Below are 72089 nucleotides of genomic sequence, written 5' to 3' on the forward strand. Positions count from 1 at the left end.
AAATAATAATAAAAAATTGAAAAAATCAAAAAATTCTTAAAAAATTGCAAAATAACCCTTTTTCGGGTTAAAATTGAAAAAAGATGTTACATAAAAATAGTTTGTAAGATTTTCTAACAGCATATATGCAAAGTATTTTGATTTATTTGAAAATAATTGAAAATAGATTTTTCAAGGACGGTGTCGAGGTCACGGGGTCGGTGTCGTTTTTCGAAATTTGTTAACTTAATATAATAGAAGATGTTTCGTTTTAAATTAAGAAATGTTAAAATTATTAAGTTAAAAACATTTGATTTTAATGACACTTAAAATTAGACACAATATTATAGGTTACTAACTAAAAATTGAAAAAACAACAATAAATAATAAAAAATAATAATAAAAAATTGAAAAAATCAAAAAATTCTTAAAAAATTGCAAAATAACCCTTTTTCGGGTTAAAATTGAAAAAAGATGTTACATAAAAATAGTTTGTAAGATTTTCTAACAGCATATATGCAAAGTATTTTGATTTATTTGAAAATAATTGAGAATAGATTTTTCAAGGACGGTGTCGAGGTCACGGGGTCGGTGTCGTTTTTCGAAATTTGTTAACTTAATATAATAGAAGATGTTTCGTTTTAAATTAAGAAATGTTAAAATTATTAAGCTAAAAACATTTGATTTTAATGACACTTAAAATTAGACACAATATTATAGGTTACTAACTAAAAATTGAAAAAACAACAATAAATAATAAAAAATAATAATAAAAAATTGAAAAAATCAAAAAATTCTTAAAAAATTGCAAAATAACCCTTTTTCGGGTTAAAATTGAAAAAAGATGTTACATAAAAATAGTTTGTAAGATTTTCTAACAGCATATATGCAAAGTATTTTGATTTATTTGAAAATAATTGAGAATAGATTTTTCAAGGACGGTGTCGAGGTCACGGGGTCGGTGTCGTTTTTCGAAATTTGTTAACTTAATATAATAGAAGATGTTTCGTTTTAAATTAAGAAATGTTAAAATTATTAAGCTAAAAACATTTGATTTTAATGACACTTAAAATTAGACACAATATTAAAGGTTACTAACTAAAAATTAAAAAAACAACAATAAATAATAAAAAATAATAATAAAAAATTGAAAAAATCAAAAAATTCTTAAAAAATTGCAAAATAACCCTTTTTCGGGTTAAAATTGAAAAAAGATGTTACATAAAAATAGTTTGTAAGATTTTCTAACAGCATATATGCAAAGTATTTTGATTTATTTGAAAATAATTGAGAATAGATTTTTCAAGGACGGTGTCGAGGTCACGGGGTCGGTGTCGTTTTTCGAAATTTGTTAACTTAATATAATAGAAGATGTTTCGTTTTAAATTAAGAAATGTTAAAATTATTAAGCTAAAAACATTTGATTTTAATGACACTTAAAATTAGACACAATATTAAAGGTTACTAACTAAAAATTAAAAAAACAACAATAAATAATAAAAAATAATAATAAAAAATTGAAAAAATCAAAAAATTCTTAAAAAATTGCAAAATAACCCTTTTTCGGGTTAAAATTGAAAAATAACCCTTTTTCGGGTTAAAATTAAAAAAAGATGTTACATAAAAATAGTTTGTAAGATTTTCTAACAGCATATATGCAAAGTATTTTGATTTATTTGAAAATAATTGAAAATAGATTTTTCAAGTACGGTGTCGGGGTCACGGGGTCGGTGTCGTTTTTCGAAATTTGTTAACTTAATATAATAGAAGATGTTTCGTTTTAAATTAAGAAATGTTAAAATTATTAAGTTAAAAACATTTGATTATAATGACACTTAAAATTAGACACAATATTATAGGTTACTAACTAAAAATTGAAAAAACAACAATAAATAATAAAAAATAATAATAAAAAATTGAAAAAATCAAAAAATTCTTAAAAAATTGCAAAATAACCCTTTTTCGGGTTAAAATTGAAAAAAGATGTTACATAAAAATAGTTTGTAAGATTTTCTAACAGCATATATGCAAAGTATTTTGATTTATTTGAAAATAATTGAAAATAGATTTTTCAAGGACGGTGTCGAGGTCACGGGGTCGGTGTCGTTTTTCGAAATTTGTTAACTTAATATAATAGAAGATGTTTCGTTTTAAATTAAGAAATGTTAAAATTATTAAGTTAAAAACATTTGATTTTAATGACACTTAAAATTAGACACAATATTATAGGTTACTAACTAAAAATTGAAAAAACAACAATAAATAATAAAAAATAATAATAAAAAATTGAAAAAATCAAAAAATTCTTAAAAAATTGCAAAATAACCCTTTTTCGGGTTAAAATTGAAAAAAGATGTTACATAAAAATAGTTTGTAAGATTTTCTAACAGCATATATGCAAAGTATTTTGATTTATTTGAAAATAATTGAGAATAGATTTTTCAAGGACGGTGTCGAGGTCACGGGGTCGGTGTCGTTTTTCGAAATTTGTTAACTTAATATAATAGAAGATGTTTCGTTTTAAATTAAGAAATGTTAAAATTATTAAGCTAAAAACATTTGATTTTAATGACACTTAAAATTAGACACAATATTATAGGTTACTAACTAAAAATTGAAAAAACAACAATAAATAATAAAAAATAATAATAAAAAATTGAAAAAATCAAAAAATTCTAAAAAAATTGCAAAATAACCCTTTTTCGGGTTAAAATTGAAAAAAGATGTTACATAAAAATAGTTTGTAAGATTTTCTAACAGCATATATGCAAAGTATTTTGATTTATTTGAAAATAATTGAAAATAGATTTTTCAAGTACGGTGTCGAGGTCACGGGGTCGGTGTAGTTTTTCGAAATTTGTTAACTTAATATAATAGAAGATGTTTCGTTTTAAATTAAGAAATGTTAAAATTATTAAGTTAAAAACATTTGATTATAATGACACTTAAAATTAGACACAATATTATAGGTTACTAACTAAAAATTGAAAAAACAACAATAAATAATAAAAAATTGAAAAAATCAAAAAATTCTTAAAAAATTGCAAAATAACCCTTTTTCGGGTTAAAATTGAAAAAAGATGTTACATAAAAATAGTTTGTAAGATTTTCTAACAGCATATATGCAAAGTATTTTGATTTATTTGAAAATAATTGAGAATAGATTTTTCAAGGACGGTGTCGAGGTCACGGGGTCGGTGTCGTTTTTCGAAATTTGTTAACTTAATATAATAGAAGATGTTTCGTTTTAAATTAAGAAATGTTAAAATTATTAAGCTAAAAACATTTGATTTTAATGACACTTAAAATTAGACACAATATTAAAGGTTACTAACTAAAAATTAAAAAAACAACAATAAATAATAAAAAATAATAATAAAAAATTGAAAAAATCAAAAAATTCTTAAAAAATTGCAAAATAACCCTTTTTCGGGTTAAAATTGAAAAATAACCCTTTTTCGGGTTAAAATTAAAAAAAGATGTTACATAAAAAAAGTTTGTAAGATTTTCTAACAGCATATATGCAAAGTATTTTGATTTATTTGAAAATTATTGAAAATAGATTTTTCAAGGACGGTGTCGAGGTCACGGGGTCGGTGTCGTTTTTCGAAATTTGTTAACTTAATATAATAGAAGATGTTTTGTTTTAAATTAAGAAATTTTAAAATTATTAAGTTTAAAACATTTGATTATAATGACACTTAAAATTAGACACAATATTATAGGTTACTAACTAAAAATTGAAAAAACAACAATAAATAATAAAAAATAATAATAAAAAATTGAAAAAATCAAAAAATTCTTAAAAAATTGCAAAATAACCCTTTTTCGGGTTAAAATTGAAAAAAGATGTTACATAAAAATAGTTTGTAAGATTTTCTAACAGCATATTTGCAAAGTATTTTGATTTATTTGAAAATAATTGAAAATAGATTTTTCAAGGACGGTGTCGAGGTCACGGGGTCGGTGTCGTTTTTCGAAATTTGTTAACTTAATATAATAGAAGATTATATTATATATTAAACAAATAATACTGTTTCTACTATATTAACAATGAAAAATTAAAAAAGTTTTTAAAATTAACCCTTTTGTTGTAATGCTGTAGACTGCTTCTCGAACTCTTCCAATTCCCTTTCGATATCCGATTCAACAGTCTGATTCTTACTTCTATTTTCAGGTATTGCAGTTATAGCTTCTTGGCTAATCGAGGCTATAAAGAAAATAGTAATTGTATTATGACATTTCCGCGTGGAAGGATTTGTGTAAAATATCTGAAAGTTTTTTTGAGAAAAAACCGGAAATTTTTACAAAATATTCCGTGAAAATTTTGGAATTCTCTTCTGGATTTTTCCCGTAATTTCTTAATTATAGATTTTTATTATACCTTTTTATAATGAAAAAATGTTATTTTATTATTTGTAGAGAAAATTGCTTTTTAACAATTTTAAAATCAATAAAATTAAAAAAAAGAAAATAAAGAAAACAAAGAAAAAATTAAAGCATTACTTTTTTTAAAGAAAGAGCTATTTTCCGTTACTTAAATAATAATGTTATTTTACTTCTGATAAAAATTTTTCAATTTTACTATTCGAATATAACTACACGGACAGAATGAAAAGTGAAAAGAGTTTCAAAAGTTAACCTGTTTGTTGTAATTGTGAAGGTTGCTTCTTAATCTCATCTATTTCCGTTTCACTATCCATTGAATCGGTTTCAATAACCTGGACCTTACTTTCATTTCCAGGTACTAAAGCGGTTATTTTGTTGCTAGTTGAGGCTGCAAAGAGAATGGTTATTTTATTGTAACATTCCTATATGGAATAAATTTGCGAATTTTTTCCGGGAATACACTGAAAAACTTTTCCAGATTTCTGGAAAATTTATACAAGAGATTTCAAATTTTTCCAAAAATTTTCAGAAAGTATTCCAAGTAAAAACTGAAAATCTCTTCTAGAATTTTGCCGGAAATAATTTCATATTTATTTTTTATATCTATTTAAAGAAAAATAGATTTTTTAAGACGTTTAAATTAACGAAATTAAAAAAAAATTAAATGAGACGAAGGAAAAGAAGATTTATTGTTTTTTTCAGAAGAAAAGCTACTTTTTATTTTTTTAAGTTATCTTATTTTCTGTTTAAATAGATGAAAATATTATATTATATTATATTAAATTCATCTTGTTCCTCACCTCCAGTCGATTGCACGTTTATCGTAGCTTTGGAATTGCATAGAGTAAACAAAATTTTCCGCACAGATTTCGATTGTTCAATACTTTTCTTCTCCTGTTTCCTGCTCGCTTTTTTTTCCAAGTTGCGAGCGTGTCTAGTTTTTTTCAATCGCTCCATGTTGACATTGTCATCAGTGTCTAATTCAGACAATTCGAATAATAGTGATATTTCTTTTTTTGCTTTGTCGTAGGTGTCTGAAATGTGGAACTCTTTATCAATCTAAAAACTTAAATTATTGAAATTTTCCGAAAAAGTAACAGTAAACTTACTTGATTGTTGTAAAACTTTTACAACTTCCCACGGTTCGCCATTTTTATCTGCCCACTCACTGGTCGGTCTTTCATTATTCTTAATAATTTTTAAAAATTCATTTTCGAAGCGGAATGGAGGAAAATAAGCAGCAATCATTTTATTTTTCTGGTTGGAAATTCCCCAATTCGTTTTAATTACTTTTATTCCTTCACAAAACTCAACAACTAAAAAAACCGGTAAATGATCATCGCTGCAAACAACATTAAGTTATAGTGTTTTAAATTTGTTACTTTTTTATTAACTTAGTATTAATTGTTTTGATTAAACACATATTATTTATTACTTTTAATAGAATTTTTTATCCTACAACTTCTATTTTTTAATTTAGAAATATATTTACATACATTTCTGAATAAATAAAAGTACTTAAATTTGTATCATGGTTGCAAATTATAAGTTTGTAACAAAAATTTGATTTTGGTGGTTTAAAATAGAGCCTTTTAAATAAAACTATTATAAAAAAAATTTAATTTTAATATTTTTTAATTACAATAAATTATTAATGTTTAAATTTTATTATCTTACTTCTCCATAATGCTGAAATTGTTTGAATTCCGATATTCTCAGCAAAGGGATAAGAAAAAAGTCGACATTAATTTATCTCGTTGACAGAAATAAAATGACTTTTCTTCCAGCTTTCATTTGTTTAATAAAGCAACCCATGGTTATGTTTTATTCAAATATTTAAATTTTTTTATTGTCAAGAAGAAACGTCAAAATAAACTTTTTTTTCATGTTATAAAATACTACTTTTGTTAAAAAAAATAGTCAATAAATAAGGAAACAGAAGTTTATTGATTTTTATTAAAATAGATTATTTTACTTAGAGAGACAAAAAATCATTTTCAAGTTTATCGTGTGAAAATCTTGGAAGTTAGAAAAATTTTGCATTATGTAAAGGTATAATATATTTCAAAATTGATTAATTAAAAATTTGTAGCAAATAAAAATTTTAAAAATTAAATATTTTTATTATAGAAAAGTAATATGTTTAAAGGTTATATTTGGAAGTGAAATAGGGAATTTAATGTTTATGATCATAATTTTAATATATTTAATTAATGTAATCAACAAAAAAATTAACACCAATCTTCTGATGATACTATGGAATATGACATTAGCGAAAATTATCGTGAAATTTATCCAGACGACCATGGAATAGGTTTTACAACTGAAAGTTGTAAAAAAAACATTAAAAAGTGCATTACAGTTTTGGGCAATTAAATTTCGAATAAACTTGGTTGCGCTGACAGCGTTACTCTTAATTCTAAACGGTTTCACGAATGCAGAGTTACCACTGGATGCCAGAACTTTGATGGGTACACCAAGAAACACTCCTATCACTGAAATGGAAGGCGGTCAGTACTATCATTTTGGACTGAAAAGGGCAGTTAAAGGCATTCTAAGGGAATTAAAACGTAGATCTGAAAAAATAGACCACATAAAATTACTTGTGAATATTGACGGACTACCAATATTCAAATCGACAAGCAAAGGATTTTGGCTCATATTATGTTCCGACATAAATGGAAAAAAAGTCTATCCTATTGGTGCTTTTTATGGTCCTAGCAAACCTGCAAACGCAAATGAATTTCTGAAATTTTTCGTGGAAGAAGCAATGGAACTCAGCAAAAATGGTTTACCGGAAAGCAATGTTAAATTTAGTTTCGAAGGATTAATTTGTGATGCTCCCGCGAAATCTTTTGTAATATTTTTGAAAGGTCACACTGGATATTATAGCTGCCCTAAATGTGAAATTAAAGGAGAGTATGTTCTAAATAAAAATAAACGAAAAAACGAGAAACGATCCGGAAGAGTGTGTTTTCCGGGTATAGGGCCATTTTTTTTGAAAACTGACGAAAAATTCGCTCGCAACGTTTACAATGATTTTGATGAAAAATCTATTTTAAATAAAATTCCTAAATTCGGTGGTATATCATATGTACCTTTGGACTATATGCACCTTCTTCTATTAAGAGTTGTTAAGAAGCTTATTAGTCTGTGGTTGAAAGGTCCTTCAAAAGGTCGATTACGTGCATTTCGAATGATTAGAATTAGTAAAAGACTGCTGGCTCTTCGTAAAAGTTTGCCCAAAGAATTTACTAGGAAACCGAGAACATTGTTAGAGTACAAATACTGGAAAGCAACGGAATTTCGAACTTTCTTGCTGTATACCGGACCTGTAGTCCTGAAAAACGTATTGAGGAAAGACATGTATGATAATTTTAAATTATTACATTCAGCAGCAACTATTTTAAGAAGTGACACTCATCTTAAGGTAAAGCGTAATATTGACTCTGCCCATGAAATGCTTCAGCTTTTTGTCCAAGGTTTCGCAAAAATATATGGAAAGCAACACATATCCCATATAATGTTCACAATTTGCTTCATGTGGCTCCAGACGTAAAAAAATATGGAAGTTTCGACAGATATAGTGCATTTCGATTCGAGAATTATATGATGTCTATAAAAAATATGATAAGAAAAGGAGATAAGCCATTAGAGCAAATAGCTAGAAGATATGCTGAAAAGGAAACGGCTGAAATAAACGCTAATTCACCAAATCTTCCAAAAAGAATCGTCAAGATGTCACATAATCGTGGGCCATTATCAAACGACTGTACAATTGTAAAGCATCAATACAAGATAATAAAAACGGACTCTTTCGTTATTGACTGCAATTACAGCAAAGATTCATACGTATTATTGAAAGATAATATTACATATTATATTACCGGCTTTTTTTAAAAACAGAACCTTACATGTATGTAGTTTTGCTCTACTAACTCAAAAAAATAAAGCCAGCATTGATCCATCACCCTCTGAATTTTTTTAAATCGAAAAAACTACCCCTAATCTGAAGAATCAAATTCAGGAGATAAAACAACAAAATAACTGATTGACAAATTTTATAACCAGATATTTTTACTCCAGTAATGCAGAAACGAAGCCAGAAATATTCCCTCACACTCTAAATTTTTTTTAAATCGAAAAAACAACCCTTAAATAGAAAAATTCAAATTTAATAAGTAAAAAATATTAAATTACCGGTTTCTTTAAAATCAGAACCTTACATGTATGTAGTTTTACTCTACTAACTCAAAAAAAAGCCAGCATTGATCCATCACACTCTGAATTTTTTTAATAAAAAAAACTACCCTTAATCTGAAGAATCAAACTTAGGAGGTAAAACAATAAAATAACTGATTAAAAAAGTTTATAACCAGGTATTTTTACTCCAGCAATGCGGAAACAAAGCCAGAAATGCTCCCTTCCCCTCTAAAATTTTTTTAAATCGAAAAAACCACCAAAGAATCAAACTTAGGAGGTAATACAATATAATTATATTGTATTACCTCCTAAGTTTGATTCTTCAGATTAAGGGTAGTTTTTTCTATTTAAAAAAATTCAGAGGTTGATGGATCAATGCTGGCTTTGTTTTTTAGTGGAGCGGAAATACATAGATGTAGTAAGGTTCTATTTTAAAAAAGTCAGTTATTTAATTTTTAATCTCCTAAATTTGAATTTGTCCGATTAAGGGTGGTTTTTTCGATTAACAAAATTTTAGAGGGTGAGGGAGCATTTCTGGCTTTGTTTCCGCATTGCTGGAGTAAAAATACCTGGTTATAAACTTTTTTAATCAGTTACTTTATTGTTTTATCTCCTAAGTTTGATTCTTCAGATTAAGGGTAGTTTTTTTATTAAAAAAATTCTGAGTGTGATGGATCAATGCTGGCTTTATTTTTTTGAGTTAGAAGAGCAAAACTACATACATGTAAAGTTCTGTTTTTAAAATAACCGGTAATTTAATATTTTTTACTTATTAAATTTGAATTTTTCTATTTAAGGGTGGTTTTTTCGATTTAAAAAAAATTTAGAGTGTGAGGGAGCATTTCTGTCTTCGTTTCTGCATTACTGGAGTAAAAATATCTGGCTATAAAATTTGTCAATCAGTTATTTTGTTGTTTTATCTCCTAAATTTGATTCTTCAGATTAGGGGTAGTTTTTTCGATTTAAAAAAATTCAGAGGGTGATGGATCAATGCTGGCCTTTTTTTTTGAGTTAGTTGAGCAAAACTACATACATGTAAGGTTCTGTTTTTAAAAAAAGCCGGTAATATAATATGTTTTTACTTATTAAATTTGAATTTTTCTATTTAAGGGTGGTTTTTTCGATTTAAAAAAAATTTAGAGTGTGAGGGAGCATTTCTGGCTTCGTTTCTGCATTACTGGAGTAAAAATATCTGGCTATAAAATTTGTCAATCAGTTATTTTGTTGTTTTATCTCCTAAATTTGATTCTTCAGATTAGGGGTAGTTTTTTCGATTTAAAAAAATTCAGAGGGTGCTGGATCAATGCTGGCCTTTTTTTTTGAGTTAGTTGAGCAAAACTACATACATGTAAGGTTCTGTTTTTAAAAAAAGCCGGTAATATAATATGTTTTTACTTATTAAATTTGAATTTTTCTATTTAAGGGTGGTTTTTCGATTTAAAAAAAATTTAGAGGGTGAGGGAGCATTTCTGGCTTTGGTTCTGCATTGCTGGAGTAAAAATATCTGGTTATAAAATTTGTCAATCAGTTATTTTATTGTTTTATCTCCTTAATTTGGTTCTTCAGATTAGGGGTAGTTTTTTCGATTAAAAAAATTCAGGGGGTGCTGGATCAATGCTGGCTTTGTTTTTGAGTTAGTGGAGCAAAGTTTCGTAGATGTAAAATTAGGTTTTTTTAAAAAAATAAGTTGATTTATTTTTTATCTCCGAAGTGTGAATTTGTCCGTTTAAGGGTGGTTTTGGTCGATTTAAAAAAAACTGAGGGTGATGGAGCAATTCTGAGCTCAGATTCGGTTTCAGCGGCCCAAAATACTACAGGAAATATATGTCTAGTTCAAGAAACAGACAACTTTTTTTTTTGTGTGCCTGTGCTATGGATATCAAACTTTTCGGTCATCCCTGGGACTTCCGTAGGAAATCTTAAATATGCAAATACTGTTCGGGACCTAATTCCATTAAAGATGAATAATTATTATTAATAAATATATTAATAAAACTTCACATAATTCTTATTCAGAATAATCTTGATCCGATTTCATTTTTATATGACTTATTAATTTCATTCATAGATTTATTTAAAATTGGCATAATGTTTATTTGTATTAATTAATTTTTATTATTATTATTATTATTATTATTATTTTTAAAATATCATACGTATTCTAAAGCTAAATCTATCACAGATTACAAAAAAGCGGCATCTTTAGTCAACAAATTAAAACTTTTTTTAAGTATAAATATATTTTTCTAAACATAAAAAGTTAACAAATAAAGTCTTAGAAACAGAATTTTGTTTACTTTATTCCTGTGATTTTAAAAAAATTCATGTAAAACAGGTTCAAAAGAGACCTCAAAAGATGTCACTCCCCCTTAACGGTTAATATTACTAGTTGAGGACATTTTAATATTACAGTAATAATACTGTAATATTACGTGCTACTTTGGTACGGGAAAATCGGACGTGAACAAAATAATGATTGTGACGTTAAGAGTTAATAAAAAAATAATTCGTTTAAACAAATTGAAAAAAAAAATTTTTAAAAATAGATGGCTTTGTTCGATTCTAAAGAAAAAAATGTCTTTATCAATATTTATTATATTTCAAATTTTTTAGTTTTATTGGTATAAAAAATTTGATTGTTTATAATTTTTTTAAAACTAAATTGGGTAATAAATATAATGTTGAAAAAAATTTATCATTAAAAATGTATAAAAAATACTTCTATTTTTCTTAACTTTTACGTGCCTGAGTTTATTTTTTGACTTGCGTGCCTGAGCTGGGTCCAAGGGACCCAGCTGCTTAAATTCCTTAAAAACAAGATTTAATAGCAGGATATATTTTAATTCTAAATTATAATTGTAATATTTATCAATTATAATTGCAAAAAATATTTAATCTTTTGACACTCTAGAATACATACATAGCTAACAAAAAGTCGTGTCGTGACTTCTTTTTCGACAGGGCCAATTTGAGGTTACAGTACAAAAAAAGTAATTAATTTAATTTAATTATTATTTGGTATTTTTAGATTTTTGGGTCGCTGATTACAAATCCAACGTCAGATTTGGAAAATTCAAAATGGCGGAGCCAATATGGCTGACGAATTTTTTAAAAATTAAACATATGTGCTTGAAAATCGTTACACGGTGGTTTTCGGTGTCGCTGATTTCGAATCTAATATAAGTTTTTCAAAATTTAAAATGTCGGATTCAATATGGCGGACAGGAAAATTAAAAATCAATACAATTTCGAATATCAGATTCGTAGTCAGCGGCCTTGAAAACCCTTGAGTAACGAGTTTCAATCAAAACCGTCAAATTTAAAAAAATATATCCACCATATTGGTTCCGCCATTTTGAATTTTGAAAAAGTAACATCAGAATTGTAATCAGCGACCCCAAAAACCCCGAGTAACGATATTGAAGCGATAGTGAACGATGTTTTTTATTCTTCCGTCATATTGGATCGGACATTTTAAATTTTGATAAATGGACATGTCATTCGTAATCAGCAACCCAGAAAACCCCGAGTTTCAGATGAATACGTTAAGTTTTTTCAAAAGTTGTCGCCCATATTGGATCCCTCATTTTGAATTTTGAAAAACGTACACCGGATTCGTAATGAGCGACTCCAAAAACCTTCGAGTAACGATCTTCAAGCAAATATGTTCAAGCAGTAGCGTAACAAGAGCAGTCGGGGCCCTGGGGCAAGCAGAGCTCCGGGGACCACTAGTGGAAAGGAAATTGGATAATAATTCGAAAATACCCCTTAGCAACAATAAAATTACTCCTGATTTTCGTTCAAAATATTTATTAAGTATTTCCAGTTGTAAGCAACACTTAAGATTAGGTATTGAACCTAAAGCATTTTTTCATTGTAAAATACTCAATACCCTTAATAAACTATATTTTAATAGGATACGGAATAATTTGACAATATAATTATTACAACATAAATTAAAGTAAAACTTTTATCTTTGGGATTCACATATTGAAATTCTTAGTTTCAAATATATTAATATTAAATATCAATAATAAAAATCTACATTTATATATTTGGACATTAAAAGTTTTGTTTTCTTGCTTTCTTATTAGCGAAGTCATTTCCTACAGTAGTCAATTCCATTTTGGAAGTTGCTTCTGCTTCAATGGAAAGTAGAGCTAAACTACTGAGCCTGCTTTGACCCATTTGTGATCTTAAGTAGTTTTTGATCAATTTCAGTTTACTAAATGACCTTTCAACACTTGCCACCGTTACTGGCGATGTGAACAACAGTAAAAAGGCCAAGTAAATCTGGCTAAAATCAGATTCGAGCACTGCATATTTCTCAATGATAAGTTGAAAAAATTCTTTTGTCGAGATATTCAAATTGTCGTTTTTCACGAGAATTAGAAGATGCTCATATTCAGTCAAAATGGAGTACTCGATTATTTCTGAATATTTGTTGTAAAATTTTTTGCATTTTCCCACGAGTTCTTCAGTACTAGTGCTCATAATTATTTTAGGATCTAGAAAGTCAAAATGATCACAAACAGTTTTCATACCTTCAAATCTTTTTTCGAACTGGCCTGTTACTTGATCTATAACGTAGAAAAAGACATTAATTCGAAACATTTCTTCGGCATTATCAAATCTGTGGTCTCGAGTTATCTCATCAAAGTGCTTTTTGATTTTTCGTTGCCGTTTTGCTTTTTTGTGATCAATGTTCAATTTTTTTGCTAAGTTTTCTGCTTCAATTTTGATTTCGTCATAACAATTTCTTAAGTTAGCAATGTTTTGTTTTACTCTACTTAAAACTCTTACAGATTCGTGAAGATCCATATCTTTCTTTTGTAAGACTTTTGATGCAAAGTTAGTTTCAGTTAAAATCTTGAACATTAAAACTGTTATAAAAATAAATTCAAAATTTAACATCTTGTTTTTTATCGCTAGAGCTTAATTTCTCTCATTGCTTTTATAAGATTCAAATTGAATTTTGGTCAGTGCTTTGATAATATCAAAAAAGCGGAATCTAATTGCTGAAATTGATGAAATTCTTTCAGACCATCGAGTGGGATTTAGTTTTTTTAATGTGACTTCTGATTCTGTCGTAAATGATGCTAATAAATCCCATCGATTAATACTCAATCCAAAAAATGTATAAATATTTTGAATAATGTCAAAAAAATTGGATATTTGAGTACATCCTCTAACAGAATCATTTATGACCAAGTTTATGGTATGAGTTGCGCAGTGGACATATTCTGCGTTAGGCTGATTCTTTTGAATTTTTGTTTTAACCCCGTTATAGGCACCGCTCATGACACTAGCACCATCGAACCCTTGCCCATAATATTTTTTCAAAGAAATATTTAAAGATTCTAATATCGTTAAGGTTTCGTCGACCATAGCTTGAGCTGTTTGATTTTGTAATTGATAAAAACCCAAAAATGTCTCTTTTATTTCAAAACCTAACGGACTTTGGTTATCATCTCGAGTGACATTTGCTGTTCGAATCACAATACTTAATTGGTCTTTTTTAGCAATGTCTTGTGTTGTATTTAACAAAATAGAGAAAAATGGGGAAGAATTTATATTTTTTGTCAGATCCGATAACAGTTTTTGAGAAAGACATTCTATTATTTTATTTTGGATTTTTGGGCTTAAATATCTGATAGAACTTGAAGGCATGTCCAGAACTTGTTTCATAATATCATCATAATTGGCTAAGAATTTGACTTGGGATAAAAAATTTCCATTATATTCGTTTTCAAGACTTTCTTGATGACCTCGAAATGGCAAAGAATTTTTTTGCTAATAATAAAGTTATCCTGCACAATCTTTCCAATACCATCTTCCAAAAAGAAGCTTCAAATCTAATCTGTTCCTCACAGGCACTGTCAATAACTTTATTTTTTTTCCAAAGTTCTAGAATTGCACAAGCTTGAATATGATGTACAGTTTTTCCATGTTCGTCGATTCTCGTTGAATGATGTTTCCAATCTCTTATTCCACTCGTCCAATTGTTTTTTAAATTAGAAAAAAGCCAACATGGTTCGCAGTAAGCCGCATCAATAACACTCAAATAACACAACCAAAGACGAGGAACAATTCCATATTTTGTCATCATGTTATAATGATTTTCGTTAAAGCTCCTATTATTTTGATCTTTGGGAAACGGACCCTTTGGTCTATTTGATGATAAACTCATAATAAGCTTTTTGTCACTATCTGATAATTTTTTTCCAATGAATAAGAAACAGGCTACTTCATTATAATAATATTGACAATTTAACTACATGTGAATTTTGTGGACCATAAAAATGACAACAAACAAAGTTAAGAAGCAACACTAGAGACAAACCAGTAATGGGTAGTAAAGGTTAACCCAGGTTATTTATGTCATGGGGATTCTACACTTGGTTCGAGTAAGCAAAGCGCCTCGCTACTTGCATAAGGCAGACTTCGTTTGTTCGGACCAAGGATAGAATCCCCATCATAATCGCGGGGCCCCGGGACTTCGCCCGGTTTGCCCTACGGTAGTTCCGCCACATGAAAAAAGTTTTCAGGGTTCTAGGGACTCAGCTCAAGCAACTACTTACATAAGAGCTATAAAATAATGTATTAGAAAGAGTTTTACATAAAAAAATTCTCTTTCTTTTTGTAAATGTACGTTAAAGCTTTATTAAAAGTAGATAAAAAAGCAAAATTTCTGGGTTCGAGGAACCCAGCTCAGGCACGCAGGGGATAATTAGTTTAATAATAAAAAAGATTACTTACTTTCACAGATGAAAATAAGTTTTTTCTTCTTAGTTGTATACTACCGTACAATAAATATATACGCCACAGTGAGCTTGAATAAAATTTAAATGAAAAATTCAGTAACTGCAAATGTTTTTGCGGATTTTAAATCTACATGTTTTCAGATTAATTTATAACAAAAATTAAAATCATCGGAGGAGGGCTATTCGAGAAAACCATTTTTTTTATTTTTACACAAAAGCCTAATTTGCGTTTTTTTGTTTACTTTGACAAATATATCAAATCATTAACCCATTGACGCCTAAATGCACAAACTTTTTAGTCAAACTTTAATTCATGATACTTATTTTAAAAAAATGGTTGAGCCCCCACGGTTTATTTCGCTTTATTACACTGACTCCCCCTATTAAAATAGTGTATTAGGATTAAATAACGAATTATTTGTATTAAATAATTCATTTTATTCAAATCAATTACATAAATTTATTGTGTCAAATACTTTTTATTTGTATCAAATAAATGAAATATTTGAGTGAAATAAATGAATGAATAGTTTCAAGTAACTCATTATTTGTATTAAATAAATTCAATCAATTAATTTAATTAATTATTTAATTGAACCAAATACGATTTATTTGGTTCAAATAAATGCGTTTTAAATAATTCAAGTTATTTGGATCAAATACATATTTTTTTGATCCAAATAAGAAGTATTTGAACCAATTAAATATTTCTCAACTAATTTGAAGTATTTGAATCAAATTAATTTTTTTTTCTGTGTATGTACATGTATTTCTTTTGTGTCTTGTTTAGCTAAGGTGCGGGTTATTAGGTAGATTTTTTTTTGTTCGCTTAAGTCGAACGTAGGGAAAAGTAACCACCCTTGTAGCGACAAGCTCTGGTTTCTTAAAAAACTGGAAACTTTCTCGACTTAACCTTGCCGGAAGTGTGTAGCCACTTGGGCAAGTGAGAAGATTAAATACAAAAGATCGCGAATTTAATTTATAAAATTTAAAATAAAATTATACGCAAAAAACGAGAGACCTTGCAAACAGTAGAGTAGGTCTTTAAACTCGGTATATAGGTAATGCGACACTGGGTCAGGTTACAACTCATGTAACTCGGAAATGAGGAAATAATATATATATATATATATATATATATATATATATAATCGGGGGAATAGAACTAGAAATTAATGATCAAGAAGTTTATTTTTCGGTTACTGAACCATGAACCATTGCATCCTACCGGAGAAATTTTAACCTTAGCGGTAATAGGTTGGAAAACTGCAGAAGGAATTGTTTGGTATCACACCCCTTAATTGACAAATATTTCGCAAGTTTCGGATTATAAGAAAATTTCTGTAATTTTTTTTTAATCGCGAAGATAATAGTTTTCTTTTTACGTATTTTTAAGTGAGTAACAAAACAATTTCAAAAATGTCGTACGCGCCTCAGCATAGAGAACCCCCTAAAAACCCGAGTAATAATAGGGCAGAAAATTTAGATGCTATGACTATAGAAGACTTATCGCCTTATATTGACACTCGCCACTTGGTTAAGTAGGAACCATGGAGAGGTCTCCTACTATTTGACACAAGCGCTGACAGGTCACGGATGTTTTAATTTGTACCTGCAGCGCTTTAAGAAGAGAGAGAGTGAGGTGTGTGCTTACTGCCAGTTCCCTGTGGACAACGCAGAGCACACCCTCTTTGCCTGCAGTCGATGGGACTTGGAGAGGCAGGCCATGTTCACCGGTGTAAACGCTATAGTTACACCGGAGAACATGGTAGCGCTGATGACCCAGTCCCAGGAAAACTGGCGGCTCATCGAGACTTATATCATCTCTGTTATGATGAGAAAGGATCTGGATGGCCGCAGATAGGCGAAATTGACAGTCTCCATTTTATATTTATTTGTTCATTTTATTATGGGTTTTAGTGGGTCGGGGCTGGTAGTAGTTCGCCAGCTTATTTTGTTTAGTGTTCTCCTTTTTTTTACCAACCCCACATAACCTTGGCATGCGGAAGCCAAGGTATCTGTATACAGATTTTCCAATAGTCCCTAAGCAAAAAAAAAGTTCGTCAGCAAACAACACTTTACACAATGACTATAATATGCCAGAAGAATCACGTGGTCATATTACAAGGGGATTATTTATGCAATAAAACTACGAAATTTTTCATAGACACAGGCTTAGATATAAATGTCATTAAAGGTTTAGCACTAAAAGGCTGTGCTCCAGTAATTGAAAAGGAAAAATCATACATAACTGGGGTGACCTTAGATTGGATACATACCTTGGGAACTATAGAAATAGAGTTGATAAGTAACAAACACATTTTTCACGTAGTAGGAGAAAATTTTCCGATAAATGCTGACGGGGTACTCGGAAAACCATATTTAAGGGATGAAAAAGAACACATAGATGTTTTTTTAAATATTTTAATATCATCATACAAGCCTATTGAACCAATTTCTTTCGTAGACGAGGTAGCATCTACAGAAGAGGAATTCCTAATAAAATGAAAGAGCATCCCCACTTTACGGAATAGTCATAGCACGATTCCCCCTTCAATCGAAACAGAACACGAATAAGGAAACTATGATCATTCTACGGAAGAGAAAATACACGAATCTCCAAAAAATATCGACACTCCAATACTAAAAGAACATTCTTCTTTTGGAAGAGCCGTATGTTTAAGGAAATCGAAAATATGGAAAATATTGAGACAGCAGAAGAAAGTAATAATACACAAAAAACAAGGAAAAAGAGGAAAACCTTCAGGAAAAATTAAAATAAAATTGACAGAAGTAGACGAAGACAATCGACCAATTGCAATACGATTAAAACCATGTACAATAGTACAAATAACGAAGAAAACAAGTTTCTAACCGATCAAGCGACATCAGGAAAGAACTGAATACTAAAGAAGAAAACGTTTTTAAAAATACTTACATGGAAGAAGTAAATAAAACAAAGAGATTTTCACCATACCCTCGCGGCCCTTATAATGTTGCGAAAATAAATAAAAAAAGGGGAATTTAAGTAATGCAAAAAGAAAAATGTTCCGTCATAGCAAGGATCAAGTCAAACGAGCGTATTCATGATAGAACGATAATGAAGATTTCTTTTAATGACTAAAAAGGATTGATCTACATTTATATTGATGGTGTTACATCCCGAGCAAAAGGCGAGGTTAAATATAATTTTTAATTTTTAAATCTAGTTTTTTGAATTTGGAGGAATGGTACGCTGATTATAGGCAAGTTGGTCAGGCTTGACCATTTATTTTTATATGAGAACGTTTGTTTCTATCGATCCTACGGGGGTAGTCTTATAAATATTTTACCATTAAATAATTACCTTTCCACTTATAATTGTTAATTTAAATATATATTTAGGCAAACGAGAAATTAATAAAGAAGTTTATTAATTTAAACTTTGTATAATTTATTAATATAAATGAAATGAAATAAAAATATTACAATGGTGTTTTTAGTGTTAAAATGTTGTTACAAATAAATTTGTGTTTAAACAAATATAGTACTTACAATTACCTCTGCTCAGAGGGCAGAAATGAATCTAAAATAAGTTGGCACTTGTCAGTGACGCTGTGAGTTTTTAGAACTCTTTAAAAGGAACGATTGGGACTTCTTCACAGTCTTTTCAGTTCGTAAAAATTAGATTTTAAAAAATATTTTAATTGAATTCTTTTCAAAATAATTGAATTTTCAAAAATAATTAATCTTCTATTATATTAAGTTAACAAATTTCGAAAAACGACACCGACCCCGTGACCTCGACACCGTCCTTGAATAATCTATTTTCAATTATTTTCAAATAAATCAAAATACTTTGCATATATGCTTTTAGAAAATCTTACAAACTATTTTTATGTAACACCTTTTTTAAATTTTAACCCGAAAAAGGATTTTTTTGCAATTTTTTAAGAATTTTTTGATTTTTTCAATTTTTTTTTATTTTTTTAAATTATTTATTGTTGTTTTTTAAATTTTTAGTTAGTAACCTATAATATTGTGTCTAATTTTAAGTGTCATTAAAATCAAATGTTTTTAACTTAATAATTTTAACATTTCTTAATTTAAAACGAAACATCTTCTATTATATTAAGTTAACAAATTTCGAAAAACGACACTGACCCCGTGACCTCGACACCGTCCTTGAGAAATCTATTTTTAATTATTTTCAAATAAATCAAAATACTTTGCATATATGCTTTTAGAAAATCTTACAAACTATTTTTTTTTATAAGTCCAAAAAAATTAGGGACTTAGAAATATATTGATTTTTTAATTTTTTATTATTATTTCTTTAATTTATCATAGGTTTATAATATGTCGTTCTCTTGTGGTTGAATAAAAACAAAAATTTAATGCTATGGTTTTTTTTATTTTTAATACTTAATTTTCATTTACAATAATGTAAAGTTATAATATGTTTTAACTTATTCATCGCATCCATTCTACAATTTTCGTAAGTTGTTTTATTTCTTATTAATTTTTAAATTAATTTTTTAGAATTTAGTTTTATATGATTGATGTTATTAATAAATTATTATAATTTATTATATTATTTTCTTTATGTTACGCAGCCGTTACTATTCAGCGCAGCTATTCTAAAAATTTTGTTATTGGTAGATCATATTTTATATATTTTCTTCTTTTAAATGTGTTTTTTTCTCTTCTTGGGGATATGATCATTATAATATTAATTATATATATATATATATATTTCTCATAGCGCAGCCGTTACTATTTAGCGCAGCCAGTTTACAATTTTTGTTATTGCTAGATCATATTTTATATATTTTCTTCTTTTAAATGTGTTTTTTTTCTCTTACAGGCGATATGATCATTATAATATTAATTATATATATATATTTGTCATAGCGCAGCCGTTACTACTCAGCGCAGCCAGTTTACAGTTTTTGTTATTACTTGATTATATTTTATATATTTTTGTTAATGAGGGAGCATATTTTATATTTTTTTTTCTTTTAAGTGGTTTTGTAATCCTTTCTATGCGATATGATCAGTATAATATTAATTATAATTATAATATTTTTTTATGGCGCTGCCGTTACTGTTCAGCGCAGCCATTTCCAATTCAATGAATTAATTTATTTATAAAGTAGAGTTAGTAGATTTCTTCGTAGTAGAATTTTTTTAAAACATGTTTTAAATATTATTGTAATACTTCTTGGTAAACAATGTTTCTTACATAAATTTCTTTTTCATTGCCTATCTTTTTTTTATTCCTTTTTCGCTATGTGTAATACTTGAATTTTTATTTAATAATACTTTAAGATTATATTTTGAAGTTACTCTTGATAAAGCAACATATAATTGTCCGTGACTAAAAACATGTGATGGAAGGTATAATAAATAATTTAAAATGACCATACAAAATTGAAAAAAATTGTTTATATGTAACTTTTTAAAAATAGAGTAATTTTAAAGGTATATATCCAAAAATTCGTAAAAAATTGCATAAAATTGCAAAATAACCCTTTTTCGGGTTTAAATTAAAAAAACATGTTACAAAAAAAAGTATGTAAGATTTTCTAAAAGCATATAGCAAAGTGTTTTAATTTATTTGAAAATAAGTGAAAATAAATTTTCCAAGGACGGTGTCGAGGTCACGGGGTCGGTGTCGTTTTTCGAAATTTGTTAACTTAATATAATAGAAGATTGTTGTCATAATTATAATAAAAATAACATCTAATATTTAACAATTTTCATTTCTTTCTTCAATGATACTGATCAAAATTAAGATAAATTTTATACAATATTAATAAGATATTAATTTAAAACATAAATTATATATATAATATTCATAAACTATATTAAGTAAACAAAAATAAGTACAACTATAACCGAGCAAGCGTTAGCGAGCGAGGAATACATCGCTAGTTTTTAATTAATTTTAGTAAAATTTAAAAAAACGAATATATAAAGAATTGTAATTCAACATTTTGAAAATAATTAAATTTTACAAATTGTCACAAATAAATATATTACAAGCATTTTTTTCTGTCTATTTAGTCAATTTTATTTCGAATCTAAATATTAATTTTTAAAAAATTTTATTTCAACTTTAAAAACCATTTTGTAAAGGCCATAATCTTTTACAAAAAATAAAATATTTAAAAGTTAATTTTTCATTAATTAATACGTTTTTAATTATAATAAATAATTTTTGAATAATAATTTTGATTTAAATGTTTAAAAAATAGAATTTTTGTGTTCACTTTCATTTCTTATTTTATTATATTGAAATTATTTTCTTAATTTTTTTTAAAACGCTTTTTCTTGTCTTTAACAATACTAATATAATGGTTTATTAATAAATAAAAAATTTTAAAATTAATTTTCGCAAATTTGTGAATTTTTAATTAATAGATAATATTTAAAAAAATAATTAATTTTATAATAACCTTTTCACATGACCTTCAGTCATGATTTTACAGTATTATTTCGATTCACTTTTAACTTTTATATTCACCTGCAATGTGAATATTCAGAATATTCAAATATCTCCGTGAAAACCTTTTTAAATGAGCCCGCCCTTTTAGGCCGATAAGTAAGATTATTTTTCTATCAGCAAGTTGTAGAGCCTGTGGAAGATTTTTTTTTCTCAGCCAGATATCTGTAGTGTAGTGGTTAGGGTCTTTAGCTAGCGCGCGGCGAACGTAGGTTCAATCCCCAGCACCCCACAATTTGTTTTCAAAAGTTCTTGCTCAACAAGCATGCAGTGCTTGATTCAATGTGAAACAAAGCATCAAAGCAGAGCAAGAATGTTTGTATATTATTTATTTTATTTTTATTCCCAGATAGTAAATTTTTTTTATCAATAATAATAATAAAGATCTATCTATCTATCTATTATTATTATTATTGATATTAATAATAATAATAATAATAATAATAATAATAATAATATTAATACTTCTTAAATATTATTTTTGTATTTTTTACAGATATTTCCGTCCAACATTTCCTGAAAATTTAATTTAAATTTTCAGGAAATGTTCGTCACAAAAATTTACTGAATATTTAAATTACATTTTCACTCAACTTTCGCTATAAATTTTTAATGAATGTTTAATTTAAATGTTCAGTCAATTTTTGCGACGAACATTTCCTGAAAATTTCATTTTTTTTACTCAATTTTTGCAACGAACATTTCCTGAAAATTTCATTTAAATTTTTAGTCAACTTTTACGCCAAATATTTATTTTGGTGGGACATTTAAATCTTTATGCAATTTTCATTAAACTTTGCAATTAAATATTCCCAAGATTTCAAGGAAATCTTTACGAAATTTTTAGTAAAGATTGGCTGCTGTGGGGGAGATCATCGCAAAAAACTTTATACTTTATGTAGCTGCAAAAACAATTCCTAAGATTTAGCTGAAGCATTGTGTGGGATTCAACTTAGAAAAATGTTCTATACTGAACATTATTCATATTTTGAATAATGGCATTTTAAATGCTTTAAAATGTAAAATGTGTAAGGTTTATTATTTTTAAGTAATATGTAACTGAGTTTTAAATATAATAGTTAAAAGAATTAATTAATTTTGAAGAATTATGGCGAAAATAGTGTAGATAGTTTTCGCTCTTGTTCAACAACCACACGCGATTCCTCAGCATAGCCCTTCTGTAGCGGGAGGTCACCTTCGGTGATGCATCTACTCGCTATATCTATATTCACATATCCAAGCCTGTACGCTCTATATCTATATATATATCGATCGCTCGCGACGAGTCATAGCATGCAGGAAGAGATAAGCATATATATAGACGCGTGTATATGAATATAAATCAATGCCTTTATATAATATTTGAAATAATTATAATTTGAAGATGTTAATTTTATATAGTTTAAGTACATAGGTATAATTTATTGTTTATTATATATATATATATGGGGTAAAATTCCTGTAGCGAACTAAGTGAAAAAAAAGTTAATGGGATCGGGCTGTAACTTGCACATAGTATAGCCCTTGGGGTGAGTAATTTAACCACGAAGTATTGTTAGGTTTTTTCAAAAACTGTCGAAGAGGGGGGGGGGGTTGAATTTTTTTGAAAAATTTAAACAGTGAATATTTGAAGACTTGTAACTTTTAAACAGAAAGAAGAAGAAAAATTTGTCCTATATGTTTTCGAAAGGTTTTTTCCTGCTCTTTCGAATGGTGCAAAAAAAATTTCCAAAAATTCAAATTTTCACCCTTATTTATTTTTTTTGAAAGCTAAAAATGTGTATTTTCACTACAAAAAATATTGAGATGTCCTTTTTGTTATTTTCAAGATATTAACTAATTAATTAATTAAAGTTAATAAAAAATGAAATATTTCACAAATAAATAAAGTTATTGCAATCCTGAAGGTACCAATTGAAAGCTGACGTTATTCCGCATCCAACGAGCCCTATATGGACTATTTTGGATTAGAGGATTTTCTATAAACAATTGCCATGTTAGCCAATTGTTTATTAACAATCCACTAACCCAAAGTACTTCATATATGGCTCATTAGGTGCGGAACTATGTCAACTTTTATTAAGTAATGTCAGAATTACGATACCTTTATTCGTTTATGAAATATAATATATTTTACAAACAAATAAAGTTATCGAAATTCTGACGTTACTAAATGAAAGTTGACATAATTCCGCATCCAACGAGCCCTATATGAAATACTTTGGGTTAGTGGATTGTTAATAAACAAATGGCTAATATGGCAATTGTTTATAGAAAACCCTTTAATCCAAAATAGTCCAAATAGGGATCGTTGGATGCGGAATTACGTCTGCTTTCAATTTGTAGCTTCAGGATTGCAATAACTTTATTTATTTTTGAAATATTTTGATATTTTATTAACATTAATTAATTAACTAGCGATGTATTCCTCGCTCGCTAACGCTCGCTCGGTTAAAATTAATCTTATTCTTGTTTACTTATTGTAGTTTATGTATATTATATATATAATTTATGTTTTAAATTAATATCTTATTAATATTGTATAAAATTTATCTTAAAATTAAAAAAGATGTTACATAAAAATAGTTTGTAAGATTTTCTAAAAGCATATATGCAAAGTATTTTGATTTATTTGAAAATAATTGAAAATAGATTTATCAAGGACGGTGTCGAGGTCACGGGGTCGGTGTCGTTTTTCGAAATTTGTTAACTTAATATAATAGAAGATGTTTCGTTTTAAATTAAGAAATGTTAAAATTATTAAGTTAAAAACATTTGATTTTAATGACACTTAAAATTAGACACAATATTATAGGTTACTAACTAAAAATTGAAAAAACAACAATAAATAATAAAAAATAATAATAAAAAATTGAAAAAATCAAAAAATTCTTAAAAAATTGCAAAATAACCCTTTTTCGGGATAAAATTGCAAAATAAACCTTTTTCGGGTTAAAATTAAAAAATAACCCTTTTTCGGGTTAAAATTGAAAAAAGATGTTAAATAAAAATAGTTTGTAAGATTTTCTAAAAGCATATATGCAAAGTATTTTGATTTATTTGAAAATAATTGAAAATAGATTTTTCAAGGACGGTGTCGAGGTCACGGGATCGGTGTCGTTTTTCGAAATTTGTTAACTTAATATAATAGAAGATGTTTCGTTTTAAATTAAGAAATGTTAAAATTATTAAGTTAAAAACATTTGATTTTAATGACACTTAAAATTAGACACAATATTATAGGTTACTAACTAAAAATTGAAAAAACAACAATAAATAATAAAAAATTGAAAAAATCAAAAAATTCTTAAAAAATTGCAAAATAACCCTTTTTCGGGTTAAAATTGAAAAAAGATGTTACATAAAAATAGTTTGTAAGATTTTCTAAAAGCATATAAGCAAAGTATTTTGATTTATTTGAAAATAATTGAAAATAGATTTTTCAAGGACGGTGTCGAGGTCACTGGGTCGGTGTCGTTTTTCGAAATTTGTTAACTTAATATAATAGAAGATGTTTCGTTCTAAATTAAGAAATGTTAAAATTATTAAGTTAAAAACATTTGATTTTAATGACACTTAAAATTAGACACAATATTATAGGTTACTAACTAAAAATTGAAAAAACAACAATAAATAATAAAAAATTGAAAAAATCAAAAAATTCTTAAAAAATTGCAAAATAACACTTTTTCGGGTTAAAATTGAAAAATAACCCTTTTTCAGGTTAAAATTGAAAAAAGATGTTACATAAAAATAGTTTGTAAGATTTTCTAAAAGCATATAAGCAAAGTATTTTGATTTATTTGAAAATAATTGAAAATAGATTTTTCAAGGACGGTGTCGAGGTCACTGGGTCGGTGTCGTTTTTCGAAATTTGTTAACTTAATATAATAGAAGATGTTTCGTTTTAAATTAAGAAATGTTAAAATTATTAAGTTAAAAACATTTGATTTTAATGACACTTAAAATTAGACACAATATTATAGGTTACTAACTAAAAATTGAAAAAACAACAATAAATAATAAAAAATAATAATAAAAAATTGAAAAAATCAAAAAATTCTTATAAAATTGCAAAATAACCCTTTTTCGGGATAAAATTGCAAAATAAACCTTTTTCGGGTTAAAATTGAAAAATAACCCTTTTTCGGGTTAAAATTGAAAAAAGATGTTAAATAAAAATAGTTTGTAAGATTTTCTAAAAGCATATATGCAAAGTATTTTGATTTATTTGAAAATAATTGAAAATAGATTTTTCAAGGACGGTGTCGAGGTCACGGGATCGGTGTCGTTTTTCGAAATTTGTTAACTTAATATAATAGAAGATGTTTCGTTTTAAATTAAGAAATGTTAAAATTATTAAGTTAAAAACATTTGATTTTAATGACACTTAAAATTAGACACAATATTATAGGTTACTAACTAAAAATTGAAAAAACAACAATAAATAATAAAAAATTGAAAAAATCAAAAAATTCTTAAAAAATTGCAAAATAACCCTTTTTCGGGTTAAAATTGAAAAAAGATGTTACATAAAAATAGTTTGTAAGATTTTTTAAAAGCATATAAGCAAAGTATTTTGATTTATTTGAAAATAATTGAAAATAGATTTTTCAAGGACGGTGTCGAGGTCACTGGGTCGGTGTCGTTTTTCGAAATTTGTTAACTTAATATAATAGAAGATTAATGTCTCGAAAATAACAAAAAAGGACATCTCAATAGTTTTTGTGGTAAAAAAACACATTTTTAGCTTTAAAAAAATAAATAAAAAAAATAAAAAGGACCGAACTTAAAAAGAAGTCAAAAAAGTTTGATTTTCAAAAAAGGGTCAAAATTTTTTTTTTTAGAAAATTTTTTTTACCATTTGAAAGAGCAGGATAAAACCTTTCGAAAACATACAGGACAAATTTTTCTTCTTCTTTCTGTTTAAAAGTTACAAGTCTTCAAATATTTACTGTTTAAATTTTTCAAAAAAATTCAACCCCCTCCCTCTTCGACAGTTTTTGAAAAAACCTAATAATACTTCGTAGTTAAATTACTCACCCCTAGGGCTAAACTATGTGCAAGTTACAGCCCGATCCGATCAACTTTTTTTCACTTAATTCGCTACAGGAATTTTACCCCATATTCATACCATCATACTGACAGTAACGGGAATGCATAAGGAGGTAAAATTTGTGCTTACTATAAGCGTACAGTTACATAAAAATAGTTTGTAAGATTTTCTAACAGCATATATGCAAAGTATTTTGATTTATTTGAAAATAATTGAAAATAGATTTTTCAAGGACGGTGTCGAGGTCACGGGGTCGGTGTCGTTTTTCGAAATTTGTTAACTTAATATAATAGAAGATGTTTCGTTTTAAATTAAGAAATGTTAAAATTATTAAGTTAAAAACATTTGATTTTAATGACACTTAAAATTAGACACAATATTATAGGTTACTAACTAAAAATTGAAAAAACAACAATAAATAATAAAAAATAATAATTAAAAATTGCAAAAATGAAAAAATTCTTAAAAAATTGCAAAATAACCCTTTTTCGGGTTAAAATTGAAAAAAGATGTTACATAAAAATAGATTGTAAGATTTTCTAACAGCATATATGCAAAGTATTTTGATTTATTTGAAAATAATTGAAAATAGATTTTTCAAGGACGGTGTCGAGGTCACGGGGTCGGTGTCGTTTTTCGAAATTTGTTAACTTAATATAATAGAAGATGTTTCATTTTAAATTAAGAAATGATAAAATTATTAAGTTAAAAACATTTGATTTTAATGACACTTAAAATTAGACACAATATTATAGGTTACTAACTAAAATTTGAAAAAACAACAATAAATAATAAAAAATAATAATAAAAAATTGAAAAAATCAAAAAATTCTAAAAAAATTGCTAAAGAACCCTTTTTCGGGTTAAAATTGCAAAATAACCCTTTTTCGGGTTAAAATTGAAAAAAGATGTTACATAAAAATAGTTTGTAAGATTTTCTAACAGCATATATGCAAAGTATTTTGATTTATTTGAAAATAATTGAAAATAGATTTTTCAAGGACGGTGTCGAGGTCACGGGGTCGGTGTCGTTTTTCGAAATTTGTTAACTTAATATAATAGAAGATGTTTCGTTTTAAATTAAGAAATGTTAAAATTATTAAGTTAAAAACATTTGATTTTAATGACACTTAAAATTAGACACAATATTATAGGTTACGAACTAAAATTTGAAAAAAACAACAATAAATAATAAAATATAATGATAAAAAATTGAAAAAATTAAAAAATTCTTAAAAAATTGCAAAATAACCCTTTTTCGGGTTAAAATTGCAAAAAGATGTTACATAAAAATAGTTTGTAAGATTTTCTAACAGCATATATGCAAAGTATTTTGATTTATTTGAAAATAATTGAAAATAGATTTTTCAAGGACGGTGTCGAGGTCACGGGGTCGGTGTCGTTTTTCGAAATTTGTTAACTTAATATAATAGAAGATTAATGTCTCGAAAATAACAAAAAAGGACATCTCAATAGTTTTTGTGGTAAAAAAACACATTTTTAGCTTTAAAAAAATAAATAAAAAAAATAAAAAGGACCGAACTTAAAAAGAAGTCAAAAAAGTTTGATTTTCAAAAAAGGGTCAAAATTTTTTTTTTTAGAAAATTTTTTTTACCATTTGAAAGAGCAGGATAAAACCTTTCGAAAACATACAGGACAAATTTTTCTTCTTCTTTCTGTTTAAAAGTTACAAGTCTTCAAATATTTACTGTTTAAATTTTTCAAAAAAATTCAACCCCCTCCCTCTTCGACAGTTTTTGAAAAAACCTAATAATACTTCGTAGTTAAATTACTCACCCCTAGGGCTAAACTATGTGCAAGTTACAGCCCGATCCGATCAACTTTTTTTCACTTAATTCGCTACAGGAATTTTACCCCATATTCATACCATCATACTGACAGTAACGGGAATGCATAAGGAGGTAAAATTTGTGCTTACTATAAGCGTACAGTTGCGCTCCCTTATGCATCCCTGGCTTTGGGCGAGCTATTGGGATCTGACATTCGTACACATGCCATCTGGTGTTGAAAAATGTAACTAGTTTTGGATAACTGTTTGTGTCACTTGCAATTGTAGTTCCGCTGTCATTGTTAATTATTTTATCATTATGAATGAAGCTACATTTTTACCGCGTGAGAAATCTTCCTGCAGAATTAAGTGTTCTGTGAGAGGCTGTGGCAGTACTGTAGCGAAAAATTTAAGCGTAATTTTCCATAAATTTCCGAAACCAAAACCAAAATTACACGATTTACACCACACTTTATAATCTGCCCGGCTTGCAAAACGCGTTCACCTTCAATAAATTTTCGTTGAGCAGGATTTGTACCTGCCCATGCGCAAATACTGTCCATAGAAATGAACATTTTCTGCATCCCATGTTATTCCCATGTAAATTCACTAAAAGTGTTACCCAATTTACGCCATATTGCTTTAGGCCCCGCCCCCATGTCAGATCCCAATTGACCACGCGTTTTCCCGTGCATTTTCCTCCATTTTCCTTTCCTTGCGCCTCCTTTTCACTCTCACTGCCTTGCGCTTTTCTTATCCTCCTCCAATCATCGCGCGTCAAACCTTGGGATCTGACATGGGGGCGGGGCCTAAAGCAATATGGCGTAAATTGGGTAACACTTTTAGTGAATTTACATGGGAATAACATGGGATGCATGTTTAAAAATCGTTTTTAAAATCGTTTAAAAAATATTGCTTAATTTAATAAATGTATAAGGGGATTTTTTTAATACAAAATTACTATTTACATTCCTATTTACAAACATGAATAAAAATATAAAAGAAATCTTATTTTTATACAAATTATTTTCTCAAATTCAGCGATACTTGTGCAAGAAAAGTATTGTATTTTCCTTTATATTTCATGTAATTATATGAAAATTTATAAATGTATGTATTTCATTTTTCATTGTAAAAGTCTGTTAACAAGAAGTGAAAAAAAAATTTATTTATCCGTTTTTACAGTGATAAATTAACTTTCAAAATGTTCACATGCACGGGTAATATGAAAGATTATATAACCTCCAAATTCTAAAATATTAAACTTACATGGCAAAATGTAATCACTTCTTTTGAAATGCAGAGAACATACACTCATAGAAGGCTTTATACTGTTTATTTTTAAAGCATTTTTCCAGGCCTTTAATTGATCGACTTTTTCAAAATTATCGAACGTATTTTTCACATCCGCTACTCGTTGTTTTGGTTTCGGAAATTTATGGAAAATTACGCTTAAATTTTTCGCTACAGTACTGCCACAGCCTCTCACAGAACACTTAATTCTGCAGGAAGATTTCTCACGCGGTAAAAATGTAGTTTCATTCATAATGATAAAATAATTAACAATGACAGCGGAACTACAATTGCAAGTGACACAAACAGTTATCCAAAACTAGTTACATTTTTCAACACCAGATGGCATGTGTACGAATGTCAGATCCCACTCTCTACTTTCTTCGTACTTTCTTCGTCATATAAATATTAATCACAATTTCTTGACATTTTATGAGCCAACTTTCACGGTTTGCATACGCTAGGGAAGAATGTGTACATGAATTGTTTTATATAATTTGAATTGCATAACAAAATAAGATTTCAATGAGCCTAAGAACGTTTAAAAATATTAATTTTTGCCAGAGAAATAAAAAAATAGTAAAAACATTGGAAATTGGGTTTTTCTTAGATATCTAATTGAAAAATTAACATATTCTCTTTGTCAAGGTGTCATTTCTTTCAGAATTTTATTAGCTTTAATAAAATAAAGAGGAAAAAATTTTAGTTTTAATATTTTTTAAGATTTTAACAGTTTTATAGTTGTTGAAAAAGCAGAGTTCGCACAATTTCGGACGGTAGTGTATATACATATACATATATAATGTATGTATGAGGAGTGTGTGCCATGGGTTATGTATCTCTTCGCGGATTCTGTAGGATAGTAAGAGTGAATGTTTTATTAATATTATATATAATTATAAGATTATTGATATTATTGTTAATAATAAATTAGAATAATTAATTCTTTAATTAAGTTAAGAGGGATGTGTGTGTTTCCGAGAATTGGGGAGATCTCGCGTGAAAACACGCGACTTGACCCTTGACTCGCGGTTTTCCGCGTTTTTTTCGCGGCTTTCCGCGGGTCAAGGGTAGGGAGTGTACGGACGAAAGGTTGCCCCATTCTTGGAATTTCTCCCACTTCTTCACGTTTTAGAAAAGTCACGGTCTTTAAAAGCTGATGCACTGGACCAAAACGTCAGTTCTACTTCGAGCTCACCTAGAGGTTGGTCTTCCTCCTCTGCTCTGCCTACATACTACTACACTCGACTTAGAAAAATTTGCAATCTTATACTTAGAAAAATTCGTGAAATTTATACTTAGAAAAATTCGTGAATCTTGTACTTCGAAAATTTTCGCCAAGTGTGGACTTAAAAAATTTTCGGCTAGTTTGTACTTAGAAAATTTCTTGACTATTCGTACTTAGAAATTTTCCGCCACTGGTGGACTTAGACAATTTCCACGAGTATTGTACTTAGAAGTTTTCTCCTGTGTGACCATTGATTTAAATAAAGACTTTTTTTCAACTATCACCTGTTTTTTTCGTTATACTAACACCGAGTTAAAACTTCATAATGGCAAGTATATTTTGATAATTGAATAACTAAATTGTTTATAACAAACACTATTAGTACGAACATTGCATACCGAGCTGGTTTCCTCTCGGAATAGGGAGTTTGCATAAAAAAAATGTTACGTTTTTTTTTTATAAAATCGTAAATATAGGTATTTTAAAATATATTAGTGTTGAAAGTTTTAATTTTTTTTAAATTTTACATATTAAAATTTTTATTTAAAAGTTGAAACTATTTATACTGAAAGAAAACGATTTTTATTGGTGCTGGGACGTGACGTCATAAGTGTCTACTGTCGCATCGTCTGCTACATGATCCATGTGTGATCTGTGTTTACTAATATATGCGTTCGCTGTTTTCAAATTATTTTATTTTTTTTAACTAAAAATAAGTGATTTATTGTGTTTATTTATTATTGTATTATTATTGTAATTGAGGGGCCGGAAACAATAACAACCAGTACGCTCGGCCGGTCGCTTTGAAGCCAATCAACACCTCAAAATTGAAACTCAAAATTCGGATTTTTCAGAAGCACTACTTTATAGAAGATAAAAAAACATATCTTTTTTCTCTTAGAAACTTTTTTTTAAATCCAATATTTTTGATAATAAAAGCAAAAAGCCCAAAAAAAATTTTATCAAATGTAATGAAATTTTAAAATGTAAACGATTATTTTTTTCACAAATAGTATAATAAATTTGTTTACAACTTGGTATACATACTAAATTAGGTCTAATAAAGCCATTAAAACATTAGAAAAGGCAAAAAAAATTATTGTTTTATTATTTTTAATTAAAAATTGAAAGAGGTCGATATTCACATTTTCTAACTTTTGACGATAAAATGTCTGCAGGGAATTTCAAAACTGTAAGAACTTCTCTTATAATATTTATATTATTTATATTTATTTATATTATATTTATAATATGCGTATTTTAAATATTTACAAAATATCAAGTATGAATTATAAATGTTACTAATATTAATATTGTTAACAATTCTAATACTAATGTACATACATATAAGATACTGATCACAAAAAATAAACATAACTTTCTTCTTATTTCACTAATTTCTTATTATTCGAGCCGAAATAATTTCACATACTTCAAGAAAGAGTCTCCAGCGGGTTAAGTGAACGCGATGGGCTATCCGCTTTTTCTTGAAAATTAATTTTTTTAAAAACTATAACAGGAATTGATTTGGAATTTTGCAGAAAACTTCCTGAAATAGTAGTGAATAAATATTATAAGAGAAGTTCTTACAGTTTTGAAATTCCCTGCAGACATTTTATCGTCAAAAGTTAGAAAATGTGAATATCGACCTCTTTCAATTTTTAATTAAAAATAATAAAACAATAATTTTTTTTGCCTTTTCTAATGTTTTAATGGCGTTATTAGACCTAATTTAGTATGTATACCAAGTTGTAAACAAATTTATTACTATTTGTGAAAGAAATGATCGTTTATATTTCAAAATTTAATTAAATTTGAGAAAATTTTTTTTTGGGTTTTTTGCTTTTATTATCAAAAATATTGGATTTAGAAAAAAATTTCTGAGAGAAAAAAGATGCATTTTTTATCTTCTATAAAGTGAAGCTTTTGAAGAATCCGAATTTTGAGTTTCAATTTTTTCACCTTTTTGACGTGTTGACTGGCTTCAAAGCGACCGGCCGAGCGTACTGGTTGTTATTGTTTCCAGCCCCTCAATTATCCATATCATCCTTCAACTACAATGAATAAGTGATAAAAATATTTTGAGGTTTAAAATTTTTTATTTTTAGGTTATGTTGACTACTTTTATTTACATTATATAGTGACATTTGAAAGTTTTTTTAACTTTGCATGTCTAAAAATATAATTTATAACTAGTTTAATTTTAAATTATTTCAATGTAAATATTCACATTGAAGTGATCTTGACAAAAAAAAAATTTTGAATTCATCGATAACATATTATTATCATTTCGTTTTGCAACTTGAAACCATTGTCTCCTAATATCTTCTTTCTGTGGCACAGTAAAAAACAATTTTCCGGGTGTTTTAATTGTTGTACTAAGACAATTTGGCACAAAACACGTTTTATATCTCTTGATTTTCTCCATTTCATAAAAATTTCCAGAAAAAACTTTCGTTCCATTAGGTTATTCACAAACAGTTCATGACAGCAGCAATATTTGGGCACTACATACGTCACATTCTGTTCGGTAAGACTCGGCTCTTTCCGGACCGTTTTCGATGTTTTAAAATAATATAAACTATTATTATTTAATTATATGCTTATTTTTGATTAAAAAATTATTTAAAAAAAAATTTGTTATATAAATTAGACCTAATCTATCGATTAAAATTAAAAAAAATTTTAATGCAAACTCCCTATTACTACACACACACGGTATCGAGTTGGTTTCCTCTCGATACCTATCTACACATACTATATTGAGTTGGTTTCCTCTCAATATCAGTATATTACGCACAATACCGAGCTGGTTTCCTCTCGGAACTACTACACACACGGTATCGAGTTGGTTTCCTCTCGATACACATCTACACCTACTATACTGAGTTGGTTTCCTCTCAATATCAGTATATGACCGAGCTGGTTTCCTCTCGGAACTACAACACACACGGTATCAAGTTGGTTTCCTCTCGATACACATCTACACCTACTATATTGAGTTGGTTTTCCTCTCAATACTAGTATACTACGCGCAAACTCGAGCTGGCTTTCTCTCGACTACAAAATACCCCGACCTTATTGTTTCTTATTCGCTCGTTCTGTCGTCCATAGGGTAAGAAACGTTCGATCCAGAGGGCGCTGAAGCATTAACGGAGCTTGGACAAACCACTTCTTGGTTATAATACCGAAACTACAACTGGAGTCCAACTGGAGATCCACGACGCCGCGGGATATAAAGAATACTGCAGCAGACGCCCTGACTCCGTAAATGGGGACGCTCTTCCCACCACATTACCGCTGCCCGAATTCGGCCAACCACCAGTGGTCCCCGTCACCGTTTCCGCTAGTCTGAGTGCGAAACCTAGTCTTGATAGAGGCGTGACGCGACCGTTCCGACGACAACACTGGCCGCGTTTCGACTACGTTTCCTGCAATTACCCTAGACCCAGGGCCGTGGTCGCGCCAAAAGTGGCCTAACGTAATTCGCCCGTTACTGGCGAAGACACTCAGCCACGAACTCCGCCAAAGTGTCCAACACCTCCCCCTGAACTCGGCGCCAGTCCAGGGACAAACGAGCACTTTAGTCCTGGACCTATTAGCCCCCTCAGGTCACCACCTACTCCGGTCTTTCAACAACCCGAAAGACGAGTACCAACCCTCGACTACCTGCAGGAAAACGACATCCTCAGCCTAGAAACCTTACCTCTAAATGAGGATCCAACATCTCCGGAGGGGACACCTGAAGCCGTGCGATTCAGGCCGAACTTCCCTAGTTTAGCTCCGGCCAAACGACGCAGAATCGTGTGTGATCTACTCACACTATTTTGAGACGCCGTTGTTGTACTTTGAATTTTAAATAAATAATTTACACTACCGTCCGAAATTGTGCGAACTCTGCTTTTTCAACAACCATAAAACTGTTCAAATCTTCAAAAATATTAAAACTAAAAATTTTTTCTCTTTATTTTATTAAAGTTAATAAAATTCTGAAAGAAATGACACCTTGACAAAGAGAATATGTTAATTTTTCAATTAGATATCTAAGAAAAACACAATTTTCAATGTTTTTACTATTTTTTTTATTTCTCTGGCAAAAATTAATATTTTTAAACGTTCTTAGGCTCATTGAAATCGTATTTTGTTATGCAATTCAAATTATATAAAACAATTCATGTACACATTCTTCCCTAGCGTATGCAAACCGTGAAAGTTGGCTCATAAAATGTCAAAAAATTGTTATTAATATTTATATGACAAAAAATGATCAGTAAAATGTATAAATTTTAAATTTACTTACATAAATCAGAGAAGTTTAAAATGATATATTTACTTGATTTTTAAACATTATATTTTATTGTAGAATTAAATTTAAATTTTTTGACATTTTATGAGCCAACTTTCACGGTTTGCATACGCTAGGGAAGAATGTGTACATGAATTGTTTTATATAATTTGAATTGCATAACAAAATAAGATTTCAATGAGCCTAAGAACGTTTAAAAATATTAATTTTTGCCAGAGATATAAAAAAAATAGTAAAAACATTGAAAATTGGGTTTTTCTGAGATATCTATGTTACAAACCGGAAAATTAATTAATTTATTTCTTATCAACTTTGAGGTTATGGGGAGGCACCAAGCTGCCAAAATTCAGAATATTAAAACGTGTTACTTGAAAAACTCTAGAATTTTGTTTATTATTTTGTGGGACCGTTTATCCTATTTAAAAACGTTTCTGCCAAGACACTTTCATCATTTTAAATTTTAGTAAGAATTTTCTTTTTTTTTTTTTTGAACACACAATAAAACAAAAAATTTTCCCTTTTATAATTTGTCTTTATTTAATTGGAAAGAACTCAATAAAAGTATGAAATTACAGTTACATCAATATACGCAAACAAAAATTGACATTCACTAAAACTAAATTGTTCAAAATTGATAAAAAGAGAGAAAAATTATTGCGTGGAACGATACTTAAAAGTTTTAACTCTTACCACTACGGCTTACAACTACCGTCAGAAGTCGTTGATGCTCGAAGCTCGCAGTTTGTCTTCTGGCGGGCAAAGAAAATTTTGGTATCGCGGAATCGCGAGAATTTTGTGGGTCCGCACGATATTGAGACGGCGTGGGCAAAATCTATGCAACCAGCCGATTGGCTATAAATTACCAGTAATTGAAATAAAATTTAAATAATGGCAATTCTCAAATCGGTTCCACTGGACTTTGTCGGCTAAAGCTTTAATTAATTTTTCTCGTCCGCCCGAATTTACTTGCAACTTGGTGCGAAGTTATAATTCGGGTTACGACTCGCGGACGGGCTTAGTCGCGGCGTTTCTAAATCTTTACAAATCAGGACTTCCCAGGCCAGAGCCAGGAAAGGTCTTAACTTCAAGATTACGAAAGTTGTACTGCCTTGAGTTTTGATCTCAGATCGGCCTCTGGCCATCGCCTTGGGATTTAGGTGGGATAGTTGGGATTCTAAATTTTTGTAGAAGGGACAGTTTCTTTGAGTTTCTTGGTTGGTTACATTTTTGCTGACGTTTTAGATCTCATGCCGCAAGCGTGAGAACGGAAAACGTCCAGCCGCAACTTAACACCTACCTGGAACAAGAGTTTATTATAACTATATTCATAAGTTATAATTGAAAATATTAATTATTTGTAAAATTATTGCTGTTACTATTATTAAAATTCTTCCTTTCAATAATAGAAGAAACAGCAAATACACCTTGCTTTTTACTGTTTTAATTGATTTAAAATTTTCTGAGAAGAATTTCACTTCACAAAATGTGTGTACATATGAATTTTGAATCATGATAGAAAATAGCAATACTATTTTCTTTTTAATGCTGTTCTTGTTCCACATGTTAATTGCACGTGCCTTTATTTGGTACAAAGTTTGTAGGTCAAGATCCCGGAGGGAGCAGGGAACATGGAGATAGCCGAGCCGATAGCCAGAGTACGGCCCAAGTGCATTGTAGCTGTAAAATAAATTTGTAGCGCGCAATCGTCAATATATAGTTCAGACGTCCAATACCGTGAAGCCGATTTGGTATAGGTGTATCTATGTTCATTCCTTGCCCGCCAAAACCCACAAGCAAGAGAAAAAAAAATAAAATAAATGATACCTTCCTTTTAAAAACAACGAACCCTTAGCAATGATATAATTTTGAACATTCCTACTATTATAACATACATACTACCATAACACATGCTATACTATGCCCGCAACATCATTACATTAACATTGTGAATTTTATGTTTAATTCTAAAAAAAATATATCTTTCTGTGCGCCAACGAAGCAAAAACCATCAAAAGAAGGATACAAACATTTATTATTCACCCCCCTTTTTATATAGGAAAAATTTAATTGTTCTCTTCCCGATTTCGCCTCCCTCGCAGAACAGCACCATGACTCTATTCAACACTAGTTACACGCGCCAAACTCCATTGTTGGAAAAATAATTCATTTTTCACAACATTCAAAAAAAATTTTTTTTTTTTAATTATAAAAAATATATATGGATTTGGTGTTACCGTAACAATCCACCGTGGATATTCCGTTTTTGATCCCTGAAAACTAATTGCGATGGAGACGAATTCGGGGGAAACTACATATATATATCTCCTTCCTTTGATCGCCTTCATGGGCACAAGAACTCTTGCAACAACCATGAAATTTTAACGTTGTACATATGAATTTTGTTAAAATTTCATGATTTGTTCCCGAGTGAATATATAGCCTCTATATTGTAACTTCTTGTAACGTATTGGTAACATAGAAACCCTATATGTATTTATCATATGCATAGTATAGGCCTTATACACTAAAAAAAACATTCAAAATTTGAAAACGATACACATTCGATTAGGTAGAACACCTTTCATTATTCGCAACTTATGCTTTACAACATATTGTATTAAATCTCTAATCATAACACAGGTGAAGTCCCCCCTCCCCTTTTTTTTTTAATTTCTGATAATTTTATTTTGAATACCGATTGTCAACGCATGCGCAATAATGCGTATGGAAATCTAAAGTCGTCGTTTGAATACTAAATCCAATACATACTAAATTTCAACATTTGTGTTGCATATTTGCTTCGCACGTATTAAACATGTTGTAGATTCTTCAATTCGTATAAAGGTTAATACATACGCTTGATTTCTTAAATATATATACGTATATATATATATATATGCTCATACACACACACATATATATATATATATATATATATATATATACATATACATGCATACACTTACAATTATGAATTTATCGATTACATTAATAGCTATTTGTATTATTATAAGTATTCTTAAAAAGAGTTAGGTAAAATCTATCTTTCGTAATTCTTTCGAATTCAAAAAAAAAATATATATATATATATTATTATTATTATTATTATTATTTTTTTTTTTTTGGGGGGGTTTTGCTTAATATTATTTCAGTTTTAAGCGAATGGAAATTACATGTATATTTTGTAAAATAAGGATTTATGTAAAAAAAATAATAATTATACATATATAAAACAATAGTTCATAATAAATCATCAACTTTGCGAGCTTTTGGAAATAGAAGATCCATACATATATCCTTCCTCTCTCTTTTTTTATATATAGTTTGTGTTTTAACTAAAATAATGGGCAAGTGATAAAATTTTGTTTTGTTAGACTAACGTTATTGTTCCAATTTTACATTAATTTTAAGAGTTCGCGCTTTATTCTTCTTACTTATTCTAACTAGTAATCCTGGCTTAGTTTTGAGATTACCATGATAAGGGCTTGGATTCATGATTAATACATACGTCACAGTGGTAGTGCTTTCTGACTCTGACACCGCAGTTCAGTTTGTTTCTGTGCGTTAAGTGTTTCGTTCCGCTCCGCGTTTGTTACAGTTCTGATTTTTCGAGGTGAGTACAGAATTAATAGTAGTGTATAATATTAATAATAGTAAGGAAGAGAATGTAAAAACAAATGTTCTTTTATTGATTTTGTGCGTCAGAAGAAATCGGAAGAATGGGAGATAAATCGAGTGACATGCAAGAAGGGGCTGATGAACGCAGCGGAATCTTAAAAAACAATAGAATATTTAAACTTTTTAAAAAAATGAAAGAGGAAAAACAAAAAGAGGAAGAAGCGGTACAGGAGGAGATTAATAAAAATTTGTTTATCGAAACTTTGCGAAGAGCAAGGAAGCCCTCTGTGCTTGAATGGATACAACAAAATAAACTGGAATATGCGTTGAGCGAATTAACGCATTTGAGGGAAAACCCTCCCTCCACATCAAAGGGGTAAGAAATAAAAACACATACTTATATTTATTTTTGAAAATTTTCATTTAAATTATTGAAAATAATTAATTTATGGAAAGTTTAGTTTTTCTTTTTTTTTTTTATTTATTTTTTTATTTAGATTAAAAATCGTATAATCTGAGGCTTATTATTCAGCTGTTTCTTAAACTAATATATGTATGTAATTTAGGTTTTATTTTATAAGCAAAATGAATAATCTAATAATGCAATTAAAGTTTAAATGAGAACAAAATTAAAATCCAAATTTAACTTTACTCAATATAGTTAGTCAACAATTAATAATAATTTTGTTAGACTGTGAGTCGGAAAAAGAGGAAAAAACTCCTCCCCTTCCCTTTTCATGCATGTATGTGTGAGTAGCATTCTGAATTCATTCACGCGATGTTGCCTTTCTTGAGCACCGTAAAGAGTCAAATTTCTAAGCTGGACGGAGGTTAGATAAGCATTCTTCGAAAAAATTTTTTCTTAATGCGCTCTGTTGCCAAATCAGCATCGTGATTTTATGTTTTAATAATTATCAACCTAAAGATTTATACGGAAAAAAAATTAAAATAAATGCTTGAAATGGTATGCAATAATACAACAAAAAAAATAATTGAACTTAATATTTATATACTTAAAATAGCATATCCTTGAAATAGCCTATATACATATATATATATATTTTTTTTTTTTATTTAGAGTGTTTAATCACTTATTTCCATACATAAGCACAAAGTTCGTAACCGACAGTCATAAACAAGGAAAAGGGAATTAACTTTAATTTCAGTATTTTAAACGTGTTTTAAATCCGGAGACCTTATGGCTCAATAGTGATTTTTTTTTTTATGTGAACCCGTAGAGAAGTTTCTCCAGGTTTCCCTATCGAAAACTAAAATTTGATAAGTTTCTGATAGGGAAAAACGCAGAACCCGGCTAGGCCCCGACGCCTCCGGTGACGTCACTACCCTTCCCAAAATTAGTTTTGATGGTTAATAGTGAGAAAATGACAAGAACCACATGACTAATTTCCATCTAATTTTCAGAAAAAAAAATAATTTTTTTTTTTCTTTTATTTTTTTTTTATCATAATTTCAGGTTATATTACTATATGATTAAACTGTAAAAGAAAATTTTTAGTTTATATAGTTCGTTAGAAAATATAATGAATTTAAATTATTAAGAATGTGAAAATAATTTTAAATAAGTAGCAATCAGTTCGAAAATATTAAAATTAAAATGTCTTATTTAATGGTAAACCTCTTTGAACTTTGAGAAATTATTTTGTATGATGTTTTTGTAACAAAAAATTATTTTATTAAACGTCAATATATTACCAAATAGGGTATAATTGCTCCAGTCATTAACACTTTCTTAGAAATAAAGTAGAATTTTAATACGTCGGCGAAGTTCAAAACGCTTCCCACAACGAAGAAAAAAAACCACTTTTCTTGACAAAAACAATAAAACATTTTGTTTATAATTTTTTCTCTTTTTACAAATTATTGATCGAAAATTAAGTAAAATAGTTTTATTGTGCAAAATATGTAAATATTTAAATAGAAAATATTTGTTCCCTCAAATCGCTGATCAGAAACGCTGTGAACCTCACTAAAGTAATTTATTAATTATTAGACTAAATATTTGATTTCAGCACATGCACAATATAAAATCCTAATTATAAGTTTCGCCTCGGGAAATTGATTAATTGTATTACAATCAATCAACGATCGATCTTCCCTTTTTAATAAAATGATGATATTAATCATATTTCTTCCGTAGTGTTTAGCCATCTAAAATTTCGTATTAACTATGTAATTTTATGAGCATCCCACGTGAAACCGAAGAGCCCACTGCCGAACCCCCCCCCATACCACGTCTGATCTGATTCTGTGTCAACAAAAAAAAATTTTTAAAAACTTTTTAAATTTAATAGAATTTTCGAGGATTTAAAATTGAGAATTTTGAAATGTTTTTGTAGTTAAAAATTTTTTTTTTTTTTTTTTTTTTTTTTTTTGAAGATTTCACTAAAATTTATTAGAAAATGCGGACAAAATACAATATTTTGAAAATGAATTTTAAATGAAAATGGTTTCAGATGGTTGAATTTTCAAGGAATATTATTAAAATAGTTAAAATAATTCAGATTTGAATAATAATTTAAATTAAGTTTATTTTTGATTGAAAATTTGGATAATTAATTTTGAATAGAAATTTTAGAAAATAATTGAGTTTTATTTTATTTTAAATTGAAATTTCGGGTAAAAAAAAATTATTTATTTATTTTTTTTTTAATTCAATTTTATTTTGATATATATATTTAATTATAGACAATTCATAAAATTTTAATTGAAAAAGTAATTTTGATATAATTGAATTTGTGATGTATTTGAAAATTATTAAAATAATTAATTTAGTGAAGAATCATTTTAGTTCAAAAAATTATTTTTTTTTATAATTGAATTGAAGAAGACCTGAAAAAGATCTACATTTTGTACAAAAAAAAAGGTATTTTAAATAAATATATATATGTATATCCTCTTTTACTCGTTCATAATATAAATAAAATTATTTCTATACTTAATATAAAACAAAATTTTTTTTATAATTTTTTTTTTTTTTTTTTTTTTTAAACCAATCCTATGAAAATTTCCTTCCAATTAGATTATGTGCATAGAAAAGGGAAATAAATTGTTTTGTATTTTATGATTATGCTGTTTTTTTTTTTTTTTTTAGATTTATGATCAATTTTGGGGAATGGAGGCCTGTTTCTCCCCGAACCGTAGTTGGCGAATTATGGCCTTATGACCGGAGTTTGGCTTTCGGGGTCGAAAGAGCTAGCTCCATGACCTCCTGGTTTCAGGAGTATTTTTGGGACGAGAGCGAGAGGAATTACCTTGCTCGTGGATTTTGGACTCCAGTAAGTATCTAATTAAATATGACAAACAAAAAAATAAAATTCTGAAAATTTATTTATTTTTTTTTTTATCAATCCTTTCGTAACCCAGTATACGTCGGGGATTATTTACCGGCACTGAAATTGGTTGAGGGAGGAATTTCGGAGGGTCTGCCTCCGTTAGTTTGGTAAGACAAAACAATTCAAATTTTTTTTTTCTTTTTTTTTTTTTAACTTTTATATATTTTTTTTTTAGTCTTTTAAGGGACCTGCCTGAGATCCCTCCGAAAGTAGGGTTTCAGCCCTTGAAAGAGGGATTCAAGCTGACTTTTCTCCAGTGCCACGACTGGTTGGCGCCAGGGCAGCCACGGACAAGAGGCTGGTGGAAAGTGGTAAGACGATTCTCTATCTCTTTTCTCCCACAATTTATACTTATGACTGCGGCATTTTAGAAATATGTCCTTACAACAACAAAAAAATTACATCTAGGGTAAGTGTACCAATTACGGCGAGTGCATCAATTACTTATAAAGATTTACATTTAAACAATTATTAATTTAATTTTAAGATCAAATTTTTTTTTTTTTTTTTTTCGCGCCGCAATTGAAACATTTTTAAGATTTTCATTGGCTCCGATTTCGGCGGGCGTAGTATCTTCAAAATACACGTAATTTTGGTCACCGAAATTGATACACCGAAACTGATACAAAAGCGCCGCAATAGAAAATTACGGTACTAGTTTTAATTTCTCATATTTCTTTAATTAATCAATTTTTATAGAGTTAAACATTTTTTTTTTTATATATTTTTTTTTTTTTTTTTTTTTTTTAGCTCTTTTTTTTTTTAGGTCAACCTTTACTCCCATACATATGTGGTTGGTTAATTAGTGTTAACCAAACACTATTTAGACATTTCCGTGTACCAATGATTTTAATCTTAAATAATTATACCGTATGACTTACGATGTGACGTTGGCTATGCTGGTTGAAGGTGCTGGATGGGTAGTCGTTTCGGTACCCTTGAGTTGGTCTCCGGGGAAGATCTTGACGGTGATGAAGGCGTTTTCGTCAGTTCCCCTTCTAGGTAATTCACGATGTTCAGTTTATTTTTAACTACAGGGTTGTTCTCATAGTTCATAATTGCATGTCCTTCGAAGTTTGTTTCCGAAAACCTAGACCCAGACGTTGGTTTTAGTCATTTAATCTTCGGAGGTGCCACATCTTCGGAAGTTGCAGACTTTTTCTCACGCATTGGTATTGCAATTGGCTCGATGGATGTCCATTCTCTTTCAGAAATTAATCGGTTACCTTTGACAGTTGAAGCCACCTTTCTTGGAGCAGCTATTGCTTCTGTATTTAATAGGATTATATCATCTACACCTGGATTCGGTAGGACTGGCTGTTCTGAAACAATGGAGTCTCCACCCAACGGGACTGCATTTCTTTTCTGGGTTGGTGGTATGCCTTGCTCGATTACTTTAATTTCAATCTTTCCGTGATTTTGTCGTTGAAACAATTGACTGATTCCAGATTTTAAAGGCGACCGGCAGGAATAAATGGCAAGTAATACGCATATCAGAACGATTCCTATGTAAGATCCGTATACAAGAAGTGATTGTTCACCCTTTAAATGTTGTTGAAATGCAAATTCTTGCAGTTGCTGTTCCAATTCTTCGAGAGTTTTAGGATTAGCCTCGAAGGTAGTAAACTTTGCTTCTGTTGCTTTCTCATAAGGCGTTAAAATTCTTGATCCGGTTAATAAGTAGTTGTATTTCGATAATGGGGACGAAAGGTCCGTTAGATTTAGGTGCAGATCTGATTCAAAGATGAATTCGGATTCTCTGGCCTGTGATGTAGTAGCTGGTATAATTACATCCTGGGCTTTTATAAAGCATCCTGGCGCCAATTTTAAAATTCCGACGCCATTTAGGGAAACTTTGACACGTTTGGTAGAGTGACAAGCAATTATCACAGATTCAGGTGTTGCAAAGGAGTAGATCCATCCGCCTATCGTGGTCAATGGCTCCCAATATGAATCTTGATTAACCGTCACTCGCACGTCGCAGAATTTCAAAGCCTCCGGCTTTGGATCAATCAGTAGTAGAGCTTCACAGGATGGTCGCTTGCGAAGGTCGTAGATTGGTGCGCCGTTCAAACATGCATGGTATGCTGCAGCGGTTTTACAGGAATTCCAATCTTGCTCCTTTAATAGGAGATAAGTATACTGTTCCTCATCTGCAATCAGGTAATCGTACTTTGATTTTATATAAGCCCTGCCTGTTCCATTTCCAATTACATCCTGGATGGTTGGAAGTGGGTGAATTTTGTATGTCTGATAGTTGTATTTTTCTAGGAGTGGGATGTCAACCAGGACCTTTAGTTGATGATTTTCACAGAGAATAGTGACTGTGGAAATGCGCATTAGTTCGTCAATGCTTATCCTTGGTCCGGCTAAAGGAAACTTGACCTCCTTCAGATTATCCTGTACTTCTCGCAGGATCGGCTCCAGTTGTTCCGATGTGATGAGACCCGGATGAAGATTTCCTTTTCTGGCTTCGTGAACCGCTTCCAGCATCGTTGTTGTCGCCTGGATACTATGATCAAGTCCCAACCGTAATGCCCTAGCTAGAGCATACGTCAAATTCATCCGTACCATTTCAGCTGGTGACTTCGGACGGTCTACGTGACCCAGTAGGTCTTGAAGCTTTTCTTGCAATTCCTTCAGCAAAGAGCCATGCTGTTGAATCTGCGAGTGCAGTGTATCGAGTTGGGACCTGACTACATGAGTTTGTTTGCCTACTAGATGAGATAAGTTGGCCAAAGCGTTGTTAAGATTTTGGATTGCTGCGTTAAATTTTTCTCCATCATCATATGTCAACATGCCAGCTATGGGTCCAGCGATCTTTCCAAGGAATCCCAGCAATGGGACTGCTCGTCGTTTTCGTAGTTGAGAAGTCATCCTCCTGGGTAAGGTTCCTTTAGTATTTTCTAATTCTTCGATTTGGGCTCGGAACTGTTTTTGTAGCTCCGAGGCCATTTCCCACCTGTCTTCCCACTGATAAATCGCTACTAATTCTTCACACCATTCTTCATCAGGTCTGCACTGCCTTCTTAGTCTTTCCAGCCTGGACTTCAAATCATCGAAGAATCGGCATTGTTTACCGATATCAAGAAAAACTGCGATTCTCCAGTTGCTGACAGATCTCCTCATTTCACCGATGTATTCAAAATACATCCCGCTGCTGGCCTTGAATGGAGTGATTTGGAAAAGGTCATCGTAGTTGGTCCGATCAGATCTATTGGAGCTGCTCTGAGTTGCTGGTGCTACTGGGATTCGGAAGAGACACAGCACTATTAAAATTTTCATCATGGTCGTCGTCGTCTTTGTACCCCAGCTCGTCTACTCTCTTAAAATTGAATACCACATTAGTAGAGGTTAAAAAAAGGTTATTGATTATAAATGGGCAACCATGACCTTGTCCCGGTGTTTAGAAAATCTTTCGCCGTTTTCATTTTCGAGAATTACGTTGTTATTTTGCGTGAACCCTACTATGGTATACGGACCATTCGCTCTCTTATCGAATTTATTCGTTCTCACTTCCTTGTAGGTGTACACTTGATCGCCTATTTTGGCATTTAAAGGTCGGGCTTTTGCATAATATATTTCTTTGGATTTTTTCTTTGCTTTAACAAGATATTTTGCTGCAATATTTTGCAGTTCATTCATTCTAGTAATCAAGTCTTTCAGATAGGATCCATAGGTTTCAATATCAGGACCCTCTGGTAAGGAACTAGGTGCTCGTGCCACATGGCCAAACACCAATTCATACGGAGTGAAATTTGTAGCCTCGTGGACAGACGTGTTATAATTAAACATGGCAAATGGGAGTAGACGATCCCAATCGTCAAAGTCCCTTGCATAATGTTTAATATAGTCCGTCAGCTCAATGTGGCTTCTTTCGAGAGCTCCGTTCGTTTGTGGTCGATAGCCAGAGGTAGTAAGTTGTTTAACACCGAAAATCCTTTCTCGTTTTCTCATTAAAGAGCTTATGAAACTAGGACCTCTATCTGTAAGCACACATCGAGGTGCTCCAAATACGGAAAAGAGGTTAGTTGCCACGGCGTGGGCAATAGTTTTAGTTTCGATATTAGGGATAGGAACCGCGATGCAGTATTTGGAAAAATTATCCTGCATTGTGAGAATATGTCGATTTCCGTTTGGGGTTGTTCTCAATTTTCCCACTGTGTCTAATGATACCTTGTCAAAAAGCATTGCTGGGGTGTCGGTAATCAACATAGGTTCCCTAGTGCGTGCTCTAACCAATTTATTTTCAAAACAGCTTTTACATTCCCTAATATAATTCGTAATTTCGTTACGCATTCCGGGCCAGTAATATCGCTCACGAATTCTTCTATAGGTTTTTGTTATTCCTTTATGCCCACCAACTAGGCTCGAATGAAATTCGGAAATAATCTTATGACGCAATTCGACAGGAGGAACTTCGATTTTTCCGTGGCATAAAATGATGGTGACGTCACCACCGCGGAAAATTCCTGCGACAAGTTCCGACATCTTGTATTGGGGTAACGCGCCTAAAAGGTCTCCGCTATTTGCCATTCGACAGGATCTTTGTTTATTAGTCTCGAGGGCCATTTTTAAATTTTTTAACCCTGTATTTACGTCTTCCCATCTGATCTGATCAAAGTGACGTTTTTTCACAACGATAGAATAGACCATATAGTTGCCGCAAGGAGTAACGTAAACTTGTCCCTTGACAGGCCTACTATCGCGAATGTCCTGGAGGTCGATTTTTTCTGTGGCAATCAAAAGTTTGGAAATTGAATCTATAGGTTCACAGTCTTCAGAGATAAAATGGGCATAATTGTCTCGTTCGTACGTCAGGGGTTGAGTCCATTGGTTTATAACTATAGGAGAAACTTCACTTTTGGGGATGTTTGGTATTTCAAACACACCCTCTTCGTCACTGGAGGGATCAGTAGTAGAAGGGAGGGAAGGTGGATCACAATAAGGAACGTTCACACTTATAAACGAACTCCCAGAGGGTACGCACTTCACTGGATTGTCATCGTTCCTTGGTTGTAGTCGGCGAGGTTCCAACTGTGTTTTCTCCTTTTTACCTTCTTTCCCTTTCATTTCCCTTTGGCCTCCGAATGTGGAAAATGGGGTGGATTGTGCATTTGGGGTCCTTAACGGTCCTGGGGTGAATAGTTGAGATTGTTTCAAGTACATTTGATCCCTTTCGGAGTTTTCAAACATTTCAGGGTCATCTCTGAAACGAACAACACTTGTTCTTGTAGAAATAGGAGATTGTTTTGCTGTTTCTGTCGTAACGATGGTAGGATCAGGTTGACCCTTTTTTAATTGTTCCCCAGTACGACTGCGGTTAAAACTTTCTAAGAATCGTTTTACTCTTTCAGGAAGTTCATCATCAAATTCGGTCGCTGGGTCGAGGCTTTTTAGATACTCCAGATGTTCTTGATCCTCCTCTCCATCCGAAACATATTGCCTTCGAGGATCATGATTCAATCCTTCATAATCCCAAAGTAGGGTATCGTTGGTTTGATCAGTGGGTTTAATGTTGACGAGAGTTTCGTCAAATTTTTTAATTGAATCATTCACTTCTTGAACCAATTTAGTAGTTTCATCCTGTTCTTGGTTAAGGTCCTTTCGCAATTCCTTGCTAACGGGGTTTTCATCTTCACATAGGTCATGATGTTGCTGTTCATTAGGATCCTCATCACTGCTTTCAGGACGACGCTGACCTTCAATGATAATCTGTTCTGGCGGTGGTTCCTCAGGTAATTCGGGTTCGGAAGATGACGAGTCTGGTTCTGGCTCCATTAGGGTTCCTTCACGAGCCAATTGGTCAGCTTCCTCATTTCCAGCAATACCATTATGACCGGAGACATGCTCCCAAATGACATCAAGGGGTCCTAGAGCCCTGATCAAGCGCTCGTATACCTTTCGATTTTTTACAGGCTTATTTTCTGTGGTCTTCCAATCGTTTTGCTGCCATTTTGGTACCCATTCCTTTATACTTTGCACTAAGTATCGGGAATCAGTTTTTATCCTTAGTTTTTGAATGCCTGCCTTTCTTGCTTGACGGGCCGCGACAGCAGCTGCTTCAATTTCCGAAGCATTATTGGTTTGTCGACCATTGTATCTTCGAGAAATATTAAGGGGGTGATTCGGTCCGAACCAGACTCCAATCCCGGCCCTGGGACTTAAACCTCCGTTTTCGCAACATGCTCCATCCACATAAACATCAGTGTATGGATCAGGATTTTCATAGGTCCAAGGAACCGTTTTTTTAGTTGAGTCATCATTCGGTTTTTGGATAGGATTCTTTATTGACGTAGGACTAGGGGGAAAATGGGGAAAAGCGCTGTGCTTCTTCCGAAACACGGGAGGATCGGACTCTTCGCCGTCATCTTCACTTTCTTCCTCTTCGCACGATGCTTCATTCGATAATGAAGCTGAGTCACTTTGTGTGGTGATTGCAGTAGCGCAGGTCCTTCGTCGCTGCAAAAGACGTTGGGCAATACCACTCTCATCAGCATCGGTAAGAGTCAGTCCTGGGGGTGGCGTATAAGCCTCACTATCGTTTGGATCCTTAGCAATTGTTGATCCCTTGGGTCTGCCTCGGGGTCTAGGGGCGGTTTCGAACCTGGGTTTTTTTGTTTTTACGGAGGTAAGATCTGGAACCGGATATAGAACGCCAGTTGACTTGGCATTGGCGCTTGGCTTAATTCCTTTTGGTCTCTTGAGGATCGTTAATCCTGATCCAAACGCTACCCTAGTGATTGGCGGATCCGTTGATCCTTTCGGCTTTGTAGTTTCTTGCATGGGCACACCCGTTCTTTTCGTTTCCTTGGTAGTGATGGGCGGTGCCCTTTTTATTGCTCCCAAAGAAGGTTTTGTTCCTGTTTTTGGATTCACGGATTTCAATCCTTCCTTCAAACTAGGAGTCCTTTTATGAAATCGAGCTGAAGTAGAGAGTTGTGGCGTATCCTTGGAGTCAATTTTGGGGCACTCAGGGTTCACTCGCGCATTATCTTCACTGCGTTTAGCGGAGGAGCGCGTTGTAATCATAAAAGTACGAGATAGTCTGGACTGTTTACCTGCTACATTCTCGTCCGAATCGGGAACGAATTCTTTCTTTCCCAATTGAGCTCCCGAATCGGACAAGGATGAATCGGACCAGTTAGATTCGGAATCAGTTCCCTGTTTTCTTTTATTTTCATCGAAAGAATTGTTTGATAACGCTTCAACAATCCTATTGATTTTTCCTGGTTTGTATTCAAACCTATATTGATAATTCTGGAGTCGAATTCTCCATCTTTGAATCCGAGGCCCTGGATCATCAATATAAGTCATCCAATGAATCGGTTCAAAATCACAGGCTGAAATAAATTCACGACCGTATAAGTATGGTTTAAAATGTTCTGTCGCATATAGTATCCCGATACACTCTTTTTCGGGCTTGGGATATTTTCGTTCGTTTTCGTTTAACACTTTAGAATAATATGCAACCGGCATATCAATTCCATCTCTTTCTTGGGTCAGCATTGCACCAATGGCATTTTCCGAAGCGTCACACGTTAATTTGAATATCGCACTAAAGTCTGGATATTTGAGAATTGGGTCGCGGCAGAGATATTTTCTCAAGCGAGAAAAACTTTGCTTTTTGGGTTTTTCCCATTTCCATGGGGCATCCTTTTTTAAAAGTTCTGTCAAGGGCTTAGCCCATTTCGCATAATTTCTTATAAAACGCCTGTAGTAACCTGAAAGTCCTAAAAAGCTTTTGATGTCTCTAGGGGTGGTTGGTTTTGGAAAGTTTTTAATTGCAATGATTTTGTTAGGGTTGGGTTTCACTCCGTTTTCACTAATAATGTGACCTAAATATGCCACCTCTGTTTTTAGGAATTCACATTTGTCTGGTTGGAGTTTTAGGTTCGCGTCTCGTAACGGGTTAAAAAGACGCCTGGCCCGTTTATCGTGCTCTTCCAAAGTATCTGAATATATTATAATATCATCCAAATAAACGAAAGCTTCAGTGTCAAGCATTGTATTTAGAACGCCGTTAAGAAGTCTTTGGAATGTGGGAGGAGCGTTTTTAATGCCCATAGGCATTCTGCAATACTCACAGTGTCCGTTGCGCGATGAGAATGCAGTCTTATGTCTATCGTCTGGGTGTGTTTCAACTTGGTGAAAACCACTCGCGAGGTCGAAAACCGTGAAATATCGGGCGGTCCCTAGTCTGTCAAAAATTGAAATAATATTTGGCAGGGGAAAAGAGTCGCCCTGGATTGCCTCATTAAGGGCACGGTAATCCACAACCACCCTCCACTTTTTCTCGCCTGAGGCGTCCAATTTTTTGGGTACAATTAAAAGAGGTGCATTGTAGGGTGAGTTAGAATGGGCAATGATACCACTGTCAAACTGTTTTTTTAGTTGGGTGTCAATCTGTTCTAGGGCTTCGTTAGGGGACCGGTATTGTTTTCTGCGAATGACTTTGTCGTTAATGGTCGGGATTCGATGTTGAATAAGTGGGGTGCACGTAAGCATCTCTCCATTTAGATGGAAGACATCGCCATAATCTTCCGCCCATTTAGACACGACTTTCCTCTCTTCTGGGGTTAAATGAGATAAATGAAGCGCATTTTTTACTCTTATAACTCTTTCAGAATATGCTTGGTTCGGGTCAACATTTAGATCCTCAGTCTCAGAATCTGTAAGTTCCTCTCCGGGGAATTTACAAAAATCGAACGGGATTAATTCCTGAGGATTAATCCTTATGTCAATGTCATTTTCAGTGGTGTTAATAGCCATAGCATGGCAAACACCATTTTTGTTAGAGACAACAGCCTCGCCCAAATATAACCCTTCGGGAGTTTCGAGTCGGGGAAGGTATCCCTCTTTCAAATCTAAATTGGTAACGTCAATCGAGACAGGAGTTCTAGTTCTAGACTTTATTCGAAAGGCTCTGGCAAAAGGCTTGATTTCCGGCTTCAATGCTTCTCTAGCCTTCAGTGACTCCTTATCCACAAATGGAATAAGGGTCACTGGATTGGATACAGTTACGAGAGCATTGTGCCTGAAAGAAATCTGCGCCTGCTCCTGTCGCAAATAAGGTCTTCCTAAGATTCCATGAGTAGAAATAGGAAAACTGTTTCTTACTACATGGAATTCGACGGGAATATTCCATATAGTAAGCTCGATCATTCCCAGTGTTTTAACAGCATGGTGAGTTATTCCCGTAATTTCAACATACTTACTCCTATCAATTGTGAGTTCGGGTTTTAACGCACAGGTTTTTATAAGGTTAGTATCCGATCCTGGATCTACAAGAAACTTGATCCTATCGTTCCGGAATTCGGGAGCTTTTAAATTTACTACTGGGGAGTCTTCGGCCTCGATTCCTGCTCTAAGGACCCTACTGTATTCTCAGCAAATTGAACGTTCTTTTGACGCTGCGGAGTCGGACTCGCGGCCGCGTCCAAGCGACGAGTCGACGGAAAGTTTAAATTTCCATGTTGGACATTTGGACTTCTTTGTGGTCCAGGGGATAATGATCGAGGAGGGGTTGCGGCCGAATTGTAGCCTTGATTTTGCCTTTGATAAATTATTGGCTGTTGGAATGTTGGTACCTGCTGCGTAGGAGGTGATGGGTATGCCACAGATTGCATAGGGGGTGGAAAGGATGTCGGGGCCTGAAGCTGTGGCATCATGGATCTATAAAATGTAGCGAGTTGTTCCGGAGTAAACCGAAGAGTATCATCGGTTTTCTCTCTATTTGACCTATTCGGAGTAGTATCTCTATCGCTACTTGATCTATTCCTTTCTACAAGGATTTCTTTGCTTACTTGCCTTGAATATGGGCTGGGTGAGCGCGGACGCCCCTCTGTTCGAGTAATATGGTAGGACGATGTTCTAGATTTTTCCGAGAACTTCTGACGTTCTTCGGCGCGGATTGCATGCTCTAATGCTTCCGGAAGGTTTACTGGATTTCTGGTATCCACGAAAATCGACATTTCTTCCGGTAACCCTCTTATGAAAGATTCTAAGGCGCAGTCGATTACGGGCTGCATTATTATATCGCTTTCTGATAATCGCCGATTACGTTCATCTTGGCCTATTTCCCTGAAATTTTTGTTATATTTTGTTTCGAGGGCATATTTTGCTCCACTAAGTAATCCTTGTAAGCGATCATAATAATCACCCACTGTTTCCGACTGTTTTAAACTGTGACAACCCGGACACGAGATTTTAATATTAGTTCGGGATGATTGTTAATTTTATACGGAGGCGTGAGTCCGACTCGTATCGGGAGCACAACGACGGAATTTCCACACAAAATGCCAGCGTGAGTTGTGAGAGGTCCACTGACAAACGATGAGCGAAGCCTCGCAGAGACGAGAAACGAGCGAATCGAAGGAAAAATCAATGGACTTACCAGACGATGAATGTATCACAGACTCAGCGTCGCTGAAATGGACCTCGTGACGATGATTAATATCCAATTATGATAATCAAACCACAACACTCGCAAATAAAAAACAAAGAATATTATTAATGAAATTTATTAATGCTGGAAAAGAATTGTAGCAATACAAAAGGCGCGAATAAATGTCGCAACGCAGTACGACTTGTCGCGCGGATAGGTAGCTTAGCTCTGGCGATTTTCGACAGAGCGGAAAACGTGCTTCTGTCGTCTGCTACGGAGACGACGAGTGCGCGACAATTTGGCGCTTCCGGCCAAAGGCGCGTTTATTTAAAATTGAGGAACCAACGACAACGTCATTTAAGGTGCAAAAAATGGGAGGGTCGACTTGGATTGTCACAATTCCCCCCTTCTAAAGTGAAGTTGTCGGTAGCTCCTCTGTCCAATTGATCGTTCCTCTTAACGATCTCGCTCATCGAGCGTCTCTGCAAAAATACTGCAAGTTCAAAGTTAAATAATAATTTTACTCATGAGGAGTATGCAAAAGTAAAGAATTTTAAACGAAACTTTATGAATTTTAAAGGAATGATGAGACATCGCTCATTGCTTGCTTAGTTTATATTTTTCTACGCAACGGCGCATTAATCTAATTAGTAAAAAATAGGCACAACGGTGCAATAATCTAATTTAACGGAATAAATGCGCAACGGCGCGTTAAACTAAACTTTAGTATAAAAAAAATACGAATGCGCAACGGCGCGTTCATGAGGTAGTAAGATTTTCACTAGGCACTTTGGTAAAGTCACTTCTTTGGTGAAACACTTAGTGTCTTTATGCGCTATTAACCTCTTCTGGTTGTTTGCACTGTGGAGGAGGAAGATGATGAGTCCGTGTCCTCGTCAGATGGGATCAAGTCAACGGTCGGTCGTTTGATCTCCTGTCGGAAAGGGGCTTGCACAGACTTTGGAGCAGATTCCATGCGCTTTTTAATCGCTCCTCGCGAAGTGTCATAATTGGTGACACTATCGGCAGTGGCATCATTGGCAGCGGCGTAGTTGGCGGCGACTTTGTCGACGGCGGCGTTATCGGCAGCGGCGGTAACGACAGCGGTGGTGTCATGGGTTGCTGTGTCGTTGACTGCGGCGGCGTTGGGGGCGGCATCATTGACAGTGACTTGATGTGGGTTAAACGGAAGAGGGTCTAATTGCGCTTGTGGTTGCGAAATAGACGCTTGCTCCAACCTTATGGCAAGTTGATAGCGTCTGTCCGTATTCTGCGCGATGATCAATTTTCTACAGATTGAACAGACTGGGTTGGGTTGATTTTTGGGCTGTCTGCATCGTCGGCATCTGAGATGTTCGGCGATCTTGGGAATGCCTCTGGGGAAATGAGGCCAGGGACAGTCGTTGGTGCTGAATCCCTGTGCTGAGCATTCCTGGCAGAATTTTCCGTTGTATTGTTCTGCGCATGTGTATTGGCTGTGGCCTTCCTGACCACAGTTGATGCAACCCTTTGGCATTTTCGGATGGAGATCGGCAGATCGCGCAGATCGGCCTGAGCGTTGTAGACCTCGGTCATCTTCTCGTTAAAAAGGCGCTTGTATTTGGAGGCGAGTTTGGCCTGCGCTTCCAACTTGTTGTGGCTAGCGAGGAGATCGTCCCAATCATAGTTGAAGGCTTTTAGTTCAGCCTTGAAATCAGCTACTTCCTAATGCGCTTTTCGGAGTTGATCAGCCTGAGTCCTCAATTCTTCTTGCATATCGCGCCTCTCTTTGTCAAGCGCGATGAAGGCTTGGAACTGGTCCTCGTTTGCGCGTGCGAGCGAGGGAGTTTTCTGCTGCTCAGAAAGTTGACCCTCGAGGTCGGAAATGTGGCGATTTGCGGCGTTTAAGCGCGTTACCAATGCGCGACGAGTGAAGAGGAGCGAATCCAGTGCCTCTCTCCGAAGGAGAACTAACTCGGATGTTTCCTCAGTGAACTGCAAGTCCAATTCACTGGTCTCGAGACTCTCCACTGTTGAATCCAGGTGCAGGATGGGTAGACTTGCGGACGAGTTAGCGCTGTTGATATCGCTGGGCGTATTGGATGCCATTGTTATGCGCAGAAATCTAAAAAAAAAGAATTATGTCGTAGGTCGCGATCGTAATCCCTTTTTTGCTCGCTTTAAATCGTCAACATGATATTTTCCTAACCTTTTGCCATGCAAATCGGTGATAATAACTACCATGGGTGACAATACCTCGGAAACAACCGCGGGACCTCTGTAGCGAGGTGCTAATTTAGAGCTGAAATTTTTCGCGGCATTAGAAAGAAGATTATTTGGATAAAATACCAAGTCTCCTGGTTCAAGCACGATATCGCCCTTTCGGTTTTTGTTGTATCTTTTACTTTGCTTTTCGCTGGCCCTTTTCATCGATGACTCGATTTTGGCGCGTAAGTCATCTATACGAGAAACGCGCTCAAGCCAGTCATGTACTGTGGCGTCAGTCGATTCATCGTTGGCGTCGCAAGGTTGTTTACCGGTGCGCCTAGGTTCACGCGCAAAGTTGAGATACGCGGGGGACACTCCCAGTGAAGAATGCACGGTAGTATTGTAAGCGAACTGAATCTCGCCCAACAATTTATCCCAATCGCGGTGGTCTTCTCCGAGAAGACTGGCGATCATGGTTTTTAGATTACGATTGACGCGCTCTACGGGATTGGATTGTGGGTGGTAGACAGGTGTGGTTCGCTGTTCTGTCCCGATTTCTTGTAAGAATTTGGTTATCGCGCGATTAACGAACTCTGTCCCGTTGTCTGTCAAAAAGGTTCGTGGAGCCCCCCATTTATTAATCAAGACATTCAAAGAATTGACGATCTTGGGGCCATCTGCTTTTGACAGTGGAAAGCACTCGATATATCGCGTGTAAATGTCTACGCAAACTAACTCGTACGATTTTCCCGTTTTTGAGCGTGGTAATGGGCCTATTATGTCAAGCGATACCACTTCCCAAGGTTCGGTAAATTTGCGCGGATACATAAGGGCTTGAGGAGGGGAGTTGTCCGGTTTACAACGGAGGCAAACTTCGCAGTCTTTGATATAGCGCTTAATGTCCTCGCGCATGCCGGGCCAATAATAAGAATTTAGCAAGGAATGATAAGTCTTATTAATGCCTTGATGTGCAGATTGCGGGGTGTCGTGAAATTCCGCGAGAAGGGGAAGAATCTCGAATTCTTTTACAACCTTCTTCCACGCATTATTATCACCTATTGTTTCCTTTAAGTGATCCGGTTTGTAATAGAATAACTCGTCGTTTGAGTCTATTCTATACCTTTCATAACGCGCGGGGTTTTCACGAACTTTTTGTATCGTGGCGTCGTACCATGATCGATTAATCGCAAGATTGAGTCGCGCTTGTGGCGTCTCATCTACTGGTTCCTCGTAGAGACGAGAGAGAGTGTCGGGCGCTTCGTTTAGCGTGCCCTTTCGATGCTCGATCTTTACTCTATTCGCCGACAATTCTAAGGCCCATCTAGCAAGTCTGCCTCGAGGATTCTTTATGCCTTGAAGCCAGATCAAGCTAGAGTGGTCCGTTATTGCCGTGAACTCGGTGAGTTCAAGATAGCAACGAAGCTTTTTGATTGCTTCAATCAGCGCTAAGCATTCCTTTTCGGTGGTCGAGTAATTTAACTCGGCACCCCTTAAAGGTCTGCTTATGCACGTAATCAAATACTCTCGATCGGCGTCCTTTTGAGTAAGGACTGCACCGATTCCAGTGTCACTTGCGTCTGTGTAAAGAAAGAACGGGAGGCCAGGCCGAGGCGCGTTCAAAGTCAAGGCGTTTTTAAGTTCGTTCTTGACTGCTATGAAGGAAGCCTCATGCTCATCGGTCCAGTGCCATGGCACCTTGGGACTCGCTAATTTATTTAGCGGTCCCTGCACTCGTGCAATATTGCGCAAATGACGGTGGTACCAGTTAACTGATCCATTGAACTGGCGCAGTTCTTTTCGATTTTTGGGTCTCGGTCGTTCAAGGATCGGTTCGACGCGCGTGGGGTTTGGCTTAAGGCCATCCTTGTCGAGGATATACCCGAGGTATTCGACCGAAGACTTGGCGAAAAAGGATTTTTCGCGGTTGATTGTCATTCCCGCTTCTCTCAAGATGGTAAACACAATTTTCAGAATTTTTAGGTGCTCATCGAAAGTTTTGGACACGATTATCCAATCGTCCAAGTACGCGTGCACTTGGTCGATGTAACTTTCTGGAAGATTGTGTTTGCGCACGTATTCGACAAACTTTTGTTTCAGCCTGTCAGTAAAAGCCTGAAACGTGGCTGGCGCGTTCGTGAGGCCGAAGGGCATCCGGATCCATTCAAATTGTCCACGACCGGGGATCGTAAATGCGGTATATTCGCGCGAGTTAGGATCGATCGGTATATGGTGGAACGCATCGGTGAGGTCCATGGTGCTGATGATAACGGCGTCAGATAGCGCGTCGAGTATGCTATCCATCCGGGGTAGCGGATACGCGGATTTCTTTGTGACTTTATTAAGTCGGCGATAATCTATGCAAACACGCGGTTTGCCGTCTTTTCGATAAGTTAAAAGCGCGGGGCTGGCAAATCGGCCATTGCTCGGTTTTATAAAACCTCTCGCGAGATTTTTATCTACTTGAGCTATGATGATTTTGTCAGCTTCTAAACTGCGGCGATATGGCTTAATATTAAACGGGGTGTCATCGGTTAACTCAATGACGTGCGTTGTCATATCAGTGACGATACCGGTATCCTCGGCGAATTTGGACAATTCTTCGTCCAGAAGATTTTGAAGTTCTTCTTGTTGTGCGGGCGTTAATTCAATAATTTGCGCAGAACTTAGGATACTAAAAATATTATCGGGGGAAAGTAGAGGGTGTCGTTTTTCAGATCCCTCTATGGACCAACAACCTTGTGCGGCGTCAATGACGACCTGCCACAAGATTATAAAGTCCATTCCCAAGATAATGGGCGTGGTCAGTCCGTCGAGGACTGCCAACCACATTTCGCCGGTGCAATCTGAAATTTCGATGTCGAACCTGGCGGAGTAACGCGGGGCGGCGATGTGATCGCGTTGCGCGAGCTGTACTCCGGCACGAGTAATCGCATCGTGGATTGGCTCACCGTTAGCGCAGTCTCGAATTTCGTCGAATAATTCTCCCGACATGAAGGTGCGATCGCTACCCGTGTCTAGGAGTCCCGTATAACTTTTGTTACCGATTTTAATAGACGTAGTTATTGTGCAACGTTTTTGCGACGGCAAAGGCAGCGCGGAACCTTTTGATATTTTTCCCTCGACGTTGTTTCTTAACGCGAGGAGGAAATTGTTCGGAGGTAGCGTGGTATGAAAAGAAAGCGAGGAAGTGCGCGTCTCGACCGAGTTTAATTGGTCGGTGGAGGGGGGCTCCTCGTCAGAGTCCTCATATTCAGGCTCGGATTTCGAAAAATAGCACGCGCCTAATTCACAGTTGGAATCGAGGGCGTCATCAGTGGAAACAAACGCTTGATAAAGAGTATTTGTGTCCTCTAGGACGCGCCTCGGTTCAACCGTAGTGTGGCTGCAGCTAGGAATTGCGCTGTCATTTGCATTATTTGGATTCGCTGGATTATCGTTACTAGAAATCGCGTTGTTTTGAGATTCGCCAGGGAGATCTAATCTCGCCTGGCATTCCCTCCGTTTTTTGATTCCGTAGGGGCGGTTGGCTGCAACAATTGAGGGAAATTTTAATTGTAATTTCCCGGCCAAGGAGGCGCGGCTGATTGCGGCATAACAAATATTGGTTGTTGCTGCTGCGCGGGTTGGGTTGGCTGTTGTTGCTGCGCTTGCGTCGCGAAAGTGTAATTTGGCGGAACTTGTACGAAATACGGTGTTTGTTGATTGGGACCATTGTTTTGGTTATTCCAATTCTTGTCCTGATTTCGGCCACGATTCGAATTACCTCCCTTGCCCCTATTATTATTGTTGCGTTTCCCGCTGCGATTATATTTTTCATCTTTATCGTCTTTTGTGCGCGTAGGCGATCCGCGCCTTCTCCCCCCTTTCTGCGATGAAGTACAGCTTGAGGAGCTAGAAGAACCGGATGTGGTGCGCCTGCGCGGTTTGCGGGAAGAAGCAGGGCTGGACGGAGTCAGTTTTGCACCAATTGTTGGTGGCAATCTCGAAATATAATCTTTGGGCATCTTAGACGCTAAATGTGCAATTGTTTGTACGTAAGATTCATATTTATTTTCGATTTTATTCGGAGATTGTTGTTGTTTGCCCTGATTTTTATTGTTATTTTTGTTTTGTTTCGCGGTAGTATCGGGCTTTGTTTCGGATGGTGTTTCCGAATCCGTTTTTTCGTTCAATTGTTGCAAACTATCTATCGCGTTTAGTTGCGTTTTATTGTGCGAGTTAACTTTTCGTTTAGAATTGTAATCGCGCAATTTGTTAGAATGTTGCATGACCGCAATTTTATTCTCGTATTTGTGAATGCGAGTAATTAGCTCATCATACGAATTGAATGTGTCACGGTCGAATTGAGTTACTAATTCGGCTTTAAGAGCTGAATATATTTTGTCAAGTTGGTAGGTCTCCGGTACTTTGTGTTGGAGACGATTGTACAAGGAACTGACGCGAATGACGAAATTGAGTCCAGTTTCGTCAGCTTTTTGGACCTCGCGTTGAATTTTATTGGTCAACGTTTGGTCATCGTTCGCTTCACCGAAGGTCAGGCAGAATTTATTTGCGAATTGATTCCACGTTTGCCAAGTATGACGGAAAGTGGTGTACCAAGTGTACGCGTTATCCGTAAAAACTTGAGATAGCGTGTGAAGCGCGTCGTCCGGATTGATATCCGTTGAAATCATTCGGCTTTCGAATTCGGAAATAAATTCTTGCGCGTCTAATTTGCCAGGAAATTTTAATTCCCAAGATTTTATAATCTTGTGCAAATTAGGAAGCACGTGTCGCGGTGCCGGTTGAGGACGGCTAAGAGAAGGCGTAAACGATTGTTGGTAGGGGTTATAATCATACGGAGTGGGAGCGCGTGCGTACTGTTGTGGATTACCGTCGAAATTTAATATACGGTTCGGTGGGGGAACGCGCATGAATTGTGTTTGTTGCATTTGCAGTGCGCTTACTTTTTGTGTAAGCGCTGCAATTTTTGAGGTTAGATCGGCGGCGAGGGAATCAATTGCGCATTTTGATTCTAATCTAGACGCGCTTATTGATTCTGCGGTTTCATCGCGGATCGTGTAGAATAACTCAACCGTTTCATTTTGATATTGTAAAATATCAGTTTTATTACTATTATGTAGGGTAGTAATAAGCGCGGTTGATGTTTGGTTATGTTGGTCAAGAAGATCTTTTATTGTTTGTTCCATTTGACCGAGGGAATGTGCCTGTTCTGTGCGAAAATTCAAAAGGCTTTTCTCGAGAGTACGCGTAATTGAAGGCGTATTTAGTTTTGAAGAATGGTTGCGTCTTTTTGACTTGGCGGTTTTTCGAATGGCACCCCCTTGTGGGTTGAGAGGAGGATGACCGCTAAAAAGGTTTCCTGTCTCGTGTGATTCGTTTTGTGAGTCATCAGTATTTTCGTCGCCCGAAAAATTTTGTGTGTTTGTCAAATCTGATTGAAAAGGTTGAGCAATTGTAGGTTGCTCTGTCGTGGGTGGAGGGGGGCTGATAGCCCATGCACCTATGTCAGTGTCAGTTGGAGGGGGGTTGTTATTTCCAGGGTCTCTTTGGGGGTTGCGATCTTCTCCGCGGTTTGGTGGCGGTGTATTAAACATCGTGGCGCGAGATCGGGCTTGAGCACGTGTAGTCACTCGACTTGGCGGTGTATTGTTATTGCGCTGATTTTTATTTTTACCTCTCATTTATTTGAGGTAATTTTGGAAAAATGACTAAAAATAATTTTTATTTTCATCGATGCTAATTGAGCAAAAAGAAAAGTAATTTTATTTAGATTAGAACAATTTTAATTTTATTTCATGTATTTTGAAAATATAAGAATTTATTCCAATTTATATTTCGAAGAAATCAAATTAAATTTCAATTTGGTCAGAGTGAATGAAAGGAATGTGCTCGTAAACACGGTTTGTTTACACCGCGCGACCTGAACAAAAGACCTGGTATCTATCCGTAGAAACAAGTGGTTTCGTGAAAATGGAAAGTTTTATAAAATTTTCCCCATGGTAATTATTATTGTAGCGTAGAATTAAAAATTCGGGCGAGAAAAAAAATAATAATTTTGAAAATTAAAGCAAAATACAAAATGCGATGAAATCAATTGATAAATGCGCATTCATTACCCTGCAATTTAATTTTAAGCGTAAGAAAATGATTGTTGAATAATGTAAAAATAATAATTTAAAAAGCGAGAAATTATTTTTTGAAAGGCAAAAATTCACTCAGCATTCCATAATGTCCATAAATATGCAATATCACACCAAAAGTACTCAATTAATAATAAGCATTTATAGTTTATTAATTTATTTAAGCGGAAAAATAAATTATTTAATTGCACAAAAATAGTAAATTATAAAAGCGAAGTTATTGAAAAATAATAGGTATAGTAATGCATTTGGCAAACAAAGCGAGTTCAAGCGCGTACGTGCAATACAATGTAGTATATCTATATATACATATATATATGTAGAGAGCAAGCAAGCAATGCGTGTTTGTGTGGTTCGAAATTTACGCAGGCAAATGTGGAAATTTCGTCAAAATTATGTGCTGTTCGTCGCGCAAAATATGGGAAAATTTTTTATTAGTATTAGAAAAAATTTTAATTGTGCGATAAACTCGCCATTTTGCGTGAGAAGCACGAGAAGTGTTTATCTGGATGGAAAAGCCATGCCATGCGTCATTGAGAGACGCTGGCAGAATTTTCCAAAGAGAATAAACAAGAGAATTTTAATGTTAATTTAAAAATTAACACACGTTGGGCGCCAAAAATGTGACAACCCGGACACGAGATTTTAATATTAGTTCGGGATGATTGTTAATTTTATACGGAGGCGTGAGTCCGACTCGTATCGGGAGCACAACGACGGAATTTCCACACAAAATGCCAGCGTGAGTTGTGAGAGGTCCACTGACAAACGATGAGCGAAGCCTCGCAGAGACGAGAAACGAGCGAATCGAAGGAAAAATCAATGGACTTACCAGACGATGAATGTATCACAGACTCAGCGTCGCTGAAATGGACCTCGTGACGATGATTAATATCCAATTATGATAATCAAACCACAACACTCGCAAATAAAAAACAAAGAATATTATTAATGAAATTTATTAATGCTGGAAAAGAATTGTAGCAATACAAAAGGCGCGAATAAATGTCGCAACGCAGTACGACTTGTCGCGCGGATAGGTAGCTTAGCTCTGGCGATTTTCGACAGAGCGGAAAACGTGCTTCTGTCGTCTGCTACGGAGACGACGAGTGCGCGACAATTTGGCGCTTCCGGCCAAAGGCGCGTTTATTTAAAATTCAGGAACCAACGACAACGTCATTTAAGGTGCAAAAAATGGGAGGGTCGACTTGGATTGTCACAAAACGAAGAGTCATGATACTTTCGAAGTACCACTGATATTTCTTGGTTGGGGCAAAACGTTTCTTCAAATGTTCAATTAATTCTGAAACGCGGTTAAAACATTTGTCCCTACAACTCTCGCGAGCTGCGCCCTTCAGTTTACTAAAAACAGCCTTAACAAACGCGGGTTCGGTAGCTCCCGTAATAAAAACTGCACCATTTTGTACATCCTGAATGAATTCTTTTAACGGAGGATTTCTTCCGTCAAAAATAGGGATGTGATAGGTGCTCTGTTGAAGGGTTAAGCACTCGAGTACCGAGGTCATGGCTGCACTAGTGTCATGATTAATTGCCTGTTGTTGTAGAGAAATGTTGGGATTGTTACCGCCCCTTGGATAAAAGGCGGCACCATTCGGGTTTTGATCATCATTCTCGTGGTCAGAAATTCTGCACGTATATTACTTGGTTTTGTTTTGTAAAACAGTTTACAGTTGGTGTTAAAAAGGGAGATTCTGGTTCTGTAGTCATTTCATAAATTTTTATTATTGATCGCATCGCTACTCAAGTTTCAATTTCTGCATTTTAAGCTCTAACTCTAGAATGGATAAATTCAATTCAGTAGCCCTTTCGGTTTCTTCGCCAATTAGCCGGAAGTAACAATCTAATTTTGTTCCTAATGCCCTTAAGCGGGATTCAAGGAAAAGGTTGCACCTTCTTAAATTAATGCCTTCGTATATAAGATATGCTAAATATCTATGTACTTCTAACAAGAATTCTTTTGAGTTATCAAAAGAAATCTCCTTCCACTCAGGAGCCATTGGCATTCATTTTCTTTAGTGATAGTTTTTTAAATTCGGCAACAAGGTCATCTACACTAGTTTGTTGGTCATTAATTTTTTTTTCGAATTCCTGAATTTTCTCCGCGAGATACGCATTCGAGTCCGCAAGAGTGGCTAACCAGAGGGACAAAAACTTTGCTCTTTTTTCCAATCTTTCAGTTTGACATCGCAAAGCTGAATGATAAAAGCCGAGTTGGTTATAAAATTCCTCTACGTTTTCCACCCTCTCTGTAATCTCTTCCCATTGATCTTGGGAAAACCCCGTAGGAATTCTAGTTAATCGGGGGAACATTTATGTGACCTAATTGGGATGATGAATCCTGTAAGGCCTGGGTCGCCTTTGATTTCTAATTCTTCGCAAACCCCTTTGCCTAATGACCTCGCTAATGGGGATTATTCCTGGAGGTGGGGGAATTACTTCCTCGACAATAGGGCGTTGGAGCCCAGCAACGGCAACAATATCTGGAATTGGCCTTTGATGGCACATTAGGGAGACCTAGTCCAAAATCATAATGTCACTGTCGTAATCTATAGTCGTGTCAGAATCACTGTCTTGAGATTCCCTGAGGAGAGCTATTCTAACAAGAGCAAAACCTTCTTCCCTAGCCAAATCCGTTTCTTCGGTTCGTCGTTGCGCTTGCTGAAGGGGAGCTGTCTCGATTTCGCCGGCAATTGCGCGAGGTACATGGGTAACCTTACAGATCGGTCTTTTCTTTTGAACGGGATTCACGAGATTGTAGTAAATTTCAGAACCTGGGGCTACAACGGTTATTGATTTTACTCGTTTTCCCGCACGCTTTCCTCTAGGTTTGCGTTTAACTTGTTTCTTTATTCCGGGAGACATTTAGAAATATTAAAATAAAATTTTGGCATACGAGAAGAAAAATTTTATTTTTTAATTTTTTTTTTTTTTAAATCGGGTTTCAAAATTCTGTAGGGAAATTGTTGATTGATATCTTGGAAATGTTAATTTAGCAATCCAAGTTCGATTGCGCTTTTTCCTCCTAATACACCGGGATTTGTGATAGAATTTCCTGTATAGAAAGAGTCAACAACGTGGAAACAAGTCGGAGTCCCGTTGATCGTAAGGTAAACTACCCCCAGGATTTCGATGAAAATTCCATTCGCGCAGTCGTCTGTCGGATGTCCAAGAATGTCACAGTTTGTCACTAATTCGGATTCGCAAATGTAATTGTGTTTTAGTGAAGGTAAAATTTCGATTACTGCATTACCGTTAATGGGGTTTTCTGACGTCACTATGGTAGTCTGTGGATCATAGTCCGGTATTGTCATCGTAAAACGTCATAGGAATAATTTAAAATTCCAGAACACACAATATTAAATTATAATAGTGCCAGTCATCCTGACAGTTTTGAGAAGGTTATTGAGTAGTGTACGTTGCTTTTCCTACTAATTTTCCGATTTTTCTATGTCTCGACTTTTCCTACCTGAAGTGAATTTTCCCGAGCGCGGCTAATTTCGATTTCAGTTCGGTTCAACAGGCACTCAAAATAGTAAGAAAATTCCTCCCACGTAATCAAAGGGCTCTTGAAGTTACTTTCAAAAGGTACTAAATTTTTTTGTTGGGAAAATTTCTTGGCCTTAGATCTGCCACCACGGAGTCTATTCTTGCTTGGCATTCTCCCCAGTCATAATTTTAAACCAGACAAAACAAAGATAAAAAAAAGAATAAAAAAAAAATTTTAATTCAATTCTATGTTTATATATGAGAGATTCTTTTTCAATCGCCCCAGCCCAAAAAGTCAATGTCCTGGGATTGGCTTCATACTTTGGTAAATTGTTGTCCTATATGATAGTAACAAATCCCTAAAATATAAACTAATTAAAAAAATATTTGTAGAAAGTAGAGGGGGTTGAAGTTTTGACGTTAAGGGTAACATTGTCATTTTCAAATCCGTTTAACTATGACAAAAGTTAATGGATTTTAATTTATCTATAATGAATTTTATTGCATTTTTCACGTACTTTTTAAAAATGTATACAAAATTTAAAAAAAAAATTTTTTGACCCCTTTTTTTCAAAATCAACCCTTATTTTTCGATTTTCACCCCTTCGGGAATTTTTTTTTGTTTTTTTTTATTTTCATTGGAAAGCTGAGGTTTTTTCCCATGAGCTATGTAAATATGAAAATGGGACAACAATAATTTTGTGAGAAACATAATATTAAATTAGGCGGTGCCTATCTAAATCCTCAAAGATGATCTCCAGGTACACCCCTTATCGGCACCGCCTACTTTAATATTCTGTTTCTCACAAAATTATTGTTATCCCATTTTCATATTTACATAGCTCATCGGAAAAAACCTCAGCTTTCCAATGAAAATAAAAAAAAAAAAAAAAAATACCCGAAGGGGTGAAAATCGAAAAATAAGGGTTGATTTTGAAAAAAAGGGGTTAAAATTTTTTTTTTTAAATTTCGTATACATTTTTGAAAAGTACGTAAAAAATGCAATAAAATTCATTATAGATAAATTAAAATCCATTAACTTTTGTCATAGTTAAACGGATTTGAAAATGACAATGTTACCCTTAACGTCAAAACTTCAACCCCCTCTACTTTCTACAAATATTTTTTTAATTAGTTTATATTTTAGGGATTTATTACTATCATATAGGACAACAATTTACCAAAGTATGAAGCCAATCCCAGAACATTGACTTTTTGGGCTGGGCGATTGAAAAAGAATCTCTCATATGCAGGTATTAGTGTCATGTGTAATATGTCGTTGGTAGTTTTTATTTTTTGTACCAATGTTTCATTACAGAATAATTAAAAATTAGTACAATTTTGACTAATTTGAATTGTTACATGACACTTTACTAATTAAAATTTAGATAGTTATAAATAGTAAAATATTTTCAAAGTTATTATGTTAAAAGTGCACCTTGAAAAAAATTATTTTGGGCCTTGAAAACCTTGAATTCTTTTTTCAAGAACCGCTGGAAACCCTGAATATACATATTTTATGCATAAAAAAATTATTTAATAATCAATGTTTTATCCTCAAAATACATATATATTTATTAATACTATACAAAAATAGGAATTTATTTTTTGGGCCCAATACAAAAATGAAAAAGAAAAATATAATATAAGAAAATTCAACACATGCAGTAAGTTATTGATCGACAAATTGCAGAAAAATAATATAAACTATATAACAATCAAGTTAAGTTACCTGAGACTATTAGAAGCTTTTTTTTAGCGACACTACTACAATGTTGTTGCAACGGTAGATATTAGGGTAGGCCTGAGTGGCGTCCTCGGGGATTGGTGTTAGTAAGTTAAGTATGGATACACCACTTCCACTCACGAAAATTAAACGGTTATCATCTATATCACATATACAATAATAAAAAAATTTCCCTCAACCCAAGGCTGTTTGGACGAATAGAGCGATCACGGATTGGGTCTTGTAAAGGGAAGTGGTATACCTTCACTCTATCGGCCTGTCCCGGGCTCAGACCTCGTGTAAGTCAATTACAGCGGTCGGCCTGTGTGGCGTTCTCGGGCTTGATGACAATATTATTTTATGACGCTTAATGAGTTTTTCAAAAAAATTGTAAAATTTTTAAATATAAACATTGTTTAATTTATTTTGATATATTCGTTTTCCTCAGAAGTTCACGATTACGAGCATATATTGCTCCAATAATAACACAGGCCTGCAAAATTTAACTTTTTTCAGTTTCTAGAATGGGTGTACTTGTTTCTTGTAGTTTTTTATGTGCTAAAAACGAATCTGACCTCAAATTGCCCCATCACGTCAGGATTTTTAGTAAATGTAGCCTAAAGGGTAAAAAATTGGCCATTTTAGCCGTTTTTGATAATTTTTTTTAGGATAGAAATTTTTTTTTCAATTTTCGACGAAAAGGTCGCATAGTACAACTCTTTAGCTTTAAAACCTATTTTTCAAAATTATTGTACGATTTTTTTAAAAAAATTATGACATTTTGAAATTTACAGTTTCAGTTACGCCAATAGACGTTATAGAGCAATTCCATGGGATGTGATCACAAGAATTTTTGATGATTGGAGCAATTTTTGTTAAAACCTTGTGAATATGTTCCTTTATTTGTACAGAATGAAAGCCCACAAACAATTTTTCAAAATTTTTTGAGATATCTCTAATTAAAAATTTATGTCATTTTTTTAAAAAAACCATGCAACTTTTTTTCGTGTTATCCAAATGAGATCAATTTTTTTTAATTGGATAAATAAGATAAGATAAGATTTTTAAAAATTAATTATGTGTTTGTCAAAAAATGTTGGACCCAATCTCAGACATTGGGACCAATATTTTGGGCACTTATACAATATGTCTGAACGCAGAATTTCATAAGGATTACGAATTTGATACTGAAAATTTGTGGTCTTATTTGAGAAAACCACTTTTTCCATTGTATGGCCCAACATTGGGCCCCAGCCCAATTTGTTGGTCTCAAATATGTAGATCTTTTTGTTTGGAACAACTTTTGTCTTAAACTTTTTTTACGAAAATTCGTACTTTTCGAGATATCTGAAAGTTTCCATACTATATAAAGGACGTGAAAACTAAGATGCGCGCGTCCCGTCGCGCTGCACGTGATATTTAATTTTTTTCTCGCAAAGTTCTTGCTGTCCCATTATGAAAATTAGAGAAGTTATTCTTAACATCATAGGCATTAAACAGAAAAAAAATTTTTTAAATCGAAGAGGTAGTTTTTTCCAAAAATAAATTCAAAATTTTTTTTTGACTTTTTTCCGGGTAAAAAAAATTTTTTTTTTCATGAACTATTTTTTTCTTAAAATAGCATCTTTTTGTGAAAAATTTGAAAAAAATTGATCTCATTTGGATAACAGGAAAAAAAATTACATGGTTTTTTTAAAAAAATGTCATAAATTTTTAATTAGAGATATCTCAAAAAATTTTTAACATTTTTAAAAGTTGTCAAAAATTCTTGTGATCACATCCCATGGAATTGTTCTATACCCAACGAATCTTTAGACAGTTCTTGGGAAAAATATTTTCTAAAAAATCTTGTTTCTATCTTATTGGCTTGAAATTTGTTACTCGGGGGTTTTTGGGGTCGCCGATTACGAATGTGAAATCGGATTTTAAAAAATCAAAATGGCGGATCCAATATGGCAGAAAAAATTAAAAATTCATTGTATTCGCTTGAAATTTGTTACTCGGGGGTTTTGGGGGTCGCTGCTTGCGAATATGAAGTCAAATTTTCAAAACTCAAAATGGCGGATCCAATATGGCGGACGTATTTTATTAGAAATTGTCGGAATACCTTGAAAATTGTAACTCAAGGGTTTTTGTGGTCACTTATACAAAATCTATTGTCAGTTTTAATTATTCAAAATCTGAGGTTTTTGAACCAGTTAAGGCAGGCCATATTGGATCCGCCATTTTGATTTCTTAAAATCCGATTTCACATTCGTAATCAGCGACCCCGAAATCCCCCGAGTAACGAGTTTCAAGCAAATTAGATCATTTTTTGTAAAATTTGTCCGCCATATTTGATCCGACATTTTGAATTTTTAAAATCCGACTTCAGATTCGTAATCAGCGACCCCAAAAACCCCCGAGTAACAAATTTCAAGCCAATAAGATAGAAACAAGATTTTTTAGAAAATATTTTTCCCAAGAACTGTCTAAAGATTCGTTGGGTATATCGTCTATTGGCGTAACTGAAACTGTTAATTTTAAAATGTCATAACTTTTTTTTTAAAAATCGTACAATAATTTTTAAAAATCGGTTTTAAAGCTAAAGAGTTGTACTATGTGACTTTTTCGTCGAAAATTGAAAAAAAATTTCTATCCCCAAAAAAATTATCAAAAATGGCTAAAATGGCCATTTTTTTTACCATTTAGGCTTCATTTACTAAAAATCCTGACGTGATGAAGCATTTTGAAGGTCAGATTCGTTTTCAGCGCATAAAAAACTACAAGTATATATAATCTAATAATAATGAGAAAATTCAAGTACTAAGAAAATGTGAATGAATGAAGGAATGAATACAAAGATTATTATTCTATAATAATAATTATTAGTATCATCATCTTATAATAATCTTTGTATCCATTCCTTCATTCATTCACATTTTCTTAGCACTTGAAATTCGTTATTATTAGATTATATATACATATATATCTTTTCATCACACATGCACGATTTAGTCAGTTTTACGCCCCACCGAGCGAGCTTAAACTCCAGCTTTTTGAGCGGCGTGCGCGGGTGCGTTTAAATTAAAAATTTACACTCTAGGGAGTAAAAACGTGACGTCACACACATGAAACAAATCATTTACAGACACTTTTCAGTCTTCCGTTGTTGCTGTGCGCATGCTCCATACCGGCGCACGCAGGTCAATGTTTTCTGTGAGACAGTACCTGCATGTCTGCTAGATATACTAATCGGGATATCATTGGCACCGACTCAAAAACCTGAAGTTTAAACTCGCTGGACGGGGCACAAAACTGTCGAAATCGTGCATTCGTGATAAAAAATATATTGCTTTAATAATGAGGGTTCTCGAGGGTTTCTACCTGCAATTCGTTTCGTCAAAACAGTCTTCGGTTGAGGGTTTATTTTCTATTATTGTTTATATAAGATGGTCGATGATCGTTTAATTACTGTCCATGTAAATTATAGATACGTTCAAAATTCATATATATTATTTATTTAAATTAGACGAAAAATTAAATTTTATTCACTATATTAATTACATTTGTAGTACTTACATATAGCTTGATTTTCTTTAGTGGTTTAAATTCTGATTGCTCAGTTTCAGAACATTTTGGCCGGTCATCTTTCACAATAATTTTGACATTTTTGGCAATTGTTCCTTGAATAATGTTTAACGATGGATCAGCACCCGACAATTCACCTAATACAATTTGAGTTTCTTTTCTTTCTAAAATAATTGATGACAGGTTTATAGTTTCATTGTTATTAAAATCTGTGACATATGATCCTAAATTAAATTCTTTGACCTGAAACCAGAAAATTATTTTCAGTTGAAATTCGTTCATAAATAATAATTAATAAACATTTTATATTTTTTCTTAAAAATGAGTAAACAATTGTAATTTTCATACAATCGCTCGCGGAATGGTTGAACGCGGATCGGACGCCGTTGCGTCCAATTCGCGTCTGATCGCGGACGCTCTTGTATTTTTGTTATTTTTAACCTTTAAATAATGAAAAAAGGTTAAAAAATTACACAGCCCCACAAAAAAAAGTGTCGTGCGCGGCAGACTAGACTAGTCATTTCCTATGTATTTTGACGCGCTGAACACGAATCCGAAGTCCGTTTTGCTCCATCACGTCAGGATTTTTTTCTAACCTCCAAAAACCTGACGGATTTTGAGAGGTAGGCTATTTTTTTTAACAATTGATGGATTTACTTCAAACTTGGTATCTAGTGGTTTTTTGTGTTGCTGACGACGAATTTGAAGTTAGATTGTCAAAATTCAAAATGGCAGCTCCAATATGGCGGACGAATTTTGTAAAAATTGATGGATTTACCTCAAACTTGGTATCTAGGGATTTTTTGGGTCGCTGATTACGAATCTAAAGTTAGATTTTCAAAATTTAAAATGGCGGCTCCAATATGGCCAATATGGCCCCAATTCCAATAGCGCATTCAACAGAAATGAAAGAAAACTATGAATATATGAAACTAGTTTTCGATAAAATTAGATACCGAGAACACAACTGGCAAATTTGTAGAGATTTCAAGATTTTAAGCATACTACTTGGACAACAATCAGGTTTTACAAAAACACCATGTTTCCTGTGTTTGTGGGACAGTAGAGATCGAGAAAATCACTACATTAAAAAACAATGGCCAAAATGGAATTCTTTCGAACCAGGTTCAAAAAATATAATAGAAAATCCCCTAATCGACCATTCAAAGGTGATAATTCCGCCCTTACACACGAAACTAGGAGCAATTAAACAGTTTGTCAAAGCCTTAGATAAAAAAATAAACTGTTTCAAATACCTGGAACAAAAGTTTCCAGAAATCTCTGATGCGAAACTAAAAGAAGGGGTTTTCGACGTACCACGTATTCGCAAATTGTTAAAAGATGAGCAATTTATCACCAAGATGAATAAAAAGGAGAAAGCCGCATGGCTTAGTTTCAAAGCAGTTGTCGGAAATTTGCTGGGTAATCACAAGAGTGAAAATTGGGAGCAAATAGTTAGTGATATGATTAAAAACTTTGGTAAGTTAGGATGCTTAATGAGCATAAAGTTGCATTACTTAGACTCGCATCCGGATCAATTCCCTGAAAATTTGGGAGATTACAGTGAAGAACAAGGAGAACGATTCCATCAAGATCTTAAAGAATTTGAGCGTCGTTATCAAGGAAGAAAGGATGTAAATATGATGGCCGACTACTGTTGGATGCTGAAAAGGGATATTGTACCTGGAGGCACCAATTTGAAAAGAAAACCATTACACAGATCCTTTGAGGACAAAAGAGTGCGCTACCATAAAAAGACGTGAATACCTTACTTATGTATATAAGAATTTTCATTTCTAGTTTTGAAAATCTAACTTCAGATTCGTAATCAGCGACCCAAAAAACCCCTAGATACCAAGTTTGAAGTAAATCCATCAATTTTTACAAAATTCGTCCGCCATATTGGAGCCGCCATTTTGAATTTTGAAAATCTAACTTCAAATTCGTCATCAGCGACCCAAAACACCCCTATATACCAAGTTTGAAGTAAATCCATCAATTTTAAAAAAAAATAGCCTACCTTTCAAAATCTGACAGGTTTTTGGTGGTTAGTAAAAAATCCTGACGTGATGGAGCAAAACGGACTTCGGATTCGTGTTCAGCG

At 33.1% G+C, this 72089-nt stretch overlaps 1 protein-coding gene and 1 long non-coding RNA gene across 11 annotated transcripts; both read left to right on the forward strand.

Moving 5' to 3' along the window:
• The first annotated feature begins 520 nt into the window (after nucleotides 1-520).
• Nucleotides 521-28305, forward strand: LOC127281491 (uncharacterized). 10 transcript variants are annotated; one of them, XR_007843027.1, is made up of 4 exons: nucleotides 521-558; nucleotides 24497-24802; nucleotides 25546-26095; nucleotides 27493-27684. It is a non-coding gene; the product is annotated as an uncharacterized LOC127281491 (long non-coding RNA). The 10 variants fall into 10 exon arrangements; XR_007843025.1 differs by lacking the exon at nucleotides 521-558 and adding an exon at nucleotides 911-928; XR_007843026.1 differs by lacking the exon at nucleotides 521-558 and adding an exon at nucleotides 1281-1298.
• Nucleotides 28306-39221: 10916 nt separating this feature from the next.
• On the forward strand, nucleotides 39222-42844 carry LOC127281490 (uncharacterized). Its single transcript, XM_051305212.1, has 3 exons — nucleotides 39222-39488; nucleotides 42225-42572; nucleotides 42641-42844. Exons 1-2 carry the CDS (start codon nucleotides 39235-39237, stop codon nucleotides 42418-42420), a joined length of 450 nt encoding a protein of 149 aa, XP_051161169.1. The 5' UTR covers nucleotides 39222-39234; the 3' UTR covers nucleotides 42421-42572; nucleotides 42641-42844.
• The last annotated feature ends 29245 nt before the right edge of the window (nucleotides 42845-72089 follow it).

The sequence above is a fragment of the Leptopilina boulardi genome, unplaced genomic scaffold (genome assembly GCF_019393585.1).
Source record: "Leptopilina boulardi isolate dan_hultmark-lab unplaced genomic scaffold, ZJU_Lbou_2.1 LbouV2_272, whole genome shotgun sequence".
NCBI classification, from domain to species: Eukaryota; Metazoa; Arthropoda; class Insecta; order Hymenoptera; family Figitidae; genus Leptopilina; species Leptopilina boulardi.

Bases quoted from the DNA above. Each gene is read 5' to 3' on its own strand.
- LOC127281490 (XM_051305212.1), top strand. From the start codon at position 39,235: ATGCAAGAAGGGGCTGATGAACGCAGCGGAATCTTAAAAAACAATAGA. The intron at 39,489-42,224 runs GTAAGAAATAAA...TTTTTTTTTTAG, and splicing joins CCTCCCTCCACATCAAAGGG to ATTTATGATCAATTTTGGGG.